Source organism: Poecile atricapillus, chromosome 2, assembly GCF_030490865.1.
Source record: "Poecile atricapillus isolate bPoeAtr1 chromosome 2, bPoeAtr1.hap1, whole genome shotgun sequence".
In the NCBI taxonomy this organism is placed as follows: domain Eukaryota; kingdom Metazoa; phylum Chordata; class Aves; order Passeriformes; family Paridae; genus Poecile; species Poecile atricapillus.
Genome location: NC_081250.1, coordinates 48,186,014 through 48,246,961, shown reverse-complemented (window position 1 = coordinate 48,246,961; position 60,948 = coordinate 48,186,014). Strand labels below are relative to the sequence as shown.

The following is a 60,948-nucleotide window of genomic DNA, read 5'->3' as shown; positions in this document are numbered from 1 at the left end:
CCCTCTCACTCACATAGGAAGTGCTGAAAAACATTGCTTATGTGTCCATTCCAATTTGTAAAAAAAAGAGCCTTATCTGAAAAAAGACACATCTGTTTTACACAGTTACTGTCATACCACTAGAGGAAGACAGTATAGCTGTGTTATACTCTGATTATCTTCAAAAATAGCAGGGATCTCTTTAATTTAACATCTGAATACTACTTATTCAAAGGTCACAGAAAGATTTCCCCAGCTCTTTTGACTCCTACAGGCTTAGAAATGTTTCATTATATTTTTCATTATGGCACAAGCAGGAAACCAATTCTGAGTTACATGCTGCAAATAATATTATCTATAACACCCAGAAATTTCTGCAGAATATGACTCAGATTTTACATGAATCTGGAAGTCATGCTGTTCTCACAGTTATGAAATAGAGTCCATATTGCGGTAAGGGATCTCCCTCTGTCTGGGTTTGTAGCTATTTGCTTTAGGCTTTTTTGTTACTGGAGTGTGGTGTCTCCACACAAGATAAACATAAAAGTGAAAATTTGGCAGAGCTGATGCTTTTGTTACTTTTGATGTCCATTTAAAAGACACTAAATACCAGAAAAACAGTGGTGGTAAAATTTTTCCAGACCTTGCCCAGTAGCTGAATCATCTATGTCCTAAAATGTAATGTGACTTGTACGTTTTAGAGCATGCAGATCACTGACTGGCTGTGATAAAGCATGGCTTATCCCCCACTGCACTTCTTTCTGGAAATAAATTTTTGTTTTGTTTTGTTTTCTATTTATTTTACCTCAGAATTTCAGTAAAATGGAGGTCTTTAGAGATTTCTTTGCTCAAGACTCAGATGTCCCTCAAGAGTTACTTCACCTGCTACAGGAAAGACCAAAGTATTGAAACTCCGGCACATGTATTTTGTCCATTCTTGTCATGTATTGAAGTTAAAGAGCAAAATCAAAATTAATCTAAATTCAATCAATAAAATCAGTCAATAAAAATTTGGTTAAAACACTGCCATTATTTACTGGAAATGAAAACATTAGAAAAAAATTTCTTTTTTTTTCTCATAGTCAGTCAGGCAATAAACACAGAACCATAGAAGAGTTCAGGTTGGAAGGGGCCTCCAAAGTTCACCTTGTCCAATTTTTGGTGGGAAACGGAGCCTTGATTACATTATCTAGCACTGTGTCCTGTTGCACCTTGGAAACCCCCAGTGATGGGGTGGTCTTCTGCAAGCTTGAGTACGTTTTTTAGGACTGATTGTTCTAACTGTAAAAAAATTCTTTCTTATATTTCAAGATGAAGACACCTGTATATAATTTAATTTTTTTTTCTAAACTTGTTTTCCCAGTAATATATAACAATTCTATATAGTTAATATAGTACTTTTAAGTTCATCTTAAACTTCCTCTAACACTATGCCAAAAAACCTGATATTTTGGAATGTACAAAATCCCTGAGGAAAAAACAGTAACAGAGTACAATCAATGTTATGCAGAAGTATTACACCATCCAGACCTCACAATACTCACAAAAGTAACTCTTACATGCTGAAGAATACACAGTGACACAAGAAATAAGTTACAAAAATGAAGGAATAAAACAGTCCTTTTGTTTCATACTTCCTGATTAGTCCAAAAGATATTTTGTTTCAAAGGAAAATATAAGTAGGCTATCAAAAAACTACCATCATCATGAACAGTAGCTTGGAAAAATCTAAACACTGTGGAATGATGCTGTTACTGTAATGGGGAGAAAAGCTGGCATAAATTTGGTCTCGAAAATTCCGTCTTTATACCATTTTAGGACGATGGAAAATGCTGCCTTCATAGTGACATGATTAATTTGCATAAACATTCTACTTGTGACAGTTTTTAATGCCAGACAAAGAGATAACAAGTAATGTTCTGGTACAGCTGCAAAGACAAATACAAGCTGCCTTGCCTGCAGCAATGTCCTCTCTAAGAATCAGGGCTTCATCTGCAGACAAGTAAATACCATTTTTCTATTACAAATGAAAGCCTGAAGGATTTGCATCAGCTTGACAGGGTAGGTTTCAGCATTTGTCAGGGTTATGTCAGCTCAAGCTGATTCTGGTTGATTTTAGTGATGACCACGCAGTGGTCAGGTTTGGCTTAGGTTTCCTTTAGGTGATTGTGACAACAGGAAGTTATTTTCTGTTAACTGTGTTATCTGCTATCCTAGAATAAAATTGAAGGTAAAAGAACCAAAAATGGGAAGGTCCCAGGCTGTGAGAACAAACCACAGTGGTCATTACAGGAAGAGAATCTTGTTAAACCAGTTCAGGTATAAAAGGAAGAATAGGAATTTGAATAGTTGAAAACCAATGGAGAGGAAGTTCCCATACACACATTGCATTAAGGGAACTCCATTATGTAGTGCTCACCATTTTTTCACCTGTAAGACCTGGAGGGTAACAAAACTTCAGCTTGTTCAGCACAGTATTTCTTTTTATCTAGGAAATGCAACTATGAGTGTTTTATGGTCCATAGAAATAAATGCCCATATTCTAGGTAGAGAAGTGATATTTTGGTTAACATACTGACAAAAAGTAATTATTCCAAATTCTATCAGGCATGTCCTATAGGATCTTGCACAAATCATGCTGTTCATCTGAGTGCTCCAGGGCCATATCAAGTGGACTTAATAATAACTCCTTACCTGACAGGACTGCATACACAGGGTGTGATGAGGGGATGATAAATACTTCAAAGTTATTCTCTCATCATGAGCTTCCAGAACATGCTTTCTCCTTCAGAACTCATAAAAATGCACTATAAACTAGGGTGAAAAAAATCCTTATTGGGGTAATATTGTCCAGCAGGAACTTCTCTTGCCTCATGCAAATGCCTGAGGCTTTATACAATGGTATGTGACTCGTAGTGTTGAGCAGCTGTTCTACTCATAGAAGCACGTTTTCACCAAACCCTGGACCACCAGTGACCAACTCAGAATAAAATTACTGCGGCTAAACAAAAGATCCTGTGTCAGGTACTGTCCTGAATTATATATGGGATAATCTGATTCAGTGGAACATGAGTCTGAGACCTTTTTTTCTGTCATGGGATGGGGAGGTTTGTGTGTGGGGGTTAGGTAGGCACTGCATTAACTCTAAGCAGCTCCTTCTCTGCAAATAGGTTTTCTGCCAGTACTATTTCTACTGCTGTTGATATACAGCCAACCTTTGTCACACAAATTATGTATGTTAATGTTTTATTCTACATCCTAAAGAAGCAAGAAATTCACTGCAAGAAGTGTGGGTCTGCATTCTGCAATGATAAGGGTTGAAAGAACTGCCTGGACACTCTGTGTGCCTGTCAAGACAAGCTGAAAAGAAGCAGAGGTCTGTGAATCAAGGTTATTTGTTTGCATTCTTTCAGTTATCTCTTCCTTGGCAACTGGAAACATTTTTGAGAAACTATGCTGAAGTTCAGCATTAAAAACTATAAGAAGGGTGAAAGATGCCATTTTCCACTAACATGCACACCATGGGATATTATTCAAGGACAAATGAGAATACATTTCCAGATACAGGCATGTCACCTAAAAAAAAATGCAGCTGTTTTTTACAAGGAATTCTATTAAAGTAGTAGTGTACTGGAATGCTGTTCAACTTGCTTCTCTTTAAAAACAAACAAAAAAATCAAGCTTTTTTTGTTCAAGCAATCCTTATCTTTTAACCTCCTATTCTGCTTGAGCTGCAGTCTAAAACCCTAATAATCTTAAGCTTTCAAATCAATTCTATCAATCTTCAGTCCTTCAGTGTAGCAGATCTCTGCCTTTTTTTCAGCCATGTCTCATGTTACAGGACGTAGTTTTTGGTTCTAGTTTTGCACAGCAGACAGTGTTGTGCCAGCCAGGCTTTATTTGCGTCCCCTGTGCTACAATCCCATCAATCCCATGCTCCAATTATTTCTTAAACCTTATTTACTATTTCTTAATACTCTCTTTTAACTGCTCAAGGCAAATAAAGCAATGTGGACTTTGAAGGGGTCAATAACAACTTACAAATAAGTTTCAAATATATTTTCTGAGGTTCTTGATATATTTGAGTTGGAATAGTAAGTACATGCTGCAGGTAATGAGTGGCTAGGACTTCAAAATGGTATCAAGTATCGTAGAATTGGAACAGTTTGAATTGGAAGGGACCTTTAAAAATAATTTAGCCCAATCTCCCCCTGCAATGAGCAGAGACATCTTCAGCTAGGCCAGGTTCCTCAGAGCCCCATTCAACCTGATCTTGAATGATTATAGGGATGGGGCTCCCACCACCTCCCTGCACTGTTCCAGTGTTTTACCAGCCTCATTATAAAGGACTTCTTTCTTATGTCTAAAATAATGTATTATATTAATATTATCAGACCCAAAACTAGATAGATCTTTGCATTTAAGAAAATAGATTTTCTAATAAAAAACAAAGCATTCAAAAATCCATATTGTTTAGTGACACTTAGGCCACCTCTTCCCAGCACAAGAAAGATTTTGGTAAGATTGCAGCTCTTCTACTTTTTTTTTTTTTTTTAATTAAATGATCCTCTGTGTCTCAAGAAAAAAAAACTCACTACACTTTTGATGACTGTGGGACTGTTTCGGTTTCATGTCTTTCTAAGAAACTAATTCTTGCCTTCTGAAATTTCATAGCATTGATTGCTAAATATATCAGCTTTCATCTCTGGCATCTTAAAAAGCATTAAGATTCCAACAGGCTCTATCCATTAATTCTTCACTGCTTCTTTTGACCTAACACTACTTCTGAGCTCTGACACCAAAATACACTGGTTATATCGTCCTAAATTATTTAAAATTGAATCTACTTTGGTTTTGATATGCTTTAATAAAAACAAATTAATTTTTTAACACACTGTCACAGAAAACAATCCAAACTGGAATGGGTCAGAGCAAAGCTTGCAAGATATAAGCAGGCAGGGCTGACCTCCAGTTGGAGCAGATGCGATGCAAATATGAAGTCTTTTGGTGGCTGCTTGACTTTTTCACACCAGCTTCTATACAGAAATCAGGGTTTTGGCACAGACAACAAAAAAGTTTAATCTTCATGCAAGTGACATCCAGTAAAATGAGCTGCATCTCTGTGATACAAATTATAATACAGGTATAAGGAACTAATGTGAAGATTTTCCTACTGACTGGTCCAGGGCAGATGCTGAGCATGGGCAAAGAAAAGTCAGAGAAAATGTCTTCTGTCCCAGATCGAATGCTGAGATCCAGCAGATTCCTACTCCCATTTCCAGCTGCTCTGAGTGACACTTGTGGCTGTCTAAGGCCACTGAAAAGATTCTTCCTCTAAGTTCAGATCCTGGAGCAGCGCCAGATTCATCAGGTCTGAAGTTCAGCGCTCCCCACATTCCTGGTGCTTCCCAGGACAGTACACAGTCAAGGTGATTGTACAGTAGGTCACCCTCTCTTTATCCCTATTAACCCTTTTCTCCCTGCCCCTCTCATCCCAACAGCTCTTGAATCTTTTCCTGCAAGTCAAAACAAAAGTGCACCATGGCCAAGATAGTTGTCACTGCAACCTGGAGGTTCAGGAAGCCACAGACAAGGGAGGTGGTGGGGCAGGACTGCTGTCTTCCACCCAGGTATTTTTGCCAAGGCCAAAAACTGGGGAACCTGAAGTCAGCCTCAAAAGGGGCTTTTGTGGAGATCTGTCATTCTTGGGGGGCACTGCAGGCACCTGTACATATGGCACCTGTATGTATGTAGGTATGTACTTACAGAATTAGACAGACTGAAACTTTGTAGCAACCATCCCAGACAGTGCTGAGGAAAAGATGTCCTGGGAAGGCAAAGCACCTTATAGCAAGGTGAAAACAGTCCAGGTCTCACATTTAGTCCTTAACACTCTCAGAAGTGGTTTTGCTTCTTGCTCTACATGTTCCTCAGAGAGACTGCATCTTCTTCCTGCCCTTGGCCAGGATTGTCTTGTTTCAAGTGACACCTGTGGAGGGATACTTCTCAAGGTAAGTTTTTCTTTCCCCTTCTGCAAAATGAAAACTGCTTTGTTTATTGCTGCCAGCATTTTACAATTAATGTACAATTTCAAAGATGAAGACAGATGTTTATGAAGAGGATGAGAAGAAGCTGAAGTTACATTACACTAGATTAGGAACTGCCAGTTGTAGAGCATCTTCAAGTGGAATGATGTACATTCCTTGGTGCTGCAGCTACAAGCAAGACATAAAAAACATTAATATACTCTGGTGTTTTACACAGCAATACACTTGCTACATCACGCTCACAAGGCACTGCAGTGACACTGCCATCCTGGAGAAGCTTTTGCTTCTCTGAAGCCCCACTCAGAGCTTGCCTGAAAGCAGCAGTGGTTACTGTTAAGGAAATGCAGTGAAAAGCTGTTTTGCACCAGGAGATGCTGGACTGCTACCATCCCAGTACCATCTCTTATTCAAGATGGAAAAATGAAGGCAGAGACAGTATCTCTTATAAAACAATATATAAAAATAAAAGGAAGAGAGATAATCTTACATCCCTATTGATACTGGGGGCCTAAAGTTGTGAAGCCTTGAATGGGCCTCCAGTGCAAGTACACTGCATCATACAGACCCTGTCTGCAGAAAGGGTTACCTCATTTTGGTCATTCAAGCTGTTCTAGGATTTTCTTGCATGAAAGAAAATCCATTCATTTCTGCTGTCAAACAGAAAGGATGTGCACATGAGAACTCTTTGCTGCATGGAATGGAGCGGGATCTGCCAGCAACTTCCTCCTTTACACAGGTTCTTCTGTGGGGACAAGGGGTTTGTGCAGCACAACACAGGCCCAAAGCCATGCTGGATGTTTAATTCATGTGTGTTCCACTGACTCCTTTGTGTGCAACCATTCTGGTCAGGACCACTTTGAGACCAACAGGTTTCATTGCATCATGGCTATGGTCTCTTCCTCTGCTGCAAGGAAGGGAACAGCTTGCTGTCTCCTGTACATTGGTCATGCTCCATGAGTCCCAGAACAAACAATGCATGAGTTGTACAGAATCATAGAATAATTCAGGGCTGAAAAGACCTTTGAGATCTTCTAGTTCAACCTTTGACTGATCACCACTTTGTCAACCAGACCATGGCACCAAGTGCCACAGCCAGTAGTTTCCTGAACACCACCAGGGATGTTGACCCCATCACCTCCCTGGGCAGTCCATTCCAGTACTTAACCACCCTATTTGCAGTGGCAGAGAAAGCAAGACCTCTGCTCAACAATTGTCTCCAAACATCAAGAGACCCCAAAGCTTGGGAGTAGCTGCCAAGTTTTAGCCATTGCACACTTAAGGATCTGCTTTATATTTTTGAGAAATTACTGAGTAACAATGTGTACTGCAATTGCAGATACATATATCACAATGGATACAGGGACACCCTGGAAAGGATTCTGTGATTGGAGACATACACACAGCCAGTGCAGTCCTGCTGCCATAGGCAGAGCTCAGCCTTGATGGATGCCACAGTGCTCACATGCTCACATGCTCACATGCTCACAGAATCAGAGTGGGTCAGGTTGGAAGGGACCACACTGGCTCATCCAATCCAACCTCCCTGCTCAGGCACGGTCACCCTGGAGCACATGGCACAGGATTGCATCCAGAGGGTGCTTGAATATCTCCAGTGAGGGAGACTCCACAACCTCTTCAGGCAATCTGTTCCGGTGCTCGGTCACCCACACAGTAAAGAAGTTTTTCCTCATATTCGGGTGGAATTTCCTGAGCATCAGTTTTGCCATTCTCATCCTATTGCTTGGCTCCACCAAGAAGAACCTGCCTCCATCTCCTCGGCATCCACCCTTTAGGTATTTATACACATTAAGGAAGTCCAATCTCAGTCATCTCATCTCAAGGCTGAACAGGCTCAGCTTCTTCAGCCTGTCCTCATAAGAAAGATGCTCTAATCCCCCAGCCAACCTTGTTGCCCTCCCATAGACCTGCCCGAGGAGCTCCAAGTCTCTCCTATTGATGGGCCCGGAACTGGACACAGCACTCCCGGTGTGGCCTCACCAGGGCTGAGTAGAGCGGTAGGACCACCTCCCTCGACCTGCTGGCAGTGCACCCCAGGATTTCACTGGGTTTCTAGGCCGCAAGGGCCCTGCTGGCTCGGGCCCAGCCCGTTGTGTCCCGGGACGCCCGGGTCGGATCCCCACGGATCCCTTGCGGGCCCCGGCGGCTCCCGGCCTGGCCTCCCCTCCCTCAGCGCCTCCGCGGCGCGGCCTCCCAGCCGCTAGGGGGCGCGCCCTTCCCCGGCGGCGAGCGCGCGCCCCGCTCCCGCCCGGCCGCGGCGCGACCGCGGCTCCCTCCGGCGCGGCGCCCATGGCCGGCGTCATCCGGCGGCTGGATGAAGCCGTGGTGAACCGCATCGCCGCCGGCGAGGTCATCCAGAGGCCGGCCAACGCCATCAAGGAGATGATCGAGAACTGGTAACGCGCGGTCCGCTCCTCCCGCAGCCCGGCCGCGCTGTGTAGGGCGGGGTGGGGGGCTCTGCCGCGGCTGACCCCGCGCCCCGGCCCCGCGTCCCGGCCCCGGCGTGCAGCGAGGGGCCGGCGGGAGGCCGGGGGCCGAGGAGGGGCGAGATGTGCCCGTGCGGAACGCACGGGAGGCAGCTGCGCTTGGAAAACTCCGTTCCTGTTTGCGTTTGTGTTCCGGCTTGTTTTGTTATTGTCTGAGAAATTCATGAATTGTTTGCTTTCGGACAAGTCCAACCATTAAATCACCACTCCAAATCACCGCTAAGCCATGTCCCTAAGCACCACATCTTCGGGAATTTTAAATACCTCCGGGGTCATTGACTCAAACACTTCCTTGGGTAGCCTGTTCTCTGCTTGACCACCCTTTCTGTGAAATTATGCATCCTAGTATCCAATTGAAACCTCTCCTGGCGCAGGTCGAGGCCTTTTCCTCTTGACCTATCACTTGTTCCTTAGGGGAAGAGGCCAACCCCCACCTTGGTACATCCTCCTTTCAGGGAAGTGAGAGCAATAAAGTCTCCCCTGAGTCTCCTTTTCTCCAGGCTGAACATCCCCAGCTCCCTCAGTCTCTTCTCATCAGCCTTGTGCTCCAGACCCTTCATCAGCTCCTTTGCCCTTCTCTGGACAGGCTCCAGCACTTCAATATCTCTCCTGTAGAGAGGGGCCCAAAACTGAAGATGGGATTTGAGGTGTGGCCTCACCAGTGCCAAGTACAGGGGGTCGATCACTGCCCTGCTCCTGCTGGCCACACTATTGCTGATCCAGGCCAGGATGCCATTGGCCTTTTTGGCCACCTGGGCACAGCTGGCTCATGTTCAACTGCTGTTAGAGGTGCAGCACCTCCAGATCCTTTTCCACATGGCAGCTTTCCAGCCACTCTTCCCTCAGCCTGTAGTGCTGCATGGGGTTGTTGTCACCCAAGGGCAGGACCTGGCACTTCATCTTGTTGACCTTCATACCACTGGCCTCAATCTAGCCTATCCAGATCCCTCTGCAGAGCCTTCCTACCCTCCAGCAGATCAATGCTCCTGCCCACCTTGGTGTCACCTGCAAAATAAATAAGGCTGCACTCAATCCCCTCATCCAGATCATGGATAAAGGTATTAAACAGAACTCTGTGATTGAAATTGCTTTCTTGGTTTCTTGGTTTCTGTAGTTTGGATGCTAAATCTACGAGTATCCAGGTAATAGTTAAAGAAGGTGGTCTGAAGTTCATCCAGGTTCAAGATAACGGCTGTGGTATCAGAGTAAGTAAACAAAGTTGATAGGTTTATGCTGCTGTTTAATACTGCCTTTTAAAAATATTTCAATTTTTAAGTGTTTCTGATCTTGAAAAAACTTGGAAAGTGACTGTTGCTTGTCCCTTTCACGTAGAAAGAAGATCTGGACATTGTATGTGAGAGATTTACTACGAGTAAACTGCAAAAATTTGAAGACTTGGCTAGTATTTCTACATATGGTTTTAGGGGTGAGGTAAGCTATTCATCAAGGTTTTGAAACTGTTCATTGTTGTTATTCTGCTGTACTGGGTTGTACAATTCCAATACTCTGTACAGAAGCTTCTGTTTTCTGAGAGAGTCTGCTATGTGAATATAGTTCAAAATACATTTCAGTGTCTTTCAAGATTAGGTGGATGCCTATAGGGAGGTTTATATTCTTCTTGCTTTCTGGAATAAGATTTTTTTTTTTTAATTGAAACAAAGCCTGCCTTCTCAAATGATGGTTCAGGAATGTACAGGTAAAAGGCGGTAGAAGGTGAATCTTCGATGTCAGACATTTGTCTAAATACCACACTTAAAACTAAATGTGCAAAATGTACAGTGGTCTTCCTTTGTTTTTGCTGTTAGACAAAGTTAGTTTTGCTGACCCCTCAGATAAGCTGGTTCTTCATACTCTCGTAGACTCTATGTAAACTCTGGAAGTATAGTCAAGGATGAGTTTAGCTTTCCCCTCTGGATGAACAAGACATATGAGTATATGTCCTGTGCTCAGATATATAGATCCTCACATGCTTGAGAGTAGAAATTGTTTGGGTCCTCTCCTTACACACTTTAAACATATTCATCTTCACAGACAGTGGAGTCTGGTCCTGAGGCTGGTTTTGTCTGTGTAGAAATGTCCTTTGAGTTTTCCAGGAAAACCATTGTGACCTAACTTTGTAATTGTCATGGGGTAGCTTCACCTTTAAGACAGATCGGAGAGAGGGGAAGTTGAAGCTACTGGTGGCTGATGGGAGTTTTTCTTCTAGACCAATTATCAGTCATTTCTAAGAATTGACAGCCGTTCTGACCATTAAAAAGTGAATTCAACTTGTAAACACCTCCTTAAGAAGTACACTCAGAACTCTCTTGCGCTCTTTTGGTTTCTGGCTTTGAGAAGGTAACAGGCTCTGTAATAACCTCCTCCACCTCCCCCCCCCCCGGCCAATGAAGGCCGCAAGAGACAAGAGGGAAAGGGGGGGGAGGAGAGGGAAGCAGAGCCTAGCAGCTTGGTTCAGTTTTCAGGGTCTGCTGCTGGACTGAAACCTGACACTATGAACTTTTGCAGCTTTCCTAAAGCTTTTAATTCTTTTACTACCTGGATAATCAAACAGATTACTCCTTTTTCTTAGAAAAGACAGAGAAAGAGAGACAATCAACATGTAAGACATTATAAACCACCAAAAACAGTGAAGAAAAGAGTTAAGTTTAAATAAGAAAGAGAGAGAAAGAAGATGCTTGCTGCTGAAATGTCTTTCTGTTACAGCTATGGAGATGGACACTAGTAGTTTAAAGATTCCTTTAATTCATGACTAGAGTATGGGAGGAATAGAGTATTCAAAGTGTGGACTTTAGAGAAAAGAGAGAGTGGTTGTGATACTGTGAGTTGCTGGAAATTACGAGTAAAGTGAAAATTTTAAAGCCTTGAGGGGCAAGGGAATGGCTGTTTTCCAGGAAGGCTCACAGAAACAAATGAAGAAGATTTCTACCTTTGAATAACTTATCCTTAAAAATGGCATCCCTGGACTCATTTGACCCATGCACACCTCGGAGTAGTGTGAGATGGGAGGACTAAACTCTAAAAACTCCATAGATTGGCAGAAAGAGACTTCTGTTTCTCTACAAAGACTGATGAAAAGACTCTAAAAATTAAGACTGTTTTTGACCACCAAGATTCTAAAATTTTTTGTCTCTATGTTGTTATGTGTACAAAGAAATGGTCAAGTAGTGAGAAGTAAAAGGGTTTTCTGAAAGTTTATTCTGGTATTCTTATTCTTGTAGTTTGTTAATAAACTGTCTTTATTCCTTTTAAGTTTTAAGCCTGTTTTGCTCTTATTTTAATCCATATCTCACAGCAAGAAATAAGTAATTTTTTGTTACTAGTTTAAAACCACGACAGTAATATTACTTACAGTCAAGAGAAAGACTTGGGCAGGAGTGTGAGAGTAACAGCTAAAACCTTCCAGCTGGTTTCTAGTTAACACAAAAAAGAAAAAGGCACAACTTTAATAATTTTGCAAATTTCTTTTAATTATGCTATATAGTTAACCACTTGCATCATCAGAAATAGAGAAATATTAGGGAAGCCAGAAGGATCTGGATAAAATTACTGGAAGTCTAGTATTTTAGATACTAGAATTTGTTTAAGCTTTACTGACCTGCAATTTCCTTGTTAGGATTTTTATTAATTACTTGCAAGGGGTATATTGAAATTTAATGATGGTGTTTAAAGTGTGGATGTGCCTCAGCATTCTCCAGAGCAAGGTTTACAAACATGCTTTCTCTTTTCCTAGGCCTTGGCTAGCATCAGTCATGTTGCCCATGTTACAGTAACAACTAAAACAGCTGATGCAAAGTGTGCATTCAGGTATGCTACCTGTTGTCCAGATGACTTCTGCTGCATGCAGTAGCAAACAGGTGTATCAATTTCAGAGCTCCTGTTACAGAGGAGGGTGTGGTAAGGGCAGAAATCAAACAGACTTGGAATGTGAGAAAATGTATTTTTTCAAATTATAAAGCTAAGCTTTAGCTTAATAATATATTTTAAAATTGGTGGAGGTAGGGTGGGGAGACAGGAAATCTTGAAAGAACTTCTATTTCAGTAGCTAATGTAGGTTAAACATTTGTCTTTTTCTCCATTTCAGGATAAAAAGTTGTATATATATATTACGGGCATCACGTCTGGCAAATTTCACAAGTCTCAGCACAGGAACTTACAGCTTAGTTTGTTATCGTTTCTTTACTATACAATAGGGGCTTTATCCTGTCCAGAAAGAGTTTTGAATATTCTTTTGAAAACTTCATCTAAATTACAAGCTTTTCCATTAATTTGTTAAATACTTTTAAAAAAAGGGAGTGGGGAAAAGGAGGTGTTCTGAATGATGGTTTTTCAAAAGACTGTGTGACTATGGTCTTTCTTGTGTTAAATACACAGGGTATGTTAGAGGGAAAGAAAAAGTCTGTCCTTTGAATTTATGCATCTCTATAACTTGCTGAAAGACCTACATGGGTCAGAAATCTCTTACACTCAAAATCTTGTTAGTGTCAAAGGAAACAGATCTTAGAGTAAAGTCAAGAATTTCTTGTTAGCATAACTGAAGTGTAAAGTCTAGTGGAAGAATTGATACTAGGCTGTGTCTAGCTATTAAAGAAAGAAAAAAATGCAGTAATCCTGCCTTTAGAGGAAAAATCTCAGTAATACAATTTCAAAATGCATATGCCATGATCTGCCTCCTTTCCTCTGCTATTATTCCCTTTCCCCCACTGCCCCTCTGGCTCTTACAGTCAATGAAGACAGTTTTACTCCAGCAGAAAGGTGGAGGAAACTAATTCTCAGTGTCCCAAATTCTTTGGAGGGAGGAGTGTGACAATGATGGGATTTCTTTTGTTTTCATCCTTTGTTTTCACCTGTCCATGTCTGCCTTCCTGTAAATCTGGATGTCTTACAACTTCTTATTTTCTGCCTAGAGCTACTTACAGTGATGGAAAAATCAAAGCCCCTCCGAAGCCCTGTGCTGGAAACCAAGGAACTCAGATCACGGTGGGTTTTTGTGCCCGTTCTCTCTTGTTCCTTTTCTGTTCCCCTTTCACCAATTACATTGTAAGGTACATAACAGCATCATCTCTGAAGCTGCAGTTTGTTAGGTGAACCAAGGGAATTAAGGAATAAATTGAATGTTAATTTTTCATAAACCAAAATATTCTCAGAAAATTTATATATAAAATAAAAATTAACACGATGGATTTAGATGAATTCTACAATATGAGAGAATTTTAAAAATTGTTTTTAATTGTGAACCTTTTCTCTGTAGGTTGAAGATCTCTTTTACAACGTAAATACAAGGAGGAAGGCTCTAAAGAATCCAAATGAAGAATATGCAAAAATACTAGAAGTTGTTAGCAGGTAAACTAAAAAAGGAGGCTCCTAATTTTATATACTGCCATGGGGAGTACCGGGGTTTTTCAGAGGGACTGGCAACTCTGTGTTTGATGTCATTTTGTTGTGGTTGGTGGTGATTTTGTTTGTTACATTTTTTTTAAACTGTTTGTTAATGTGCAATGTCAGATAACAGTCCATCAAATTTGATGTGAAAAATCCAAATAGGAAGCAGTGTATTCTGTCTGTGACTATTAATTATTTGTAAGAACTTGAGCAAAGAAATGGTGATGGACTTGAATGAGTGAATTTTAAATGTACCTGGGCTGAATAGAATTCATGTAAAAACTGCTCAGGAACGTTGAGATTTGGCTGAATACAGAAAAGTTGAATGAAACTTAACATCCCCAAAAAGGAGTAATATCTCTTTAGCTATTGGATGTTCCCTTCTTGGGCTATTTGGTTGCATCTTTTGCCACTGCTGTAGTCTCCCATAGTGTGCGGAGGTTTTGCAAGCAGGATCTGAACAATTTAAGCAAAATAATTGCTTTACACTTTCAGAAGACACAAAAAGTAGCAAAGAGTTGCAAGACTGTATACCAAGGTTTAGTCTATTCCCCAAATAAACTATTTAAGAACCTTTACTGGGTTAGCCAGACTTCAGCCAGGAGGTGGAGGGTCAGATCCTGCTGCTCTGTTGAACAGGATGATCTGAAATCTTGCCGAGTTACAGCCCTCCAGCTCATTGGTTGTTATAATAGTTAAAAATAACTGGTTGTTATTTTTCTTTAGGACTTTTCTATTACTTGATTTTGGGGTTTTTTTCGTCTCAAATTTTTCAGTTCACAGTCACAGCAGCCTAATCTTTGTCTGCATTTTTACCTTTCTCATCTTGCAAATTCTATGGTGTGTTTTTTCTCTCAATGCAGTAATTTCCCTCAAATTTTGAGCCAAGATTATGCAGCTGTAGTGAATTAGATATCAGCCATGGGATCACAGGTAGCTGAACTGTCTGGGTAGGAGCTGAACTGTCTGGGTAGGGGAAGTTAGAGGGGTGGGCCAGCCATTATTCAGATGCTTTTCCATAGTAGTTGAGACTTGATTCTGTTATTGATCTTTTATACTGAGGGTGTTTTGATGGGCTTCTTAGTTAAACCTGTGCAAAAAACAGGTCTGTAGAAGCTGATCTTTTTTTTTTTTTGAGAAATAAGCTAAGCTAATCCTGGAATTTCTTATGGTTACAGTTGAGTTATAAATAGAACACAGCTGTTTTGGTTTTTTTAGCTGTTCAGTCTTCAAAAGCTCAGCTTGGCTCAAATTGCTGCCCATCAGGAGGTGAAACTGCTTGCCCCATTACTAGCTGATTTTTAGCAATCAGGGGAAGCAATTACCTTTTCTTCCACATACTGCAGACTTAACATTTATCTGTTTTTCAGGTATGCCATCCATAACTCAGGCATCAGCTTTTCAGTTAAAAAGGTGTGTAGATAAAGTCTTTGTAACTTCACTGTGTGTCTGTATGTGTCTGTGTATATATACATAATGTGTATATCTGAAAATGCCAGAAAATCTGCACTGTAACAGGAACAGTATAGAGACCCTTCCCTTATACTGAAATGAAGGGTATGTTGGTGCACTTTGAATAGAAAGCACATCATTTAGAAGTAAACAAGACAAAAATATATTTGTCAGGAGTTTGGAGAATGCTGTGTGGTCAGTGCTGTATTTGGTTTAGCTTCACGTGTTGTTTCAGCTTCTCTGAAGGGCCTGATTACCAAGTAAGAGAGGGGATAAGGAAGAGGCTGGGGTAGATTATCTTTGTTCTGTGCCATTCTTGATAATTATTTACTGAACTTGAGTGTGTTCCTCACTTTCTAAGTTGGAGTTACTAACCTCAGTGCACTGATGTGCTCTAGCTGATCTTGTGAACATGTGCCATTTACCATCCATTGCTCTTTTGAACATAAATATGTAAATAGGAATACAAAACAATATAATGATGTTATCTTGTTCCCTGCATTTTTTTTAGAAATGTTATTGTTTAAAGTATTTTTAAAACTTCCTCTAGAGAAGTGAATTGATTGATACTCAATTCTACTCTCTTTAGCAAGGTGACACCGTGTCAGATGTTAGAACCTTGTCCAACGCCTCAACAGTGGACAACATTAGGGCCATCTTCGGAAATGCTGTTAGCAGGTACATTGATATCAAGTTTCCTTTTGATAGGAAGCTTTCCAGTGAATCACCCTCCCTTTTCTCTTTAAAGACTGTGGCCTATGATAACTTTTCTTGCTTCCTTCATGGTTAATTTCAGAGTAGAGGCAGTACTGCAATTAGGGAGCTCTTTTCAGAATGTGTGACTTGTTTTTTGTGCACCAAAAGGGAGAGGAAAGTTACAAAGTTGTTCCTTAATGCACTGAAAAGGAACCATCTGCTTCTGACTTCCTGTATGCTCATGTAAAAACAGCAAGCTGAACCTGTGTTCTCTACAAGTTCCTAGCCTCTTCCTGTACCATGAAAATTCTTCTTACTGTCTGCTACCTGACAAATTTTAAAGCTACTCATATTGTTTTTTTCTGAAATCTTATTGTTTCCTATTTTGACAAAAGCTACATTAGCTGAAGCAGTGTAAATCAGATAGAAAAAATTGAAAAAACAAAAGATCATCTTTTGAAGATGTATCTGCCATTTTAGGAAAAATTCTCTTTATGAGACCTTCAGGACTTTGAGCTGTGAAGAATTCATTGTATGAATTTGTCCCATGAACAGCTGGGTGTCACTTTGATTCTGTTCTGTTACTGTCTGAAGGCAAGCTTAACATTAAATGAATATAACTTCTAATTCATGAAAACACCTTTAGGAAGCACAGCAAAATAGAGAGGCTGCTAAGTAATGAGGTTTGCAGTGTTCTATGTATTTCATTGCTGTGCATTTGTTTATTTCTGCTATGGATACTCGTTTGAAAAGAGTTTTTCTTTGTATGGTTAGGGATAAATTGTCCATTTCAAAGTAAATGTTTTGATAATTTCTTTTCTAATAATAATTTACCCAGTTCAAGATGGTGTTAAAAACTGAACACAAATAAAAATGGCACTTGGTATATATTGAGGTTGAATTGGAAATAAGTAGTCCTTAAGTCTGTTCTGTGTTAACTTTAGAAGTTGGCATAATGGCTTCCTAGAGAGGTGTGCTCACAAACTGCCAAAATGGATTTTCCTTGACAAATGAATTATGAAAATTATTAAAACTGTTATGAAAATAGTTAATGTTAGGATCTATGTGCATGAGCAAGAGAGGTTTTTACATTTTAATGACTTCTTAACAGACTACCAAGATGTATTAGACTGGTAAAAGTAGACAAAGTAGTCCAAGAAAATATGTGTTTGTTCTTCCCTGGCTGCAGAAAATTTGAAGTGTTCTTGTTAATCACTGTCAATGACTTAAACAATGAAATTCATATTAGAATTATCAGTCGATTATAATGCTGTGGATACTGTGATGTATTACAGTACTAAAAAGATAATGGGGGTAATTTTACAGATTGCAACAATATTACCAGTTTACACTTAAGAAGAGGAAATTATGCAATTCAGGTTAAATACTGTGACCCAGCAGTCAGTGTTTGAGCTCTCAAATAATTCTAATATTTTCATTAACTGTGATGGAAAATAAATCACTATATGAAGTACTGAGACTTGAACAATAGGCCCTGAGCCAAAGCTGACCTTTAGATGAACCTTCCAACCATATGTTTTATGATATTTGTATCTACTCATTAGCAAAATACACATGATCATTAGCAAAATATGTAGTGTGATAAGAACATATTTATCTTCCCAAATTTAGAGGATGGACAAGGCCATGAAATCAGACTTCTGACCTTGTTTGGAGGTATATGGTCAAAGCCAACTCCCTTGGTTCCTCCTTTAACCCCGGCCAGGCTTTGGGTGGAACCCAAGAGGAGAATGAAACCAGATGTTTCCACATTAGAGTTATGTGAGCTTTTTTATTAAACAAAATAAAAGCTGGACACTCTCCTAGTGAAGATGGAGTCTTCACCTACACGTGGACACACTGTGTGGGATTTCCCACTTACCAGGAGTGGTTGTCCAGTCCTTCACTGTGGCTGGGGCTCCCCCAGCTGATGTGTGAATCTGGGTGATGGTAAAGTGTTAGGGTCACTGATGATGTATCTTCTTAATCATTGTAGGCAATCTTTTCTGGTAATGATTAGGTGCGTTACTTATTTTATCCTTTTGTAATTCTTTGCTGTTTTGAACTATAGTTAATTACACTCATTCCTTAAAGCCGGTGTCTGTGTCTTTTGTGCTGACCCTGCCAACTGGCAAAACAGAATATCACTACTTGTTAGTACTGTTCAAAATTTACATCAACAGAACTGATTTTTTGTTTGTGTTTCTGTTAAACTTAATAGGGAACTCATAGAAGTGGACTGTGAAGATTCAAATCTGGCCTTTAAAATGAAAGGTTACATCACAAATGCAAACTACTCTGTGAAGAAATGTATATTTTTACTCTTCATAAACCGTAAGTTTAAAAAAAAGGCAGCGTTTTGTACATTCATATGTTGCTTACATAATCAGAAGAACAAAACTTTCTGAAGATCTACAAAGTGCATGAGCATTCTTAAAAACACTTTTAAGAATAAATATTACAGTTAATTGTAAATCTTAAAGTGTTTTTAGATTTGCAATGTGCATCACACTTGGCACTGTATTTAGTGGAAAACAGCTAAGACTGGACTTAAAGAAACTTCAGAGTATCGAGGTTATGGCTGTGTCCTGCCAGCTTGTACAGACTGGTCTCTCCATTCTCCAGCAAAACTGGCATGGGTTGCAACAAACCCTGACTATGAAATAATGAAAAGGTAGTCTGGTTATTTCAGTGTTTGTGGGAAAAATATACTTTTAAATGTAAAACATGCTGAGAAAATACTGTCTATTCCTGGTTGTATATGAAGAATAAATATGTCTTGGAGGAAAATGGGTAAAACAGATTCCCTTTGAAGACACAAAGCATGAAGATGTTTGTCTGAAGGAACAGATGGGCACTGTGCAGTGTGTTTTAGCTGGGCTCTTTGGAAACAGCGCTGTGTTCTGTGTTTCAGATCGGTTGGTAGAGTCAGCTGCTATGCGCAAAGCCATAGAAACTGTGTACGCTGCTTATTTGCCAAAAAGCACGCACCCATTCCTATACTTAAGGTAAAGTAATAGGAAGAAGTAGCCTTTTAATACTTTCTTGTAGGATATAACTAGGGTGAGTAGGTTTAGAAAGACATTTCTGTTCCTCATGATAGTGTTCAGCATTGCACTGAGGTAGTTCATCACCAGGCAGGAGATAAATAAATAACATTAAGGAACTCTTAAGAAGACAGACTTTAGTTTTAGAAGTAGTTAGTATCTATAATTTCAGCTGAAGTCCTTTCCTGTTAATTCATGAGACACCGCAAGTAAAAGATATTTCTAAAAGTGGGTTTTTGTAGTTGTACAGTGGAAGAGGTTGGTTTAAGCTTACCTATATAAACCCATTTTGGTGAGTGATTTTGTATTATTTTTTAATTATCTAAACAAGTCTGACTGTAATATAACTTTAGCAGGTTTCAGGATCTTTTTGACTTCTTTGTATGGAATAATGTCACCAAGCCTGACAAATTTTGTCAAATTTGAACCAATTTTTGCTTTCTCTGCTATCCATGGGTTATTTTAGGTTAACTTCTTTTAAAATGTTTTCCAGCCTGGAAATAGCCCCCCAGAATGTAGATGTGAATGTGCATCCTACAAAACACGAGGTCCATTTTCTTCATGAAGACAGTATTCTGGAGCGTGTGCAGCAGCATGTAGAGAGCAAGTTATTGGGCTCTAATTCCTCAAGGATGTACTTCACTCAGGTGAGAACATCTATGGAGTGATGGCAGTTCTGCATTATTTTAATGATCAGGGATAATTTATTCTGTTCAATAGTAAAGTCTTTGCAGATATGACACAAGTGTACTGGTATCTTTAGAACTTTGCTCTGTTTCGAGTCACTTTAATATATCAGTGTTAACAATATGGCAAAAGAAAGAAAAAGAAGTATGATAAGATTTTAAGTACATTTCTGTCAAGTACCTGATTAGTTGTCTTGATTTTTTAAGTATGTTAGCCTTCACATGTGGTACATTGTTTTTTTATTCTGCCCTGATTTATGTGAAGATGATGCGATTGAGGAAACTGTTCTGTGTATTTGATAACACTTCGGATTTAATCTTACCAGAAAAATAGTCAGAAGATACTCTACTCTCTCTTTATGTAAAGCATAGCATAAGAATTACTAGAATTTTTATACAAACTAATTTTCCTGTGATTTTTCTACCTTAAAGATTTTTTCTTTTGAGACAAAGGAATGTTAGCTAATGATTTCAGCTGCCAAGATGATGACATTCACTCTATGTGGATAGCAAGTGCAAAGCTGGTGGCCTTTTAAGCAGCTGACACTCTGTTGCTAGGGGTTTCAAATTTGCCTCTGAGCAGTAAGATACTGTGAGAAGTGTGACTAATCTTTCTGCTCCTTTTTTTCTTGTTCAATCTCTTCTCTTTGCTTCCTCATGTCTGAACGAAGACATTGCTTCCAGGGGCTGACTGCTCTTCCAGTGAGGTTGTAGCAGCAAACTCTTCTGTGGTTACCAAGGGAACCAGCGATAAAGTTTATGCGCATCAGATGGTCCGCACTGATTCCCGAGAGCAGAAATTGGATGCTTTTCTTCAGCCAGTGAACAACCCCCTAAGTGCAGGCCCAACTGAAGTGACAACAGAGGTTAATGCAGGACCTCCTGCAGGATGGCCCCAGGATGCTGAAATGGAAGAAGTCAGTGACCTGGTTGAAATGGCTGATGTTCAGGAGGATACAGGGGGGCTGAGCAAGAGTGGATGCTTGTCTCCTGAGACTGTGCTTTCTCGGTAAGTCCCACCTTTCCTAAACTGGTGCAAGGCTACCTATTTATTTCATGGCATAGCTCTGAAACTATCGAGTTTTCTGATCTCTTTGGACTTCTGCTTTTCCAGAAGGAAAAAATTCTCTAGAATAATTTTTCATGACATTTTATTGAGAAATTAAACCTAATCTGTGATCTGTAAATTGTGTAACTTGTGATACATTTTGTGACTGGAATATAGTTTCTGTGCTTGCTGAAAGGCAGGAAGCAGCATAAATAATGGCATTAATCTGGGGAGATCATACTGGTCTGTCTCTTCCTGGAAGCCCTCCTTTTGTGAGGTGTAGAAACTACATCACTGAATTTGACAGGTGTTACCCTAGTAAAGGCTAAAGTGCTATAAACTTTTTATAGCTCTTGCAGAAACTGTTACTAGAGGCCAAAGTCTTCTGAGGGAATCTGACTCCCTTTCCCCAGTATTACAGAAAAATGGGCATGGAGAAGAAAATCGTCAGAAATACCAACATTTTTGATGTGTCCTTTAGAACCCAATCTGCTTGGTGCTTAAGCAACAGCTGCCTGATGTGATTTGTATTAGAGTGTCACAATCTCTCTTAAAATTCTGAACTACCCTTTCCTAACAGATTATTCCTCAGAAGCAAAAATAAAACTGTCTTTCTGGGAAACTGTCTGCATTTCCTGTGTTAACATACAGCATGTGAATTGAGCATCTCATCTGTTGTTGTGTTTGGCCTAAGTGATAGGAGAATTGAACATAATTCCTTTTGTTTTGGTATTGCAGGAAGAGACCACGGGAACACATGGATGTGGAATTGGAGAAAGATGATACCAGAAAGGACATGACTGCTGCCTGCACCCCTAGAAGAAGAATTATCAACTTAACCAGTGTGTTGACTCTCCAGGAGGAAATTAGTAACCAGGCACATGCAAGTAAGCAAGACCTGTTTCTCAAAATTACTATTATTCCACCAACTAAATATGACTGTTTGAAATGGGAAAAGGTATTTAAAAGGAGGCCCAGTGAACTTACTGTGCTGCTAAGTAAGTTTTTAACAAAAGCTTTTGCTTTTCATTATTATTTGTATCTGTCCCACTTACATGAAATGGTGAGACTTGTAAAATATCCTCTTTTTTGGTAAGAGTTGTTTCAGACAAAGGTAAAAGGTTTGTGATTCTTTCTAGGGTGTTTCCCTCTTAATTCAGTGTCTGAACGCAACTTACACTGACTCATACCCTCATTATTCATGTCTAAATGCTAGGAATCTCACATTCTAGGGGTTTTGTTGGATTTATTTTGATTTTTCTGGTTGTAAGAATTTGGGACGCTCCACACAGACATCTGTAATAAATAAATTTATATAAATTGATAAGAATCTTAAACTTTAGAAAGCATGAACTTTTACTTTACTTGTGCTCTAGCAAATGTTTTGCAGAAGACTGGTAATTCTGACCCAGTAATTCCATATCTGTCTGTCAGTGTTTAAATACTGAAATCAAAGGGTTGTCCCTGAATCTCTCAAAATGCTTGATAATACTTGTGAAGGTGCCTCAGGTTGTGTCTCATCATCACATCTGTAAGAAGTTCCTAAAAGAGACTTTGGAAAGAGAGAAATCCTTTCTCAGATTGTTATATTGGAAAGCAGAACAGTGGAATTAGGGTAGCCTAGTGCTTTGTTCGTGCCATGACTGAAGTGCCAAACATCAGTAACAAAGCTGCTCCCATGTATGGCAACTAGTGAATTTTTTTTGTGGAATGCCTAAAATGAAGTCTTTTATGAAATCTGACTTCTCATACCTTTCCCAGCCTTCTCACTCATATAAATATGTATTTTAAATAAAGGTTACTTTGTGAGAGTAAAGAAATTATGAAAAAAAAATATTATGGACCTGTTCTATCACACTTCTAGAATTTAGTTTGATAATACCCAGATTGTGTTGCAAAGCTGGTTTACACATGCAGTTTTTGAAGTATGTATGCGCTCCTCACCAATGCCCTGTGGCTGGAAATTAATTTTGGAAGGCTATTCATACACAGGGACTTTACTTTTATTTTTTTCTAATTTGCACTTGTAGTTTAAATGTTAAATAACTATTCTCCTTTATGCTTTAATAGTATGAGTATGCAGAAAAGTTATTAATATTTCAAAACTTGTGAATAATTGGTCATACAAGGATATAAGGTGAAGCAGGGGTGTAGGAGTGACTGAACAGTAACCTGAGACTTTAATGCTAAAAATACACAAACCACTCAACTAAATAAATGAGGGCAGGGTTGCAACTATGCAATGACATTCTTTTGTTTCTTCCCCACCTCTCTGTTGTTTCAGAACTTCAGGAGATGCTACATGAGCACTCATTTGTTGGTTGTGTCAGTCCTCAGTGGGCTCTGGCCCAGTACCAGACAAAGCTGTACCTTCTCAATACAACAAAACTCAGGTAAAGGAGTTGTTAGACTTGTTGGCAGCTGAAATAAGTACCAATTGTGAAGCTAATTAGAAGAAGGAAGGAAATGACAGGGAAAACAACACCGTTCTCTTGTTGTCTGTCTGAAAAGTCATGGGGCTAAAGATTAAGCACTTCATTCAGAACAGTGGAAACAAGTCTGGCACACTTGGGAAAAGTTGCTGGAAATCAGTGTAATTAAAATGCCAACTACTGTATTGAGTACTCACACTCGGTGGAAAGGGAAAGACTTTCTCTTGCTTCATGATGATCTAGATGATCTATGATCATCATCATGATTCACTTCAGGATCATGGTATAAAGCTTCAGAAAAATCCTGGAAAACATTGTATCCACTTGGGTTAAGTGTATCTGCAGGACATGATTGTAACATTAAATTTGTAATTTTGCCTGTGCAGCCTTACAGGGCCAGCTACTTAAATTCTTCTAAGAATTCAGAGATTAGACTTAAGATAGACATCTATTAATTTCCCAGTTTCTTTGCATTTCTTACAGTGCAGTAAAGAAATAAAGAAGTTGAAATATAAATTATCAAGGATTAAATTGATAGAAATTGGATACTTGAGTATGTAACATTTCTGCACCACTGTGGCTGATGATGTCAGAAACCAAGAAATACATTTAATCGTAAATATCTAGATAATGCAGGTGAACCCTTAAACTCTGGAGTTAAAGTAAGATCCTTAGTAATAAGACTGGATATATATGTCTGATGTTCCTTACTTTCCCCTCTTAATTATGGTAATTTGTAGATATGCAATCCTGTCCATATAATTAATTTTTGTTCTTCAATTTAGCCAAGAACTCTTCTACCAGATACTTATTTATGACTTTGCAAACTTTGGAGTCTTAAGGTTGTCTGTAAGTATAATTTTACGTTATATCCTATAGAAAAAGATTTTTTAGAAAATGTATTTACAGTATGTCTGCCCTTTCAAATAAATGCATAGTTTTAGTTGCACATTCAGGTTGTCTTTTGTCCACTATAGGAATGTTGTTTTGTTTCTCAGTAAGAACAGAAAACAAGCAAACTTAGTACTTTTGTAGCTGCTATTGTTAAATTGTCATCCTGGCTGCTTGTTATTAGTGTCAGTTGTAGTTATTTACCAAGTTTTGCTGTTGCTCATTGCATTGGGACAAATAATTACTTGGAATATACAGTCTGCAGAAATACGGTGTTGATTGCCAGTGTTTATCCTGTAAAATATCACAGTGCTCAGTGAGATTGTGGACTGCAGAGAAAGAAGAAAGAAATTAATACCTTTTTAGCTTGGTTATGATAAACAGAACTGTTAGTTCTGCAGGCCAGAATTAGTGTATTAGAATTAATTAGTATGTGAAGGAAGAAGTTTCAGATTTCCAATAGAGTGTGCTGATCATTAACCAAAGTTTTGCCTTCTTCATTTTTAGGAGCCAGCTCCTTTATATGAGCTTTCAATGCTTGCTTTAGAGGATCCTGAAAGTGGCTGGACAGAAGAAGATGGCCCAAAAGAAGGGCTTGCTGAATACATTGTAGAGTTTTTGAAAAAGAAGACTGAAATGTTGAAAGATTATTTCTCTCTTGAAATTGATGAGGTGACTACAGCTATTACTTCTGACAATAAATGAATGGTGAACTTGGCGATGTTAGGTTTATGACTGGATTAGATCTTAAAGGTCTATTCCAATCTAAATGATTCCGTAATTGTATATTTTGGTGACAGATAACTGCAGCAGCTTGCTTGCAGTGCTTACCATCACTAAGAACTAATTCCAGTAAGATTTTAGGTAGCATAACCCTTTCATTTAAAACTCTCAGGACTTAGGCTGCCTTTAAGAAGGGTGCTACAGTCACAGGATGGGTTGGGTTGGGTTGGCCGGGACCACAGTGGGTCATCTGTTGTTCCAACCTCCTTGCTCAGGCAGGGTATATCTCCAGTGAGGGAGATATTCAAGAACCTCCTGCCTCTCTGGGCAATCCATAATTAAATCATTGCTTCTATAACTAGAATGCAGATCTCTTAACCAGCAAGGTGTGCATCTTAACCAAGTCTTAAGTCAGACAGGGCTGCAGCACCACTGTGTCTCTCAATGTGTCTTAAGGCAACCCTTACTTTCTTTATACAAAAGTGAACAGCTATATCAAGCTCAGGCACTTCATTTGGATATTTGCCTGGGAAGTGGTATCTATGTAACCTGGAGCTAGAGGAGAAGGTTGAATTCAGCCACTCCCTGAGCTAAGTGGCTTAATACATGCCTTGTGAAAGTAAACACCACCAATAAATCTCTTCATGCAATGTCTGTCTGGCATTGGGCTTTAAAAACTTGTGAGGCTCACTGAGTTTGGTAAGAATCAGTCTTAAAATATGTAAGTTTTGGTGCATTTACTGCAAGAAAGAAGTTTTTTTTTACTGAAGCAGCAGTGTTGCCTTGCAGGAAGGAAATCTTACTGGGTTACCACTTCTGATAGACAACTATGTCCCACCATTGGAAGGACTGCCTATGTTTATCCTGCGCTTGGCCACAGAGGTATAGTCTCTCAAATTGATTTTGTATTGATGCATAATTACTTTTTTTACTTTAAGTAATTCCAGTCTGCCTTTGCAGTTTCTGGTGCAGCTTAAATGTGCTGTTATGTGTTCCAGATGCAGTTCTGTGATTACTGATTAGTTATGCTTTGGTTCTGTATTCATAACTACTGACTGTCTGAGCCTCTATTTTGACTTAAAAGTCTGCATTCCTACCCTGTTTTTCATTCTATAACTTTACCTTACCAGGACAAAAATGGCCAATACATTAATATAAATTTTCCATATTAAGAATCTCTATGGAAAATCTCTTTTTCTGCTACCCATACTCTATAAAATTACTTTTTTTTTTTTTTTCTTAAACAGGTAAACTGGGATGAAGAAAAGGAGTGTTTTGAAAGCTTGAGTAAAGAACTAGCCATGTTCTACTCCATCAGAAAGCAGTATATAATAGAGGAATCTAACCCAACAAACTCTCAGGTATGAGAATACTGTAACTAGTCCTGTGACCAGATAACTAACAACATACAGAAAACTTCTGCTCTTTCTGATATGGACTTCTAATCCCAGCTCTTTCAGTGAACTGAATCAAGCGGCAGTGTGGCAAGATTCTGAAAGTGTGTGGCTTAAATTTTCTGAAGTATTATAGGTATTGAGGGAACCTTTTAACTTTGGGCATTGCAGTGTACTTAATATTATTATAAGCCTCCTTGGCCTCTGAGTTAGGAAAGTATTTTTTATGCTGTATTTTTATAGAAGAATAAGGATGCATATAAATTAAAAATACAACCTGATTGTGTCTAAATATCTGCCTAATCGATCAGTTAAGCTCACCCATTCTGCAAGTGACTTTACAGAGCTTAGAATTGACTATATAGAATGAACTTTTCTAATACCAGCAGAATTTTACAATTGCTGTAGTCTTACATAGTAAAGTTTTTAAGGCATGCTCTCCTCTAGTTAAACAGAACCTCAGGTTGTTTGTCCTTGTTTTCCTGTATTTCAGAATGAAGATTCTGACTCTGGTTCAGTAACATGGAAGTGGACTGTGGAACATGTACTTTACAAAGCTTTTAGGACTCATCTTTTACCTCCTAAACACTTTGCAGAAGATGGCAACATTTTGCAGCTTGCTAACCTGCCTGACCTGTATAAAGTTTTTGAAAGATGTTGAGCAAGTAGTTATTAAAGACTGTTTTTTTAGATGGACACCTTCAGTTTTCATTCATGTTACCTTGAGTTTTACTTAATTGAAGATAAAACTGGAATCTTGATGGAGGACAGAAAGGGGATTTAGTACCCTAAACTGCTAACACCACAGTAAATTGTCTATTTTCCTTCTGTTGATCAAAGTATAAAGAAAATCATTTGTGCTGTGTCTAAACCCAATGAAAATCCCTAAAATAAAATCTTCACTTAGACTTTGAGTTTCCCTATTAACCAATCTGCTAACAGAATACACTGCTACTGAAGAAAATATACTGGGTTTGTGACTGTGAAGTGATTGTGGAAGAAGATAGAGCTTAATTTAGTTGAAACATGAATACTTTAACTTCAGTTGCCTCTGGAAATCAAAGTCGGTTACCTGCATTCTCTTGTTTTAAGCATGACAGCTGTCTTACAGTACCTGCAATGTGAGTATACATGCAAAGCACTTAAAATCATGTTACTGCAAGAGTTAGTCTTGTAATATTTCAGAGCCCTTGCTGAAATAAGGCCAATCCTGTCCTTTTTAATCAAGGAGTCAGAGAATAAAAACGGGAATGTTCTGGCAGATAGTAAATGAGCATGCAGACAATAATATTCATTGTCTTGAATTTAATGAATAGGGCTTGGGAGCTCTACTTGCAAGGTTGCGTCCCCACAGGGAAAGCGTTTTTCAAATCCAAGAGGCATCTAACATCCAAACCAAAAGGGAAAGCAAGCTTCATTTGTGCACTGTAAAGATTTCTGTTCCATTTGAAAGCAGCTGGTACAAGCAGAAGCATTAATCCTCTTGGATTGCTGAGGTCCCAAACCCTGCCTCTGAGAAATACTCATGAAGGGCAGCAGTTTGATACAAGTCTAGTCTTGTGATTTCAGCATACTGCTGTATCACTCTTCACATGTAATGCCTAATAAGTAAGTAAAATTGATATTTAACATTAAAAGCTTCCTCTCTGGAACATTCAAAAGAACCTGGACTCTGACACGTATATGTTAAAAATGTCTAGATCACCACAGGCGTGTTTACGTTATATGGTAAGAGTGGCGGCAGTCTGCTCTTACGTCATGTAACAAATGCCAGCTCCTCATCATAATGCTGTGTGGGTTCCTGAACCCCCACAAAACTAACAACCCCCAAAACCATAACTATATTCTGAGTTATGCTCATTTTCTTCTGTTTTTGGTGTTTTTCTCCTTTTGGTATTTAATAGAAACCTGATTACATAGTGCAAAGTTTCTGTCACAATATGAAAAATTCTCATAATAAAGCTCAACTAGGTTTTTTTTCCCTTCTAATCTGTATATAATTTCAGAGCATTAAGCAATCTGATACAGTTTAACTGATTTCCTTTGGATAAAAAAATCCAGGAAGTCTTTTTTGCAAAGTATACTTTGAAGTCAAGATTGCAATAAATCACCAATCAAAACATTCCTGTCACAGATACATAACAAGCAGGATTCCAACTTCCTTGGCAAACTATCCATGTATGAAAACATGGCATCTCAGTTAACTCACTGTGCAGAGCATCCAAGCCATACACCACAGGAAGAAACATGCTTGTTTAGGAGAGGCTTGCAAAATCCTTACCTGACATCTACCAAATATAACTTCATGTGTAGCACCAAACTACCCACCACCCCAAGGATTTCCTGTCACCAATGCATACGGCTTGTTCAGCTTTGCAGTTTTTGTATTAATTCCCTTTTTTCTAAGTACAGAACTGCAGGAGGAAGCAGGCACTGAGAATAGGTTGAATTTCTTAGATATGTAGAGGAATTTCATATTGCAGATTGAAGAAGAGGTTCAAGTAAAGTCATGAGTTATGTACCTACATGAAGTTCATAGGTTTAATGGAACTTTGACCTCCTATCTCAGATGTGTTTTTCTCACTGAATTTAATCACAGAATCGTTAGGATTGGATTGGGCATCTGGAGATGTTCTGGTCCAACCCCCCTGCCAAGGCAGGGTCACCTAGAGCAGGTGACACAGGAGCACATCCAGGTGGGATTGGAATGTTTCCAGAGAGGGAGACTGTGAACTCCCTGGGCAGCCTGATCCAGTGCTCTGCCACCCTCAATGGAAAGAAGTTCTTCCTCCTGTTGAGGTGAAACTTCTGGTGTTTTAGTTTAGTCATTGCTCCTTGTCGCTGGGAACAACCAAAAAAAGTCTGGCACCATCCTCTTGGCATCTGCCTTAGAGATATTTATCTGCTTTAATGAGATCCCCTCTCAGTCTTCTCTTCCCTAGACTAAACAAACCCAGTGCCTGCAGTCACTCCTCATAAGAGATACTCCACAGCCTTGATTAGGAATATTCCAACACTGACAATGACAGCTTGAATTTCTCTTTCTTCTGATAGTTTATTCTTAACCTGCATCCTCTGAAACAGATCTTGCCTATTCTGAAGCGATGTAAGGGATAAACTTGGTCCTGGCTTATATTTTCATTCAGCAACTAGAGAAGAGAACTTTAGGAAGAGTATACTGAAGCCAATGCAAGAAAGAAATGATGTGCCATTATCACTAACATAGCCTCCCTACAGGCAAACAGTACTGTAACACATTTTGCACAAAATCTATGCAAACTGGAGTCCTTATTGCCCCACATATACAGGAGTGATAAATGCAGATTTTTCCAATGACAAAGCAATGAAATATCATAATGCATTTCTCATGTTTTAACATTTTTATTTTAGAAAGTGAACATACCCATTAAAAAAAATGCATGGAGTTAAAAAAAGTAAACATAAACTAATGGCAAATTGCAATAACATAAAATAATTTTATCTAGTGAGACCCAACAATTATTAAATATACTTCCACCACAGAGAAGTTTTACTTCATTATATTACCAGTCTCTTGATTAGGTACACAAGACAACACTTTCCAGTAATTACCTAGTCATTAGAAGATCAACTTCAGGAATCACTGAATAATAAAATACATTGTGGACAAATACTTTCATACCACCTGGGAGGCAACCTAATATACATATGTCAACAAGGTACATCTTCATGAGGTATTACAGTACATGGGAACCATTCCCTTTACTTTCTAACAAGTATATACTCCTGTCCGCAGCTCTACCAGCAAGTCAGCCACAGACTGTTGCCAGTTTCCACACTGCAACTTCCTGCAGATTTTCTTTCTGCAACAGATCACATAAATTAGGATGAAGGAAGATAGGAGTAAAGAAAACAGATACTATAAACAGGGAGGCTGAAAAGAAAAGGTGTTCTTACTCTTCCAGGTGAGCACTAGAAGGCTTCAAATTAGAAATTTCAGCTTCTCAAGAACATTTAATACCTCCCCTAGCTTGAGCTTTGCTGTGAGTGGTGAAGTGGTGAAGCATGGGGCTTTCACTTTAACTCCAGAAGAAAATTAAGTAATTTCCAAAATAAGGAAATAATCTCATATTTAAACAAAGTACACTACAAAAATCTTAAGATGAGGCTGCTCCAGTGTAACCCGTTTGTAGTATTAAACAGACTGAGAATATCTAAGCAGGCTTGCCCATGAAATCTTCAGGCACACTTGTCCTAGATTTAAACCAAAGAAAACCTCTTCCTAGGATTATGTGTTTTCATCTTCAAAGAAGTATATCTCTCTGCTGCCAAGAAAAGGAGCTTTTACACATTTGGTCCACCAATGTCCTTTCCAGGACAACCAGAAAATAAATGTAGAGGAGCCCAACTCCAGACTCTCAAGAGCTTGGCAGGATTCCTTCTTGAACGCTGTTATGAGAGACAGACTGAGTTCAAAAATTATGAACTCTTAAGAGTTAACACACCATTTAATTTGTTTGGAAAGGAACCAGGAAGAAAAAACCCTATCTTTAGCAATATTCAGGTTTTACACAAAGGAACTTACCTGCTTCTTCTTATTTGCTATACAATTGGCTTTTCACTGTCTTGCTTTTCTTCAGAGTCTTCATCAGAACCTGAAAAGGAAGACAAGAACGCTGTAGATTAGTTGAGGAGAGTTAAAAGATACAAAAGTGTTTAGTTTTTTTTGGAAAAATTAATCTGAATGCCTTTCATTTCTTGGAATAGCATATCTGCCACATTTTGAAGCTCAAATTATACAGAAACTGAATAAATTTACTCTTTCCAGCCTGATTTTCCACTTGCTACCTCCAGAATAGACTTGGTTACCAAGTAACCAATGTCGAAGATGAAGGGTCACCCCATATAAAGAAATGGCTCCAGGGTATATCCCCAGATACCTATAGCTTCAAGAAATTTAAAAAAGAGATAAATATGCTGAAAATTCCAACAGAGCTCATTTTAAACATCACCTCCTAAAAGCAAAGATTTAAGAAATGTTGCCATGTCAGCAGAGAGGTTTATTCCCTGCTGCATGATCACAGGGGATAGTTTATCTCTAAATATTTGTCAGATCAATATGTATGGCAAAATGACCAAAAAATTGCTCTCTTAGAACAATTTACAGTTTGTCTTCTCAGAAAGAAATGCATTTTTTGAAGAAAAAATTTAATTATTAGATATTTTTACTCTACATTATCCAATATCTATATTTCACTTGGTTCACTTGGTGACTACCAGTGTGTCTTAGCCCAAATATATTAATCTGACTGCTTCTTTTGCGTCTCATACCCATAAAGGGTGCTTAAAATATACTTGGCAGTCAGGGCAGACCTGGAGAAAGCTGAAAGTAATGGTACACCTACAGTCAACATGTGCATGCTGACACACACCACCTCATTGCACAAACAACACTGACCCAGCCACAATGTCTAGAAAAACATGGTACCTCCACTTACACTTCCTCTCACACTCTGTATTCTGTCACTAAAAAAACTTCACAAAACCCAGGCTGAACAGTTGAGCCCAGTACAATACTTCCATTATTCCTCAAAGCAGACCCATAGTTTTAGCTAAAATTCATTTTCACTCCGAATCATTGGTTATACTCGACACTAACGCTCTGTGACCCCTAGATGGAGCTCGAAGTCATTCACTGAGCCGAGATACTCTGCACAGTTTAGAAACCAGAGGCAGATACTAAAATGTAAAGTATCACCAACATGTGTAACTCTATAATGCAAGATAGACAAACTTACCTGCAGCAACTAGAAAGTATTATTTTAATTATATGGCAATATACAGCATAGCTTTGCAAAGGAGGTTTACATTTTAGGGGAAAAACACTGATACAGGATTTCAGGGTTCCCAGTGCATTCTCAGGTGACTCAAATTGATTCAATCCACCAAGAAATTACTTATTTCCTTGAAATGCTGGAGACACATTCTTGAATCTTGCAGTATTTACAATTATTTTTGATTTAAGCAGCTCATATCTCAGCTAGACAAAGCACATGATATGCAGAGTTAAGATGCACTTAACATTACCCACTGATTTGATTTACCCAGATAGGTGAGCCTTTTTATAGATAGAAGGCTTTTTCTTTTGGCTATGAGGAAAGAAAAAAAGCTCTGATTGAAATTTCAGTTTGACTTATAGAAGTTTCAGATTCATTGTCTATCCTAAGACAGTATAAAGCTCCATGTTTAGGCTAGATTCAATAGTGCTATTGCTGGGAAGTAAGAGATCACAGAACATTTCAAGCTGGAAGGGACCCATAAGGATCATCAATAGCAGAAGCAAACCATAACTGTCTCCCTTCAGTTGTGGTGCCACTTTATTTCAGGTTTACTTTGATTTTAGTCAGAATATATACTAATCATGTGTATTGTAACTCATCTGATAGGTAGTAATGAAACTGAATTACTGAACAAAAAAGAATCTTGCATTTTAGGATGATAAACACAGTTTTCATTTAAAAACAAAAATGTATTTTTTCCCTTCCCCTCTTGAAGGGTGTGAAATATGCAGGAGTGTAAAGTGAATATGAAAATCCTTTTCTAAGCAAACGTAACTACCTGCTACAGACTCAGGAGGAGAATAGAACTGCCCATCAGAGAGGACTCCTGGGTGAAGAAGAGCTGCTCGTTCTGAAGCATCCTGTGCTATCAAAAATCCTAAAAAACAAACAAACAAAAAAACCAAAAATAATTCCTCGATCCTGGCACATAAAATCTTAAAGATCAAATACTGATGAAGAATCTTGAAGACTGATGTATTATATTAGCATTCTTAACCAGTTACTTCTTTAAATAAATACATTTTAAAAGATCATCAACAATCAATTTATATCTTCTATTTAAATGCTGGCAACTAAGGTGACATACTCCAGCAAAACAGAGATAGTGCACACATGAATTAAGGAATCTTTCCTTCTACTATGTGCACTTACATGGTTAGGTTGCCATATTCATCAATATTCACTGCCTAACTAAGACTTCTGAAATATATTTTTAATGATCAGTGAGATGCCATGCATAACCAAATGAATTATTTTCTCTCTTTGCTACTATGACCCTTCACTAATGGCCTGCTTTTTTTACTTTCACCTGTCTGTCTCAACATACTCATTTTCTGCAACCTTCATGAACTATTTGCATGTGTAAGTATGGAATATTTTGTCTATGAATATTCAGTATGAGAAAATGCAAGTCTCTGAACTGGTTATATTTCTTATCTATTGTGATAACTCTGTGATGCAGCTGTATTTTCTCATCTGCTCATAAGATAAAAAACGTTACTCCAGGTTTCTTTTTCTCCAGGCAAACTCCACTGTTCTTGTTTAACCAACTTCTTGCTCAGACCAGTTAAAAAGAAGAGGGAAGGGATCAAAGTAGAAAGACTGAACTCAGAGCACAAAAAGTGGAGGCATCCATGCCCATGTAAAATTTTTGATTTACTTAACAGATAAACATCTTCTTTTCCAAGAGTTTCAGACTGTATTTCAGGTAATGATGCATAAATAACAGGTTGGCTGTATAATTACTCTCCTGCTGTTGAAACTCACAAACATCTGTAAGTTTTCTTTCCCTCACCACTCAAGCAGTATTCTCTTTCAACCGAAACAGTGGATTTCTTCCATTTAGCTGAATATATTGAGTGTCAGATGACCTGGTGCCTCATCTCAAAGGTTGAAATTCATATTTGTTCTGGTTTCATTCTGCCTAGGCATGAAACAGACTGTCCACAACACTTCTTTGCTTTTCCCTTTCCACCTCAAAAGAAGAGTTAGTGACATTGAATTAGTTATTGTGCCTACTCTTCCTAAAAGAGAAGCCAGATACTTTATAGACCCAAAAAATAAAGTTTTACAAGCCCAAGTCAGTTAAATTTTCATATCTCAAGCATATAAAGTTAAATGCATTCCCAAGTGCTTGACAAACTGCTGATCTGGCCCTTCTAACTTTTAACTTTGCCCCCCTAAATTAATTAAAACCTGACTTCTTTGAAGGCATATTTTCCTTTCCCAAAGAGGAAAATATCATGCCATTTGATATAATTTGAGAAGCTTAAAGAAGCATTCTTATGCCAGTTAAAAGAGGATCAAATGTTGCCAACTGCAGTGATTGATGGGAAATATCACAAGCTTACTATTTTCTTCTTCAGCTTCTTGTGGTAACACTTTAAAGTCCAGGAACCAAGTTTCAATCCAGGCAAGTATGAAGGATATGATGGGCAGCACATAGCCAAAAGCACCCTGTGAGAACAGCTAGAAAAAAAGAAAACATTATAAAAATTACTCTGAAGAATCTTGCTTTTAAGAAAAAAAAAAGTAAAACAAATATTTGATTAGAATATATACCTGTGAAATAATTACTTTTGCTAATAAAAAGGCACTGGTCACTGCTGTTGTGAACTGAAAGAGACAAACAGAAAAACTAATAAATGGATTTAGTTTTTTATTTCCGCCATTGTCTATTAGTTGCAACTTCAAATATTTACTGACAACAGCAAGATCACATCGATTAATAAAATGTAACAAGCATGATACAATTAACTTAAAGTGCTATTAAAATAACCTTATAAAAGATAACTTTTATTACAAACGCCTCCATTGATTTCCACATAGCAGATAACATTTGTGTAGAAACTAAACTGCCTGAGTTATGTAAATTGTGATCTTACTGTATAATGAAGATAGTGTACTTTATTCATCAAGTCCCTTAAAAAAACCCCAACTATTTATGTATTTTGGGAAAAAAGCAAACAGCACTTGTTCCAAATGCTTTTCACTACCATCTAAATCAAAATATCCATTTTAAACAACAAAACATCCTTGTGGGAGTAAATTGGAATAAATATTTTAGTTCATGAAGTGGTATTTTGAAAAATGTATTTTTTTTTTAAGACTTGATAGTCCCTGATATATTTTAAAGAATTATCATGCTGGATAAAATATCTAAAAATCCCCAAAATCTGAAAAAGCAATGAACAAGTACTGTTCATATAAGCAAGGCCTCTATATCTTCTGGTGCATTTGGGTCCAGTAATTCTTAGAAAAACTGCAGAATCAACTTCTGTCAATCACAGGTAGGATGTTAAGATTCAAGGCTTTGGCAAAACCCTCAGTGAAGCTTTATGTATCTAATTACTTGCTACCATGATGGGCTCAGTCTCACCACCTCACAAACAAAGGCATCAAGGTGGAGGATTAAGAAATACTCTAGAGCTACACAAATAAGAGCAAGGACTTTTAAGAGGCATGCATTTAAATATAAGCACAATCAGAGCGGTGGCTACCATTATATATGTGTTTGTGCCATGCTAGTAACACATTCTACAAAAATCTTGGGATGTAGTCTCAAAGTATTAAGCAAACTGCATGCTACTCACTTGAAGAGAGTTACACATGAACATGTTCTACATGCACCTACCACAGTGTAAGGAAAAAAAAAAGTCTGATTTACAAAGCACTAAGCGAGCAATACACCTATTGTATTACAACCTATAGTGTTGATGAAGCATAAATTTTTCACCAAATTTTGCATTCCTTGTCATCCACACTGTACAGCTGCATTAAAGATATTGGCTCCAAAATCAGCTGTGGTTGCCTACAGTTCTTGAGAGGTTCCTTTTTAAGAAGGGATGCATATTCAGCCTTTCTTATTGGAGCATGAAGCAATGCAGGTGCTAGTGTTCAATGGGTGGCACCTAAAACTTTTTAAAGTAAGAATGTGGGACTTAATGGACACCTGGATCTCTGGCACAATAATGCTAATTCTTGGTTTTGAAGAAGGTTCACTATTACAAATGCAAATTTATTTCCAACATTAATTAACAAGTCTCAGAGGTAACAAGCAGTTATGACTAGCCATACATACTGGAAAAATAAATCTTCAATTTGTATTAACATGATACCTAATAAGAACCACACCCACTGTGCTATTAAATTCTTGCCTTTAGGCTGAAAATCTTCCAGAAAACAAGTTCTTAATATGTTACTGTACAACAAATTTTTGTATATACACCATCAAGATGATTCTTAACACACAAGTGTTAAGAGGCATCTAAACTTTTGTCTGCTTGATCCATTCTAGGAAAAACTCCATTATGCTTGGCTACTACTCACAGCTATTGCCCACCAATGGCGCAGTCTGCACATTGCATATGCAAGTATTAACACCTTAAACCGAAAGACTGCCAGTAGCTATAGAGAGAGGAAAAAATATTGGTTGGTTAATTCAGAACACAGAAGAACCACAATATTCTCAGCTCACTGAAAATACTAACTAGTTGCAAAAAAACAGGACAGTCTAAGCTCTGTTACCAAGAAACAAATTTGAATGTGTCCTTATAAAACAGAAATAGAATGTAATTCCTCATTTGTAAAGCAAATAGCAACATCCACACGTCTGCACAGGCACAAATATGCAAGCATGTGCCACTCCACAAATAAGTTAGAAACATAAGAAAGCTATACAAAGTGTGCTCATGATCATTTTACCTGACTGGAATCTAAACAGTTAAATCTGGATGCAGTTAATCCAGCAAATACCTTGTGCATCACTGTGCATCTTATTGATCTTAGCGGTGTGCTACTATACTTCTAGTATTTTGTGAAATATTAACATGGCAACAATCAATTATTCTTTATGTAGCTGCCTACAATAGCAGACCTGGCAGTAGAGAAAGGTAAGTTATGGTATCTGTAGGCCAAAAATTTAAATCAATAGCAGACAGACAAGATCTCTGAATTAGGCTTCAATTTCCCTGTTTATTTTTTGATAGTAGATTGTCTCCAGCTTGTTGTAAAACATGTGTTCAGAACTGAAAAAGTGTGAAACAAATGCTTAAAAATGAAGATAAATCAAGGACAGCCATGGCCAGAAGTATGATAAACCCATTTAATCTTATGCAAATATATAGTAGAAACAGAGGAAATCCTGTAAAAACCCACAAATAATTTTGCAAAATTTAAAGTTCTAGTCCCTTCAAAGGGAATATAATATCATAGAAGTCCATTATTTTGCATTACATGTTCTTAAGCTTTGGTTCACCTACAGGATAAATTTCCAGAGCATAAACATTTACAGATAACACTTTTTGCCTTCTGCAGTATGGTATATCATGGAGAACCTGCCAGCAAAACAATGAGAAAGGGAGGAGCACAGTTTGCTGGCTTATAAAATTTTTGAATCTAGTACGTAAGTTCATTTGACACAGCAGATGTCCAATGCAGAAGGATGGGTTTTTATACCAGTTTCAAAGACGGATTCTCGATATGGTCATCAGTATAAGATGGCTGATACCAAACCATCTCTGCAAGGCAAACAAGATCTGGTAGGTCAAAAATCTTGCCCTTTAGAAGAACTGTAAAGAAACAGCTTTTACTTGAGCTGTGCAGTGCAAAATGCATTGCAACTATGGAGCTACAGCTTTGCTTAAAGAAAAACTTTCCTAATGCAATAGAGTTCCTCTTATGTGCTTAAGGTACTTATACATAGTAAAGGAGAATCATACTTCATGTCAGCTCTTTTTGTGTTAAAACACAGAACTCTGAAAAACCTGCCCTGTGCAGGCCACCCTGGGAACAAGTCCCTCCTCACTGCAGCCACCTTCTGCCCACGGAAGGACAAAAACTTCAGTTTAATCAAAATTATTTTAGAGCTAGAGATGACCTTATGTCACATCAAAGTCACATTCTTCACTGGGTTTTCCATCTGCTTTTCCATGCACCCCAAAGCTAAAGATGCAAATTGATTAGCCCTAAGTATTTCTATTCACAGGCTCCATGAGCCTGCTGCCAGAGCAGGACTGGGCAACCCCTAGATGGGTGAAACTTTCCCCTTCTGGTTTAAATAATCAAAAGATCAACCCTTTCACAAGACTGAAGCTAGGAACATCTGTGAAAGGAGGAATGAGAAAACTATACTTTTGCTGCTCCTTTTTCTTTTTTTGAGAACACTTACAAATATATCAAAATATGAAGAAGAGTAGTCATAATGCAGAACTTCTTTCTCTAAGGTAGTCTCAATGCCTCCTTTTACCTACAAAGGAACAACAACACATACAGCTTCAGAAAACAAAATACGCACAAATACGAAGAGTAAAACTAATAATTCCCTGCTGCTATACAAAAAGATCATTAAACTAAATACAGAAGAGAAGTCTGTCAAGAATGATAATGTCAAAACTACTGTTGTTTTTCAAGATTACATAGACTTTTCTGAGTGAAAACATTTAGGATTATCATCTGATCTAGGCAAGCTACATTTCAGGCTGCCCCAAAATAAAAGCAAGCAAGTTATTGAGGGAGGAATAAATGATTAAATGTTAAGTTCTGTTACACAAACTCACAAAACAGTTTACCTCTTATGAGGAGGATCAAACCAGCTGATCCAAAAGCCAACCATAACCCAGCTCTAGTTAGTCATGTGTTAGCAAATAGGAAACAGAACAGAAACTGAATTCATACTTCAGATCTCTTCCTTATCAGCCCTCACATGATTTGTTAAGAAAGCTGAGCCAAAAGATCCACAGTAAAAAATGCAAAAGCTGCAACTATTAATCTCGCACAAATAACTAGTATTCAAGTTTAATTCTTCCATTTGCTGATGAGATTCAAAATTACATCTTCCTTAGCCACCATGTTTCTTTCCAGTGGAAGGATTCTACTGTTCAAACTGACCTTGTAAGAAAATAATTTAAGGTGTATTGGCTCAGAAAATGAGAGGAGTATCTAATCAGAAAATGAAAAACCTCAGTGTCCATCTTCTATTGTCTTTAATACGAAATTCCATAATTAGGCACTGCTTGAAATAGTTATGTAAAACAACACCAACAGAAGGCTTTAATATTGAGTTTGACTACTGTCATCTTTTTAAGGAAAGAAGCTACCAAAGAACACCAACAACATATGCTCACTATCTCAAAGCAATACAATCTACAAGCTTCCATACTTTTCCAACTATACTGCTGGACAGTATTTTCCTTAGACTAGTAACTCCAACTCAGAATTTCTTCTATTTCTTCTTCTCTCCCTCCCCTCTATGGCTACCTAACAAACCACTTTCTAAATACAGTTTTCCCTTGGTAGCTCTGCTGCATCAAGTGTGATTATCTGTTTCCAGCATAAATAAGGAAGATCAGCTTCTCCCACTGCAAGCTGTTCATTGCTGTGTGGCTGTGTGAGCACCATGTTAACATAAGGACAAACAGAGAACCATGAAAGCCTTGATTTTTCCTCAAAATGCCATGGAACTATTCCCTGAAGCATTTAATGATAAATTACACTACACCTAAGGAAACTGGATAATGGCAACAAAGTGAAAACAATGTTTACAGGAACTCTCATTGCAATTCTGACCCTTTATTTATGCACCAATTACAGTCCTAACACAATACTACTTGGCTTCCCAGCAAACAAAGCAATTAAAACAGAACAAAAAACCTAAGCACATGTCAGATCCCAGATATCAAATTTTAGCTTCTAATATCATTGGCTTTTAATGACAAAATCCTTGTTTTTATTCTTGCTGACATGTAGCAGTATAGGACACCAGTTCATAATATGTTGTCCTGAAAATAAAGCTCTTTACAATTGCTGTGATCTTGAGGTCCCTTAATACTGTAGCATTCAAAATTAAACAACATGATATCATGAATTGGTAGCACTTTCTATTCAGTCTTCAATATTCTAAAGAGCACTCGAGTGAAAATCTGTACTCTGAAACTTCAATAAGAGAGACAAACCCACTCTGTTCCTCTTGGTAGTACAAGCTGTTGAGAAACTGGCCTAAAAAAGAACTGCATCAGAACACTATGCTACAACCATATTTCCATCTAGAGAGAAAACAGAAAGTCTAGTCCCAAAATTACATCATTCAGGCAAGCAAAATCTGCTTTCTCAAATTAAATGAGAATGAGTATTTTTCATTGTATTGATACACTATTAGACAGCTCCTGAAGTGTCATAATGTAAATTAATAACCAAGGTTATTCATATCATAAAGAAATGTTGATAAAAAATATTTACTCAAGAACTTTCTTTCTCAAAAAGGAATTCCTCCTTAGTATGTCCTTTCTTAAATGCAAACTAGATTATAGCTTAAAACCCAGCTCAAGAACTAGGATGCTACTTATGAAATAACAAATGAGCTATCGTGTTGCATTCTGGAAATTTTAGGAGAACAGCCTCATTTTCTAGATTACAAATGCTGGAGTTAAAAGGTGGCAACTGTGGGAGTTTATGTTGTTTAAATGTACCCTGCCATCCATAATGTATAACACACCAAGATTACACCAAAGAAAATACATCAGAACAAAAGAAAAGTTTTGGCCATAAAAAGGGACTAACAACTCAGTGAAATATCACTGACTTAAAGTTACTCAGAAGGCAGAGCCTTGAATCCTGTTAAAATTCACATTTCTTACTAAATTCAAAGACATACACTAACATTTTTGTTTATTTGATGCCTGAAGACTGTACTGGATTTCCAATGTTTTTTTCAGCATGGTTCACAGACTACAGGAATATCTAAAGGTTTCATAATACAATAAACATGTATGCTAATGAATAAAAGTAGGTGCAGTTGAGTAGGTACTGTGTTCATGGAAGCTTGAAGTAATAAGCTGCTAAAACTTAAACAGATACAAATAACATAATTTTGGATAGAAAAGGGCAACTTTTTAACCATCTCTGAAGTGAATAAATACTTAATATAGTGTCTAAGGGTAGGTACTGAAATGACAACTCACATTTAATTCTATTATCCACAGTAAGGTTATGAATAAGAGATCAAATGTAACAAACAAACAGAAAGTCCTTCTGACATCTGATATGCCTTTCTTCTCCCTGCCTTCATATGACTCAATCCTTGCCATCAGCTGCGTTGGGTTGATGGAGTGGACATCCCGCAAGGAAGGACAAGATTCCACACTGCTACTGTGAGCATTTTCTGTATCAGCTGGGACCCGATTCATCCTGCGTTTGCTTAGAGTGGTCTTCTCCCAATTTCACCATCACTAGAAGGCTGATCCATACAGGAAGAATTTCTAAACAAACAAACAAAAAAACAGTCACCAAACCTCCATAATTCCAAGAGATATTTTCACCTTACAATGTCAGTTCTCTTTTTGCTAAACTGATGACTAAGGGAATGAGGCAAGTAAAGCCCTCAAAATTGTTTCTAACACAGACTCAAGTTCCTCTTCATCTCAGAGGATTTGTGAAGCAAGAGAATTTATGTTCAATTAGGCCATTTGAAATAAGGGAGCACTGTCTAGATTTAGAAGGATCATTTCTCCATGTTGTTAGAGTGAGATCATTGAATAGAATGAATAAAAAGAATGATGTTATGCATCTCTTAAGATTTTCAATACTGATTTAAATGCTCTCAATAAATAGGAAGACAACTTCAAGGACCTTCCACATACACTTCCTGAAAAATGGTAGTGTTAGCTAATAGCACATCCAGAGCTGACAGTAACAAAAGATTAAAAGTCCATTAAAATCCCTGAACAGTGTAGTAATCATTCTATAAAGTGTATACACTGATGTATGCTCTGTAGATTCAGCTGCTATAGCAACTTGCATTTCCAGGCGGATTCTCCATGAAAAAAGTTTGTGTAACTACTGGTTAAAGGTAATGCAATTACCCTAAGTCTCTTCTGACTACAAGGCTTTTAAAAGAATTTTCAGGCTGAATTTCCTATAAAACTGGAGCAGTTTGATGCATGATTCACCCAAATCCTCCATGAGAATATTTTTCCAATTAAAGCTTCTAGAAAGGGTAGACTCAGAAGGTCACAAAAGTTTAATGGAAACACATAGAAAATTTAATTTTATTCAAAATGCTCAGATGATTAAGCTATATATCCTGCAGTACAAACCACATCAGACAAGTTTTTGTAACACTAAGGGGAACAGCTTTTTGAAATTCAAGAACAAAAGTTTGCCTCCTCCTGGGTGGATTGTGTTTCAGTAAATGGCAAGAGATAGAGAAATTCTTCCCACTCCTGCCTTTCAACAGCATTTCAACTCCAAGGATGGAAGAACACTGTCAGTCAGAGCCCAACAGGCTTTGTGTTACAGGGGCCCTGTAACATACCACTAAGCAAAGACAAGGGAGGATACAAGGACACAGGGGAAAAGTAAAGGTGGTGCTGGGAGCTGCCAGAGCACACACATCCCAGCTGAGGAAGACACAGGCCAGTCAGGGATCATCAATGCCTAAGGTCAAGTCACACAGAACAGCCTTTAGGGAACTCAAAGCACCAGGCAATGTACTTTTAAATCTTCCTTCTTTGTTTCCACAGCAGCTGCCTAAAACATGGCTGGCAAAGGGCTGTAGAGGAGGAAGACACGTGGTGTGTGTTTGGTCAGGTGCCTCGAGCACCACAGTGAACTTTGGGCCACCTGAACCCGAGGGTGTGAGCACAATCACTGCACTCCAGTGCTGTAAACAGCACTTGCTTTGTACTGAAAACCCTCACGCTAAAGTGTCCTGCTATGTAACAGCAGCCCATATTAAAACATTTGGGATGAGACATAAACCTCAAGGCCATCAGTGGCCATACTTAAAAAAGACAAGTAACACCTGAACCTCCAAAGAAATTTCCATCTACATTGGCAAAAATATTTATTTTGATGTGGCTCTCAGTGCCAATTATATAGGAAGCTGTTACTTCCAGTCTGGATTACTACTAAATAGAGCACAGTATGGGAATGCAATTAGTACAGCCAGAGTGAACTGTTTCAGAATGTGCTAGTTCAGCATCCATTTGTGGGGCCCTCTGCAAAGAGAAAAGCATGGTCTTAAATGCACTGGCTACCAGTTTGTGTTCAAGCATGACTCAAAACATCAGATTCAGCTTATAAATTCCATGTACTCTGAAATCCTTGCTACTGACAGACTGTTTTTTGCCTCAAAGACCTCTAGATGGGATACTCACAGCAAAGGAATTTGTCCCTAGTCTTGTTCTTCCTGCTGACTGTCAGATTCATGTTTGGTACGTAGCAGGGCCTCTCTTGTCAAACTAAACTAGCATCAAAATGTTGTGATTCTTTAACTGAACAGACATAGTTGTTTTCTGCAACAGCTCTGAAAACTGAATTAATCACTAAGTGTGTGCCAGAGGATTGTTTCCCAAAGTTTCTTTCATTAATTAAAATAAAAAGTTCCTTTATACCTGAATTACATAATCAGTCATTTCATCACACCAACATTCTCGGATGGTTTCAGGTGGGTGCACAAAAAAAATCTTATATCCTTTTTGGCAGCTGTCTTATAGGCATGTGGGGACTATTAAAAAGCAACACTTCCCTTTTAGTGTTGTACAGTGACTTGGCCAGACACTTTCATACCCATCTCAGCATTACCAGCAACAATATTTCTCCTCCCTTGCACTTCCAAAGCACCAATCATGCCCTGGCTCTCTTGCCTGTGGTAAGTTTGCAGTGGGAGCGAACTCTGCTCTCCCCATGGCTCCATTTCTCCAGGGGTTCTTGCTTGTGCAAAACAGCCTGTGCTTGGAAAGGTTCCAGGCTTGCAGCCCCATGAGGAGCTGTCACTTTTCAGCACTCCATGTGGGCAATACAAGCACCAGGCAGGCACAGGAGTGCTTTTCATGCATCCCTGGTCATGTGGAGGAACAAGCTTAGGAGGACAAAAAAGGTGTGTCATTAAGATGTGTCATACTTTTGAAAATGCCACACAATTCCTTTGCATGTGACTGTAACTGACCCTTATTCTTGCTCTTCAGGAAGCAGGAACTGCTTGGCCTCAATTCATGCTGCCGCACTATTTGTGTTTTTGCATCCAAAGTGATACATGATGTTGGTTATTGTTCTTTATAAAAACCAAAATAATTTAGAATCAGAGAAAAAAAAATTATAACACAGGTGTGAGAATGTTTGGGGTTTGGGTGTTTGAAAGCCAAATGCTAATTCAGCCAGAAAAAAATTCACTATCAAATAAAAAGAGAAAGTCATTCTTACAACTTTTGAGGGCTTTTTTCCTAGAAAGAGCCTTCTTTGTGTGTCAGTTATCAACTTTTCTGTTTCTGGTAAAGGTTAATATTTTAGATAATTTTCAGGATGTTTTTACAATATCAGTTACATATTTTCAAGATTGCTGTATCATCTGTGGCTTGACCCAGTGTCTGCCTCTGATTTGAAGGAGGCTGGGTTCACCTGGCATCACTTGTTTCATCTCCGGGCAGTTCCATTGTTTGGGTTATTCTATATGGCAGGAAGGATGTGTGGTTAAAACAAACACATCCTATGAAGAAGTGATGTTTAGAGATCAGCACATTCATTTTCTGTAGAGCCTGGGTGCAGGACACCCATCAGGAAGATAAACAGCCCGTAATTCAGAATATTCCAAGAAACTCTATGGGCAAACTTGCCTGGAGAGGTGGAGCTCATAGCAACTGTGTGGGACGCAAATTGTGCCATTAACTCCTTGCCACAAGAGTCACACGAGTGAGACAGAAATCTGCTTTCCTCATGCAGTCCCACTAGCAAATGGCACTCCACAAGATGCAGGGGATTTGCAAATGTTCTGTAGCTCTCTGACTTTCTTTTGCCAGACTTCAAGTGATGGTTTTTCAAGCTAAACTGAGGATTGAATTAGCCTGCTCTTGGCTACACCTGCACACTGTGATAATGCTTGTGAACATCTGTTCTGAAAGAGTCAGAAAAATAAAATCCTGTTTCCACTATATCTCTTGTGTTACTTGTTTTTGAAAGTGTTTTCAAAGCTAAAAAAATCCCTGGCATTTCAGCAAATAACAGTCTTATTGTTATTTGACTCATCATGAGTGCAGAATAGAATAGAGTATTCAGCTGAAAAGGACAGAAAACAGTCACCTTATCCAACTGCCTCACCACTTCAGGGCTGACCAAAAGTTTAAGTATGGCATTAGGGCCAATGCCCAAATGCCTCTTAAATGCTGACAGGCTTGGGGCATCAACCCCTTCTCAAAGAAAACTCTTCCATGGTTTGACAACACTCTTGATAAAGAAATGCTTCCTCATGTGAAGTCTGAACCTGCCTTTATGGATGCAGTTTTCAGCCATTCCCACATGCCTTGGTACTGGGTACTACCTCTCCACCATCTCAGGAAGCTGCAGACAACAGTGTGGTCACCCCTCAGCCTTCTTCTCTCCTCAGCTGCTTCTCACAGGGCATTACTTCTAGCTCTTCAGCTTCAGTGCCCTCCTCTTGCACACATTTAAGGACCTTCACATCCCTTTTAATTTTGGGCCTCAGAAATGCACAGAGTACTCAAAATGAAGTGGCAGCAGTGCTAAATAGAGTGGGATGATCACTCCTTTTGACCAGCTGGTTGTGCTGTATCTGAAGGTTTGCCACTGCTGACTTTGAGCCTGCTGTCAGCCAGCATCCCCAGACCCATTTCTGTGGTGCTGCTCCCTAGCTACTCCTCTTCAAATTTGTACTTGTGGAAGGTATTAATCTATCCCAGGTGCAGAGTCTGGCATTTTTCTTGTTCAGTTTCATGCTACTGATGATCAGCACTCCAATCCATCCATTCCCCTCTGCAAGGCCTCTTGTCCCTTGACAGTCAACAGCACCTCCCACTTTAGCACCATCAGCAAACTTGCTAACAGTGAATTTGACTCCTGCCTCCAGATCACTGATAAAAACTTTGAACAGAACTGGCCTCGGGATTGAGCCCTGAGGAACACCACTGGTGACTGGTCTCCAGCCAGGTGTAGCCCCATTCCCCATTCCTCCTTTGAGCCCTGCCCTTCAGCCAGTTCTTCCAGCACACCATCTGCCTGCTCACTTCACAGTCAGACATCTTCAGAAGGATGTGGGAGGTACAATATCAAATGCCTTAATAAAATCCAGGAAAACAATATTCACCACTTTCCCTTCATCTCCTAGGCAGGTGAAATGGCAGAATCCACAAGCTTATTGAAGTGTCAAAACATTTAAGAGGGAAATAAGAGTTCTGAAATAAGAATCCATACTAGTCTATATGTGATATACCTTCTTGCTTCCCCTGATTTCAAAAGATGTAAGATTTTTATGTTTTGGTTTTTTGTTTTCTTCATAACTGCACGTATTCACTCATCTACCACTAAAATATTTAGCTAAGTAAGTTTATTACGCTGACCTATTCAAAGTCATAGACAACAGTGGCATATTTTTCCTGGAAAGAAAGCCCCCAAAGTTTGTATCTATTTAAATTAAAGGTGTGGTTTGCTTTTTTTGCCTTTTTTATTAATCACTTAATTATTATGGCTATAACTCAAACTTCCAGAGAATTAAATTCTCAAATTTTCTGGTGAAATACAGATTTTACACTTATTAATAGTATTAGCTAGTATACTAAGTGAAAAGCAAAGGAATTAAAATTATCAAGATTAGGACTGCAGTCCTTCCCTAAAAGTCTAATAAGGACTTAAGCAATACACAGTGAGAGCTTGCCCATGATTTCAAGCTACATTTACAATTAATATAATTCATACTGACAGAAGCAGACGGCACACACTGTGTGTGTCAATTTTACACATATCTTAGACATGCAACATGAGAATGCTACTTCTCTTTTCTACCATTCTACCCCTATTCTGCCAGTTTATTGTCCCTGGTTTAAACTATTTTTGTTTACTACATTTCTGTATCATAAATGAGCAGCAGCACCATATATGACACGTTTTTCTTACCAATAAAAAAATCAAACCACACAGCAGAATTTAACTGAGAAGAGATAACAGATGTGATTAAAAAAAAAAAAAGGCTTAAAAGGCTTACTCAAAAGCTATCAGCAGCTCAGCAAAATCGAAGTGTCACATGGAGGCAATTTGGAAAAAGCAATGCCAATTTAGGCTAAAGTATCAGAGAAGTCTGCATAAAGTAACTAGGCAATAATGTAACATTGTGTCACAGCTGCTGTTGCAACATACTGAACACCTAGGATACTTATTTTATGTGTTCTGACAATGCCAAATAGGGCCCAAAAATTCCTAACATAAACAGCTTTTCTGTGAATGTTAAAAAAATAACATGAAAATATTTCTTCTTCCCAATGAGTAAAATAGGCTGACATGGCCAATATAGTGGCCAAGATGGTCAAGTACTGTGAAAACTACAGGTAGTAGAAAACCTGACACTGAAAAAACAGCTATTTTCACTCATAGCAAAAAGAAAAAAAAAAAACCCAACAAAACAAAACAAGACAAAAAAGCCCCAACATTTCCTTGCTAAAACCTTTCCTCATAGGGAGACAAATAAAACATGCCAGTCCCTCACCAAAGGAGTTATTTTCTGATTAAAGGGCTGACATTGCTGCTTACATTACATAACACACTACATGGCACAAATTTCTCACAAGAACAGTTCATACATACACTATGGTATGTAACATAACATTCAAATTTTGAAGTTATACTTAAAGACAGTTTCGGACAATTTTAACATACCTAAAGAAAAATGGTCTTGAACCTTTTTTTTTTCTGTCACCATCATGAAGCCCAACTTCACTCTTTATCTAGGCATAGACACAAATTGCCCTAGCCAACATGTGGACAGAATATACAATTATCTGTAAAGACTCCATACTGGAAGTCCAAGAAACTGACAATTTCTGGTATGAAGCTGTATTAACGTGCAGGAGTGTTAGCAGAATTCTCTCCGTGTGTTTTCTGACAGTACCAGCACACACCCCGATTAAGAGCCAACAAAGATAAACCTAATTCCTATGAAGATGAAGTAATGCTGATTATAAATTGGGGTGAAAAAAACCCCAAAGAGCTGGAAACTGCCTCCAAAGCTTACCTGCACACATTTTTTACAATTTTCCACCATAAATGAACGAAACCCACTCTGCTGACACACTCTGTTCCTCTTCTGTTTATATAACTGCAAGAACTAATTTTCCTGAAATCCGCTTGTAGCGGATACATTGCTAGTGACCTCCTGATAGTCAATGCTCCTGTAGGGCACTTAAATCTCTTCCAAGCTGCACTCATTCTGTCTCTAGCTCTAACACATCATTGCCTCAGAAACATTTTAATGTTTTAAAGCCTTTAAAAACACGGTCTGAAGTACTGTTCTGTTCAAAAACAAATGTTCCTGAGTGAATACGAAGGGATATTAAAAAAAAAAAAAAACAACAAACCAAAACACCACCACCAAAAGAACCCCAAACCTGGGCCAGATACTTTAATCAAAGTAAGACTGAAAAATTCAAACTGATGCACACCCACAAAATTCCCCGAACATAAGCAGAAGATACTGCAGAGTGCTTGGCAATGTCCTAGCTTTTCAATTAGGCAACACAGCAGGAATTACAAGTTACAAATATGTAACACATTTAAAGACTGGGAAAGTTTCCCACTGGAGGGGCAGGGCAAGATTTACCAGCATACAAAAGACAGCTCCTTACAAAGAGTTTGGCTTTATCTGAGTGTTCAGAACTAGACTAGCTCTGCTTTACCCTGAACTAGCAGCTCCTACCATAGGTAACCTATCCATGTAAAAACAAAACCAAAATAAGAAACCCTCAGTTTCCTTGAGAAAAATGTTTCCCCAATTTCCTATGCTCCAATGGTGACCTAGCAAAAGTAAAAGGACAATTGCACACATTTATATACTGAATATTTCTCTCAGACCATTGTAAGGAGGTTAAAAAGAGAAAAAAAAAAAAAAAAGTAAATACATTTTTTAGGTTAGTAGAATATCTGAGGAAACAGCAGTGTCACCTTTCTCCATCCCAAGGGTGAGGCTCATAGATACAGAAAGTCAAATTGAAATGTTCCAACCTTGGACTAGTTTTCCCTGAAGCATCCCTGCTACTGTGCCATGTCCTACAAAACACTATTGTCCTTTTCCAAACACTTCATTTCTTATTCTACAAGAGCTGAGAAAAACGGCAAAGTAAACAGATCGTAAATTTGGCATCAGAATTATCATAATCATAAATCAGAATCCTTCCTTTCATCTCCATCATCTCCTCCCCTCTGGACTCCTTCTTAACAGCACATCCCAGACTTTTACATTTAAAATTAGCTCAAACCAGAATTATTAGCCCATACAGGGATCAAACCTGCGCCCTGGCTTTATTAGAACCACGCTTTGAACAACAGAGCTAACATGCAACTCTATTCTATTTTAAGAAAATACTAAAAACTAACAAAAAGGAAGCATCATAACATGTTCCAAAGGTCTGCTTCAGATCTCAGCAGCGGTCAACATACTTAAGCATTGCAACTACAAAACTGAATTCTGTGCATGTTATCACTATCAGGTCCTTCAAACACTGAGTTATAGAACCGACAATGTGTCATCCCATTTACAACCTATACATTCCAACTGATAGCAGTCACTTCATAGAATCAGAAAATGCTATGGATTGGAATGGACATTGAAGATCATCCAATCCCAACTCTTATTTAATTAATTACCAAAACTAAAGTTTCCTTAAAAATAAAATAACTCTTTCTTTTGGTTTAAACATTCTGGACTAATCTTGCCAAAGACCTGAAACTACATCAGGATTTTAAGGTTTAATACAGTCAGCTCACCACAACTATAACACATGTATGTAGTATTTTTGTATGTTTTATGTATACATACACATACAGTCACAAGCAATACCTGTATGCAATAAAAGATACAAAGAAAAAATAAGACGCTAATGATTTCTTGCAAAAGCAGGGAGGGAAAGGTCAGCATAAAGGGGAAGTGATACAAAAATAAGGGAAAGACAGTTAAAAAACCTCCAATGAATCTGGTACTAACTCTTCTTCACATCTGTTACCCACTCTCTAAAGCTGACTTTGTAGGCCGCCCAACATCAGCTCACAGAAATGAAGATTTCATAGCAAATTTCTCCATTAAACACCAAATAAGCAATAACTCATTCAGTTTCTCAGAGTTAATTCTGGGTCAAAACCACCATTTAGATATCAAAAGCATTACCTGTTTTATCACATCTGCATTTCTCTAAGTATAAAACACAATCTTTTAAAGATGCCAAACAGCTCACTGATTGCCTCAAACATCAAGCATGATACTGGTTTATGACACTGACTACTCCTACAAGTTTATTTGGTTTTTTTTTCCCAAATCAACAACAAAAACATGCCCCAAGGCTGCTGCCAGATACTACTTGGACAGGAAAAGCTATTCTTTTGCTAGCACAGAATTGTGGGACTCTTCCTGAAATAGCTCAGGCATTTTATGTATTAGTGAGAAACACTTAGGATTCTGTCACTCCCTCAAAAACTATTCCACAAAATGGTGCAGAAATTTATTCCAGGCGAACAACCCCTGAAAATTCTTCAGAGTTCTTAAAGAAAAAAGCATTTCAAGAAACTGACATCCATTTCAGAACAGGATAAACTTTTGTAAGATTTTTTTTTCACTCTTAACTCCTTTTTTACAGTTCTTGAAGGTGCTTCAAAACAAAAGGAAGTTTCGAGTTTTACATTCTCTCTATTTCTCTTCTTAGAGGACATTGTAAGAAAACAATTACCTAGTCCAAGTAGCAACAAGTTCTAGAAAGACTTACAGCTGAACCTTCAGAAGAAAATACTAATTTTAACACACCTCCACATAATTTATCTAAGTTTTCTGTCAGTGCAAGATAGAAATTAACTCCTGAGGTCTGAAGTGATGCTATTTTAGGGCTTCAGCTGATAACTGAGTAGCTGAACTTATTATGAAAAGCATAATGTCATTAGAAGATATCCAGTTGGTTCTTTTTCGTTCTAAGACTATTTTTTTCAACTTTTCATTTTTAAATCTACTCCTAGCTGAATTTAAGACAGCAAGGCAGAGAGGCAATGTACAAGTTGTCTTTTAACACAGTTGCTAACGATTCCAAATTAAGAACAGATATTTAGCACATACAGTTGAATTAGAGAATGTTTAACAAGCAACAAATCTGTGATCCTTCAAAATGACTCATCTGAGTTGCTGGATACTGTTGCCTAACCATGAGAAATCAGAGTCCGTGTTATCACAAGTGTGATTTACCATTACCATGTGATCAATACCTTCTGCAAAATTGCTGTTAATATTGCTCATGCTGACTTAATTCACTGAGTGAAATCTATTAGTCGTGCTTACTAGAAATTGTTTGGCCCAGTAAAACATTTTAACAAAGATGTTTTAATAACTGTACATTTAGCTAGGATGCTCTGATAAAGATTAATATGTTAAAGTCTAAATCCATTCTTTCTCATGAATAAAGGCCTAGAACAACTGTGCTAAACTCACTTTGAAAAAATAATGGCTAAACACTTGAGAATTTGTGAAAATTAGACCACATTGCATCAAGACAACCACACTCAGGCCCAAATGCACCAAAAAGAATGCCTAATCCATCTGAACTGAGTTTACTATTTCACAAATTCCAGCATGGTTAAAAGGTCATATATGTCTTTCTCAACATACCAAGTCTATAGAAAGCAACATTCATCCTGAAAAATTATGAATAACACATAAAAAACAACCAAAAAAAAAAACCTTAAAATTATGGATTTCTGCCACAACAAGAGGATCAGTGGTGCATTTTATGAAAAGTATCTGTCCCTGAACACCATCAACAAACAAATAAACAAACCTTAAATCACTTTGCATCTGGCCTACTTAAAACTGCAAAGCTGATGAAAAACATCTACTAAAAATAGTAGCACCACTATGGACTTATAAATAGAAATGAGCCTTCTCAAAATGTTGGATTCACTAATAATGCCCCAAAACACTACAATTTCCAGCACAAAATGACAACTTTCACAGCAATTAATATTCAACACAATAGAAATAATATGTAGACATTATGTAAACCAGAATGACAAATGTGCACACTAAAAAGCATTGAAAACTTTGTGCAAAAACAGTGACGGTCTTATGCCTTTAAGCATACTAACACAATTTAAAAACAAACAAACAAAGAAACTTTAAGCAAGTTTAGTATTTGTGGTGAATATTTTCCAGGTTAAAGTTGACAACTCTGTCTACTTACACCTGACTACAGCGAGTTGGGAACTGCTGAGTGTTAGCACTCCATCAATGAGTAACTTGAACTGCTGCTGGAGACCAAATGCTGAGGGTTTAACCAGCTCTCCCTGCAGACGTACCGGCGACACTCTCAACACAGATTAAAAACACCTCAGCAATGAATGACCCACTTTAAATTCGGATGCTGAACACAGGCAGTGCCTCTCCGAAGCTGCCTAAATTCAGCCCGACGCTAAAATTCACATTTTCCCGCGATGGAAGCCGGGGTTCACAGGGCCCGGCTCGCTCACACCGTTACCAGCAGAACAAACAGGTCGCCGTATCTCCGTGAGGATGGATTTTCTGGGCTAGGATCGCAAAGAGAGGGGAAAAGCAAACCTCCTCCGGCCCCGCCAGCAAAAGGACAGGCGCCGGGCATGTGGGAGAGGCGGCCCCGCCCGCTGAGCATCCCCGAGCGCCGTAGGCGCCTCCTTCCCGGAGAGAGATCCCCTTCCCGGAGAGAGATCCCCTTCCCAGAAACAGACCCCCGCCCCGCTCCGCCCGCCTCCCGCACGTGATCGCCTTCTTCCTCCTCCTTCCTCCTCTTCCTCTTCCTCTCCCGCCCCCCCTCGCCCCAGCCGGGTCAGAGGGCTGCGTACCGAGGGGGACAAACCCGCGCCCTCCCCGGAGAAAGCGGCGGCACCGGCACGGGAGGAAGTGGGGACAGGGAAGGGAGGGAAGGGAAGAGAAAGGAAGGGAGGACCGGGCCGGACCACACCGGCGGTCCCGCCGCCCCTCTGCCAGCAACACGCCCCGCATCCCTGTCGGCCTGTTCCCCCTGCGCTCCCCTGGCCCCCCGCTCCGGGCGAGGCGGCAGCGAGCTCACCCCGGCGCGCCGCTCCGGCCCCTCAGACGGCCCCGCCGCACCGGGCAGCGCCGCAGGCCGCGGGGACTGGCGGGGCGGGGCCCGGCCGCAGGGGGCGGGCCCGGCCCGGCCTCCCCTCTGCCTCCCGGAGCGGGGATGCGGCGGGCCCGGCCCCCTCTGCCTCCCGGAGCGGGGATGCGGCGGGCCCGGCCCCCTCTGCCTCCCGGAGCGGGGATGCGGCGGGCCCGGCCCGGCCTCCCCTCCCTCACGGAGCGGGGATGCGGCCCGCACCGCCACCCCGCCCGCCCCCGCTGTTGCGGGGCTCGGGGCACAGGAGGCGCTGGGGGCTGAGCCCAGGCCGAGGCAGCGGGGGCGGCCCATAGATAAGGTTCTTGTCTTTGAGCGTCGACACTCCCAAGCTGTACTGGAGCCGTCGGAACGTGCAGAGGGACTGGTTGGCTGTCGTTCGCCCGGATTCCACTCGTGTCTTGTCATAGCGCAGTCCTTATATTTGCAGGGATTAGCGCCAGAAAATCACAGAAGTATGAGTTGGAAGGATCATCGAGTCCAACTCCCGGCCCTGCACAGGACCCCAAGAGTCACACGAGTGCCCAAGAGCGTTGTCAAATGCCTCTTGAACTCTGTCAGGCTGGTACTGTGACCACTTCCCTGGAGAGCCTGTTCCAGTGCCCAGCCCCAGACTCTGGGTAAAGAACCTTTTTCTTATACCCAACCTAAGCCTCCTCTAACACAACGTCAGGTCATTCCCTTGGGTCATGCCTCTGGTCACCACAGAGAAGGGATCTAGGTATGATTGATGTCATTGTGAGAATACAATAGAAAATCAATCAACCAGTCACTGTAGGAAGCCATCCTTTCCTTTGGGAAGCATGGTCTCCAAACTTGCTGAAGCCCAGAGCTTGTCAAATGCTTACATACGTCATAAAGTCTGCAGTTCAGTGCTGCAGGCCTCTTTTAATCCACCTCTTTTAATAAGAAACGGGTGTAGCAGGGAAACAGAGGAAGAAAGGTGAAATATAGATCCAGGAAATATTAATATAAAGGTCACTCACTCCACCCTGCCTTGCTCACTCCACTAGAGCCCAGCGTTTTCAGGGATATCTGTGCAGAGTAGCTGCAGCACGGTGGTACTGGGGTGCTCAACCTGGAGTTAGAACACTACAGGAAACAAGTACTCTTAAAGAATTTATTACTAAAAAAGACATAATGATAAATGATAGCTGAGCTATGAATATGAATGATGAATTGCTTAATCTTTGCTCCACAAACCCAGAATTCACAAGAAAATGTCCTTTTCAGGATTACCTCTCATTAATGGGAAGGAAGAGGAATTTCTGTAGGTGTGAGGAATACCTTAAAAGATGCAATATTTTATTTTATTGGCTAATCATTTTTTCTTAAACTAACTTTGTAAATACAATCACTTTTATGTTTTTTACTCATGTTTGTTTATTTTGACTATGTTTGTTTTGTTTTGTTGTGCTTTTTGCAGTTATTGTACTAAAGATCACCCCTGGTTTTCAGTGAGGTAACTGTTTTTACAAATTACTGTTATTTTTCATGCAAAGGGAAAGAGAAAGATTGGATCTCAGTTGGCAGTCTGTATTTGAATTACCTGTCACCAGATAGGTTTGATACAAGATGTTTAACACATTGCAAAGCAAAGGGAGAAATCCTCTGTCAAAGCATGTTTTGAAATAAATATAGCTTGGAATAAAATGTGGTTGAAATTTAATTGAACAGATTAGGAGCGTAATTTGTGATAAGATGTGAACAGTCACTGTTATTCAGGCCTCATCTGTAGTTCTGAAATGATATGAAAAGATGAGTGTTATGTCTTGAAAATATAGCAAATAAATAGAGTCTAGATTTCAGACAACTGAAGCCTGTGCAGGTTGTGTGTAACCATTAACATCATGAGGAAAGCAGAACCCTCAGCATTCCTGCATATTCCTGACTGAATGATTGGTTGTAATCCAATAAAAAAATATTCTATATTTGATAGTTATAACTAGCTGAGGCTCAGTTCTCAATAAAATGTGGCTATCAGATCTGATAGCCACATATGCTCAGAGAACCAGCCAGCTTGCTGGTTAGTGGGAAAAGGGACATCTGAATGCAAGAAGAGGAAATTAGATTGTAGCTCTTCAATTTTGTAGTTATGCTACAATAGACACAGGATTTGAAGAAGAACGAAAAAATAGCCAAACCTAATGTCCTTAAAATCGAGGTCTTATGGAAATTTTTTACATCAGGCTCTCAAATCCATTAGATAGGTTTACTGGCACAAACCAATTATGATACCTGGTAGCTCCAGCCAAGTGCCTGAAAAGAGGGACCATGGAAAAAGAAAACCCTGGGCAAATACACCCTTACAGTGCAAGCTCCCCATCTGCCATGTGACAATTTGGAGCAGCAGCCATGTTAGGGGCTGTGGTATTGTCACCCTTTGTTACTTTTTTTACCAAGTGATTGCTATGTGGTCATTTTTACATCCTCTTAGGCTGGTTTCAGTGGGGGGGTTCAGCCAGTTCTGTAGCTCATGTAATAGCGTTTTCATAGTTCATATGCCACAATTTAGGGGCTGCCCACTGGCTACTAATTTTTAAATAATAATGAAGCTTCCAGCTTTGTCTGTTCTAACTATTATTAATGTTCAGATTGTTAGTTCCAGGTTTCACCATAATACAGCTGTGACATATACAACATAGCCATAGAGTTCAGCTAAAGTTCTACTCACAGCATAACAATTCTAGCTACTTATGTCAAACTAATGCTTTGATACTTTCAAATAATATAAAATTTTCAGCATCAGAAGTAAAGTACCACTGAAATTAATAGAAAAAAAATGTTTTTTAAAAGTAATTTGTATCTGCTTGTGCAATTTGACTCTCTCCTCAGTCTTCTTGTCCTCTTGACAGCCCTTCTAGAATACTGGTGAGACCTGGGAGAGGTGGAATGTTAGGAAAAGAAGCCATTGGCTTTAAGGGAAAGGCATGACAAAACTATGGAAGGGAGGGGGAAAAGGGATTCTGGGCCAAATCTAGCAGAGATGAGAAATATCTATCTTCAGATAAAGAACTGGTATTTTAAGACCTGTCAGATAAATGTTTGAGTCTCTGCCTCCTTCTGCATGGCCTGTCTCTTCTCTGCTAGCTTTGTCAAAATACTCTTACAGAATCTCCCTGGGGAATAAAAAAAGTGTTTGTTCTGCTTTTCCTGTTCTTACAGGCTGTATAGAGGGGATCCTGGTGGGTGAAGAACTGTTTCAGTTCCTACTGCAATGGCATCACATCTTGCATTAATCAAGGAAATTCAAGTCGGGTGTGCTGAGAAGGCTTTATTAAGCTGTACTAAACCCTGCCAGTAATTAAAGAGCTTAGCACAGTATGTTAAGGCTACATTTTCTAATCTACTGAGAATTTCAAGAGTCAAAATATATCATTGTGTATCACAGAGTATTATTGCTGGGTACCCTAATTTCAGATCAGATTAGTGAGCTAAACAGCAGCTTAATTTTGGGAGCTGATAATCTGCTTTTGGATAGGGAATTGAGAGGTTTGGGGATTTACAGCCAGTAACCACCCAGGACATGACTTCAGACAGTATAAATGATGTAGAAGTTGGCTTTGAAAGTCCTTCTGAAGAAATTTGCACAGGTAATCTTGTGTTTGTAATGCTGTCCAAAGAGAGGACATTTAGCAGTGCAGACTTGAAAAAAATGAGCTGAGCATGTGTAGTAGCCAGGCAGGTCCATTGATCCCTGGGATGGTCCCACTGGGACCTGGGACGCCATGACCTTCCCAGAGACGGGTCTCCTGGGAGACAGGTTTCTAGAGGTCTCAGGCTGTCGTCTGGCCACCAGGTAACCTCAGCAAGGGGCAGACTGTGGCTACAAGTGATCAGCTCAGTGAATTTCAGCTCAGTGGTTTCAGCTCTGCTTGCGAGATTATCCCAGGCCGATTCAGAGATAGAGAGACAGGAGTGTTGTATGGTGATTGCTAAGAGGTAGCCTTTATTGTTCAGCAGCTCTGCAAATGGTGGCCAGGAATGACAGCTCCCTCCTGAACTGGGAAGAAGCTGAGGTTTTTATGGTGGAAGGTTAGGGTGGTACCAAGGGGGAAAAAACAATGGGTTACAAATAATCAACATAGGCATCAAGGCATGGTGGGATAGCTGGAGTCCTCACCATGGGAGGATAGTCCTATCACAGGGGTATCTCTCCAGGAGAAGGCTGAGATAAGCTTATCACAGCTCATTCAAGGGACATTCCTCCAGGATAAAGCTGTGGCAAGCTTATCTGCCTCCACAAGGATGGACTAATGGACTATCTTTTCCAGTCTGTGCAGAAGTATTTCCTTAACTATCAGTGGATCTGAACACAGGGAAGGACAGACAAGGTTAGGTCATGTAAGGAAGGACTCTGCAGTTTCTTCAATACTGCTGTTGTGGTTTAGCTCCAGCTGGCAACTACCTACCTCCCAGCTGCTTCTTCACTAGCCCCTCCAAACCAGTGGGATGGGGAGGAAAACTGGAAAAATACAAAGCCCATGGGCTGAGACAAGGACAGTTTAACAAGGAACATAACAGGAACAAGGAAAAGGAAAAGGATAAATGAAAAGCTAGAGAGAACACTGATGCTCAATTCAGCTGCTCACCACCTGCTGACCAATGTCCAGCCCATCATCAAGCAGAAGTCAGCAGTTCCCAGCCGGCTCCCCTGAGTTTAAATATTGACTATGATGTTCTCTAGTATAGAATATCCCTTTGGCCAGTTCAGGTCATCTGTCCTGGCCATGCTCCCCCCTTGGCTTCTTGTGCACCTGAGATACTGAAAAGTCCTTGACTAAGGGTAAGCACTGCTTGGCAACAACCAAAACATCAGTCTGTTGTCAACATTTTTCTCATACTGAGTCCAAACCACAGCTACTAAGAAAAAAATTAACTCTACCCCAGCCAAAACCAACACAACTGCTTTCCTAGCAGAGGCATGTCTCCCTGTCCTGATGATGAAGTTCAAATGTGAGCAATTGAGTTTCACGTGCAGGTAATAGAGTGCATGCTCCACCTTCTAAAGGAGTGGAGCAGGTTGTGCCTAGGTTTCGGACAGCATTCCACTTAAATTGTTACCTTGGACTGTGTTCACGTGTACCTATTACAGGGCATTAAGGAAAGACTGCCTGCAATCTTCTGGAGCAAGAAAAATGGAATGAGAAGCACAGTAACAGTACTCATAAATTATATCTGAAACACTTCCCCCTTTGATTTTCCTCTGCTTATGTTCAAGTTTGTGTTTTTCAGTCTTTAGCTCTGCTGCCTCTGTAAAAATGTGTGTCAATAATAGGTTCTTTGGCAGAATAAGTAGCTAGCAACCAATACAGGTTAATATTTTAGTGTTGTCCTGAATATGCTTATTCTTAGGTTTATATTCTTTCTTTCTGGAGAAAAGCCATCAGGGTTCATTTTGAAGATGAGTACTTCTTTGAGGCTGAAGGAAATGTAATTTCCTTTCAAAAATGCTATTGGTACTTGACAGATAATAAGTAAAATCTTATACATGTAAATTACTTTCTAAAGACTCCTCAGCCTCCTACTGTGGCAGGAATAGGGAAAGAGGAATGTCAAATGGAGGCAAATGTACCTGAGAGGTTATTGATGCTGTTCTTTGGAAAAGGATGTGTCAGTCTGCAATACATGTGGAGGAGAGTTTGGGAAGGAGCAAGAAGGCTTTCTTGTCACTTGGCTTTTCCAGCAGATGGCTTGTGATACAGAGCTTCCTAAAACTGTGTTAGTGCTGAAATGTGGGTGGTTGTTTCAGTGTGATCCCTTACCCGGGCGGTGAGGAGGTCTAAAGGCAGAGTGTCTCCCTTGAGGTAGGTCACAGGTCTCTGCTCTTAGCTCTGGCTTTAGGACATCAGCTAATTGCTCTCACAGCACCTACTGGTGTAAGGTAGTAAGTGTGGGCAGTGCAACAGTTATCTCTAGCATGACTCATTACATCATAGCTGGATGTAAGGTGAGCCACTTTCTGATACAAGTGTCTCAAGTATTTCTTCCTGTCCTTTCATGCTGTGGTAAACAGACAAAATGAGTATGTTCCTGCAACAGAATATATACACATATTCCAGTAGTTACATCTAGTGCCTAAAGATAGACACTTAAATGTGCAAAGTCATTACACCCCCAGATCCCCTTTGAAATCAAAGGAACTGCTGAAATACATGTCAGGATGAGATGGAGTTTCATATTCCTGTGCATGAGTAGTTCTCAAACCTCAAGTTGCAAACCCACAACCAATGACAACCCTGGCTAGCTGAGCTAATACCTCAGCTTCTCTAGCTCATAAGCTCTTAATGTCTATTTCTCCTGCAAGAACAGTGAAGTAGGTTCCACTGCAGGTGATTCCCAAATAGATAATAGATTGCTTCCCAAATAGATAATATGGATAGGATGTGATTAAGTATTTCAAAAATAGGACAGGAAGAAAAAAAATCACTTGACTAAGAAATTACAAGGAAAGTTTACAATTAGAATTGTCACATAACTTAGCTGTCCCACTCCAGTGTTAAAGCTGTTGTTGATTCTTTCTTCCATGTCATGTTCAGTTTAAGTGAATGAACCTCCAGTGCAGGAAATTTAAGCTCACCCTGCTGCAAGAAATGATGAAGTGAAATCAGCAGCCAAGCTACAAACATTTGTCAGGTATTGAAACAAAACACATTATTTTTTAGAGTTGGCTTTTTTTTTTTAGGATAATGTGATGGTGTTAGTGCAAGCAGTAATTGCTGTTTAATATTCACTGCAGCAGCTGAACAGTGCTGTTCAATGTATTTCATAACAACCATAGTAACCATATTAACAGGCTGATGTGCTGCTTCTGAAGGCATTATTTTTGTTCCATGAAATTAGCTAACTCCCTCCTACATGTGTTTTATCAAATGATAAAAGTATCCAAATTTCTGACATGCACATGAATCATTATTTTATGATTCTATGTTCTAAAGAGAACTTCTCTGTCCCTGGAAAAGGAACAGTCCAAAAATCCTGCTGTCTTTGATGCTAATGGGAACTTTATTAGACTGTAACCCACAGCAGTTCACTAGTGAGCTCGGTGACAGAAATGTTCTTCTCTGAGATCTTGCCTGTCATAAACACAAGACAAATTCTGTCTTAAAGATAAGAGCTTATTCACTTGGGAAGATGAAAGTAATGCTTGTACTTTACTTTTAAACGAAAGACCATTTTGAATTTCTGTTGGCTTTTGGAAAGTCATTTGAGCACACAGAATGTTTCTGGGCCATTTATGAGCCAATTTCTTACTTTTTGGCCATTCAAACTCACATTTATCTCTCTGCAAACTCTCTTTTCTACCTCTACTGCCTTATCTTTCTAATGAATATTACTATTTTTGAATAATTTCTCCTCATCAGTTCCTCTCTGCCCCATCTACAGATGACCTGTTTGATATATAAAATATTACTTTTTCAGATTGTCCTTCCTTTTTGTTTCATAACAAGTTCCTCAGTCTCAGGAAAAGTGCTTTCACTCACAGTTACAGACTGTGAGTTTAATGAGAGCAAACAATAAGTAACAATTTCAGACATTTAATGACTTTTTTTACAGTTCATTTTTGCTAGAAATGATGATAAACCCTCTAGCTGTAGCTAAAAGTGTCTTTCCTGAAAAACTTCTATTTTCAATCCTTATATACATCAATAATTGCCCCACTTTTAGCCATATTTTTGTGTATAAACACCTATATATGCTTTATTTTCTTGTATTTTTT

At 39.2% G+C, this 60,948-nt stretch overlaps 2 protein-coding genes across 7 annotated transcripts; one reads left to right on the top strand and one right to left on the bottom strand.

Annotated features, from left to right (window-relative positions):
- Window positions 1-8,071: 8,071 nt before the first annotated feature.
- On the top strand, window positions 8,072-27,186 carry MLH1 (mutL homolog 1). Of its 4 annotated transcripts, XM_058832794.1 has the most exons (19): window positions 8,072-8,440; window positions 9,645-9,735; window positions 9,863-9,961; window positions 12,261-12,334; window positions 13,435-13,507; window positions 13,779-13,870; window positions 15,280-15,322; window positions 15,951-16,039; window positions 18,279-18,391; window positions 18,972-19,065; window positions 19,598-19,751; window positions 20,462-20,799; window positions 21,577-21,725; window positions 23,123-23,231; window positions 24,056-24,119; window positions 24,669-24,833; window positions 25,674-25,766; window positions 26,132-26,245; window positions 26,772-27,186. In XM_058832794.1, exons 1-19 carry the CDS (start codon window positions 8,334-8,336, stop codon window positions 26,937-26,939), a joined length of 2,229 nt encoding a protein of 742 aa, XP_058688777.1. In that variant the 5' UTR covers window positions 8,072-8,333; the 3' UTR covers window positions 26,940-27,186. The 4 variants fall into 4 exon arrangements, with proteins under 4 accessions (XP_058688777.1, XP_058688778.1, XP_058688780.1 ...); XM_058832795.1 differs by lacking the exons at window positions 8,072-8,440; window positions 9,645-9,735; window positions 9,863-9,961; window positions 12,261-12,334; window positions 15,951-16,039 and having other exon boundaries at window positions 13,463-13,507; XM_058832797.1 differs by lacking the exons at window positions 8,072-8,440; window positions 9,645-9,735; window positions 9,863-9,961; ... (3 more) ...; window positions 15,951-16,039; window positions 18,972-19,065 and having other exon boundaries at window positions 15,277-15,322.
- A 3,656-nt stretch (window positions 27,187-30,842) lies between these two features.
- On the bottom strand, window positions 30,843-53,244 carry STARD3NL (STARD3 N-terminal like). Of its 3 annotated transcripts, none has more exons than XM_058832782.1 (8): window positions 53,163-53,244; window positions 41,055-41,351; window positions 38,267-38,344; window positions 36,427-36,504; window positions 34,660-34,713; window positions 34,449-34,566; window positions 32,876-32,974; window positions 30,843-30,912 (listed from the first exon to the last, which is right to left on the bottom strand). In XM_058832782.1, exons 2-8 carry the CDS (start codon window positions 41,277-41,279, stop codon window positions 30,860-30,862), a joined length of 705 nt encoding a protein of 234 aa, XP_058688765.1. In that variant the 5' UTR covers window positions 41,280-41,351; window positions 53,163-53,244; the 3' UTR covers window positions 30,843-30,859. The 3 variants fall into 3 exon arrangements, with proteins under 3 accessions (XP_058688765.1, XP_058688764.1, XP_058688766.1); XM_058832781.1 differs by lacking the exon at window positions 53,163-53,244 and adding an exon at window positions 52,302-52,824; XM_058832783.1 differs by lacking the exons at window positions 36,427-36,504; window positions 53,163-53,244 and adding an exon at window positions 52,302-52,824.
- Window positions 53,245-60,948: the final 7,704 nt, after the last annotated feature.

What these genes read in the sequence shown, in the direction of transcription:
- STARD3NL (XM_058832782.1), bottom strand. Translation starts at nt 41,279, where the DNA reads ATGAATCGGGTCCCAGCTGATACAGAAAATGCTCACAGTAGCAGTGTG. An exon ending in CTTCATATTTTGATATATTT is followed by an intron (nt 36,505 to 38,266) that starts GTAAGTGTTCTC and finishes CTCTCTCTATAG; the next exon opens with CTACTGGCAGTCTTTCGGTT. An exon ending in TCCTCCTGAGTCTGTAGCAG is followed by an intron (nt 30,913 to 32,875) that starts GTAGTTACGTTT and finishes CTTCCTTTTCAG; the next exon opens with GTTCTGATGAAGACTCTGAA.
- MLH1 (XM_058832794.1), top strand. Translation starts at nt 8,334, where the DNA reads ATGGCCGGCGTCATCCGGCGGCTGGATGAAGCCGTGGTGAACCGCATC. An exon ending in TCAGCTTTTCAGTTAAAAAG is followed by an intron (nt 15,323 to 15,950) that starts GTGTGTAGATAA and finishes TACTCTCTTTAG; the next exon opens with CAAGGTGACACCGTGTCAGA. An exon ending in CTAACCCAACAAACTCTCAG is followed by an intron (nt 26,246 to 26,771) that starts GTATGAGAATAC and finishes CCTGTATTTCAG; the next exon opens with AATGAAGATTCTGACTCTGG.